General features: G+C 36.0%; 1 protein-coding gene across 5 annotated transcripts; it reads right to left on the bottom strand.

Moving 5' to 3' along the window:
* Positions 1-18,537: 18,537 nt before the first annotated feature.
* On the bottom strand, positions 18,538-64,018 carry olfm1a (olfactomedin 1a). 5 transcript variants are annotated; one of them, XM_087251656.1, is made up of 6 exons: positions 63,719-64,018; positions 49,257-49,406; positions 43,843-43,998; positions 38,653-38,872; positions 26,493-26,599; positions 18,538-23,225 (listed from the first exon to the last, which is right to left on the bottom strand). In XM_087251656.1, exons 1-6 carry the CDS (start codon positions 63,782-63,784, stop codon positions 22,551-22,553), a joined length of 1,374 nt encoding a protein of 457 aa, XP_087107782.1. In that variant the 5' UTR covers positions 63,785-64,018; the 3' UTR covers positions 18,538-22,550.
* Positions 64,019-64,879: the final 861 nt, after the last annotated feature.

Raw genomic sequence — 64,879 nt, 5'->3', positions numbered from 1 at the left:
CACTGTCTGTCAAGCATGCCAAGGCAGCCAGGAAACAGGTATAAAAATGGCATGAATAATCTGCATCTATAAAAGTAGAGACTGAAGAACAAGGTTAACAGGCTCTATAATATTTAAAGTCTATAAATATGTATCATTTTTATAACTGGATTTAAGTCAGATTCTCTTTCAAATGTAATTAAAATTAGACTTCTTTATTATCTACAAATTTCTTCAGAAATAGGTACTCAGATAGTTTGAACATCTCAATTCATTCATTCATTCATTTTCTTGTTGGCTTAGTCCCTTTATATATCCGGGGTCGCCACAGCGGAATGAACCGCCAACATATCCTGCAAGTTTTTAAGCAGCGGATGCTCTTTCAGCTGCAACCCATCTCTGGGATACACACACATTCACACACACACACTCATACACTACGAACAATTTAGCCTACTAAATTCACCTGTACCCCATGTCTTTGGACTGTGGGGGAAACCAGAGCACCCGGAGGAAACCCACGCAAAGGCAGGGAGAACATGCAAACTCCACACAGAAACGCCAACTGAGCCGAGGTTCGAACCAGCAACCCAGCGACCTTCTTGCTGTGAGGCGACAGCACTACCTACTGCGCCACTGCCTCGCCCCCATCTCAATTCATTGTTTCTATAATTAATTAAAAATGTATTAGCCATGTGACCACTTCACTAGTCATTTTGACGGATTGTAATTGTGATTGGCTGAATCTTTACCAATTGACAAAGGTGAAGGAAAAAAAGCCTCGAGAGAAATAAGGCTCAGTTAGCCCTGTCCATTTCTCCTTTCTCCAAACTTCTCGTGCAGAGCTGCAGTCTAGGCGCTGGAGAGTTTATAATTTCATTAATTCATAATAAACCTCATTGTCATGATTAAAAGTAGCTGCTGAGTGACTAATGCTGATGGTTTGCATTACTTTACGATTAAACCTTTTATTAGTTCTTTTAAGATAACAAGATGGTAAACCATCATCTCTAGCTTACTGTATAGCTATACCTGTCATTCATTCATTTTCTTGTCGGCTTAGTCCCTTTATTATTCTGAAGTCGCCACAGCGGAATGAACCACCAACTTATCCAGCAAGCTTTTACGCAGTGGATGCCCTTCCATCCGCAACCAGTCTCTGGGTTGCATCCACACATACACACACTACAACATTTTAGTCCACCCAATTCACCTGTACCGCATGTCTTTGGACTGTGGGGGAAACCGGAGTACCCGGAGGAAACCCACGCCAACGCAGGGAGAACATGCAAACTCCACACAGAAACGCCAACTGAGCCGAGGATCGAACCAGCGACCTTCTTGCTGTGAGGCGAACATGCTACCCACTGCGCCACTGCGTCGCCCCGCTATACCTGTCATGTAAAATGATATTCAAACTCACATTGGTAACATTTAACACTAAATAAAGCACACAAGTAGCACCTGAGATTATTACTGTCATGGTAGTTTATGCTGTTGATCAGCTCTGAAGTCTTAGAAATCAAAACCACTTCATGTTGTCATCTTGGGTGGTTAGGACAAAAACACATTTTAATATGGAAAGTATACCTTTATCGGCCACTAAATTAGGGCAAATTTCTAATTAACCAAACACATGGCAGTAACTCAATGCATTTAGTCATGTAGACATGGTCAAGACGATCTGCAGCAGTTCAAACCGGGCATCATAATGGGGAAGAAAGGTGATTTAAGCGACTTTGAACATAGCTGTGGTTACCAGATGAGCTGGTCTGAGTATTTCAGAAACTGCTGATCTACTGGGATTTTTACACACAACCATCTCTAGGGTTTACATCCGAAAAAGAGAAAATATTTTGTGAGCGGCAGTTCTGTGGGCGCAAATGCCTTGTTGATGGCAGATGTCAGAGGAGAATGTCCAGACTGGTTCAAGCTGATAGAAAGCAACAGAACAGTAACTCAAATATCCACTCGGTACAACCAAGGTATGCAGAAGAGCATCTCTGAACACACGTCAAACACTGAGGCGGATGTGCTACAGCAGCAGAAGACCGCACAGGGTGCCACTCCTGTCAGCTAAGAACAGGAAACTGAGGCAACAATTCGCACAGGCTCACCAAAACTGGAAGAATGGAAAAATGTTGCCTGGTCTGATGAGTCTCAATTTCTGCTACAACATTCAGATGGTAGGGTCAGACTTTGGCATCAACAACATGAAAGCATGATCCATTCTGCCTTGTATCAATGGTTCAGGCTGGTGGTGGTGTAAAAGTGTGGGGGATATTTTCTTGGCACACTTTGTGCCCATTAGTACCAACTGAGCATTGTGTCAATGCCAAAGCGTACCTCAGTATTGTTGCTGACCATGTCCATCTCTTTATGACCACAGTGTACCCATCTTATGATGGCTACTTCCAGCAGGATAACCCGCCATGTCATAAAGTGCGAATCATCTCAGACTGGTTTTTTGAACATGACAGTGAGTTCACTGTTCTCAAATGGCCTCCACAGCCACCAGTTCTCAATCCAATAGAGCACCTTTAGGATGTGATGGAACAGGAGATTCGCATCATGGATGTGCAGCTGACAAATCTGCAGCAACTGTCAATATAGATCAAAATCTCTGAGGAATGTTTCCAGTACCTTGTTGAATCTATGCCACAAAGGATTAAGGCAGTTCTGAAGGCTAAAGGGGGTCCAACTCGGGCCTAATAAGGTGTACCTAGTAAAGTGAGTGTACAATTATTCAAAATATAGTGCAACATAACAAATGAAAAACTAAATCTACAATTCAAGAGTTCACACTTAGCTGATGATTTATAAAAGCTTGTTTGGCATGCTGTCCCGGGAGAGAGCCCCGAGCTCAAGGGCTCCTCGAGCCCGGGGCTTCCTTCCGTTGGCAGAGCAAGAGGGGAGCCTGAGCTCGGTGGATCTCAGAACTCCCCTGCTGTGGTAGCAAAGGGAACACAAGGGATTGGACAAAGCTTAATTGTTATGTATGTTGAATGTCTTTGGATGGTGGGAGGAAACCGGAGAACCCGGGGAAAACCCATGCGGACACGGGGAGAACATACAAACTCCTCACAGAAACACCCACCGGTCCTGTGGAACCAGGGCTGGCAGTGTTCTTGCTGTGGGGCTCACAGTGCTAACCACTGGGCTGCCGTGCCGCCCAATCAGAGGTAAAGGAGGAGAATAGGGGAGGAGGGGGGTTTCTTCCAAACGAAGATAAAGTGAACTGAATACTGTGGCTATTTATAGTAGTTTAGTGCTCATATGATTGGAAGATAGGGATTAGCAAATGCGTGACCGGCCGTGATGAATCATAAGCACGTGATCCTCTCGAAATTAGTTTATGAATAAACTTCACCAAGTACAAATAATAGTGACAAGTCTGAAACATCACGCCAAAAAATTGACATAATACCAAAATTTCGCTATTATCTCGAACTGCTTATCGCAATATATTCACAATGCAATACTTATTAACCCACGTTTCTGTTTTTTACATGCAAATTATGTCTTGTAAATGACCCTCAGTCGGATGTCAGTCTGGGCTCGGATGCGATGTCCTAAAACATAATCACATTCTCCAGGAGAGCTCAACCGTAATGCTTAAGGATAACGGAGGAATTATCCCTTCAGACACTTCAGTTTTCTCTTTCTCTGTCAGCGTGCCTTTGTCTCCTCCTTGTCTCTCGTCACTCTTTTTTCCGTCACCTTTTCTCCTTTCTCTCAGCTAGACAACATGCTCGAAGTATCTGTCACAGACAGGGTTGCGCCAATGACAAAATGCTTCATCTCCAAATTGCATTTTCCAAAAGAGGAAAACACAAAGTCAGCTGTAGGTCAGATAGATTAGCGGTGGGATCATGAGAGCTCGAGGAAGGTAATTGAACACGGCTCACTTTCTGGTGAGACGGAAAAACAACAGTTTGATGAAATTGGATTTCAAAAACAAATGGAACAGAAAATAAGATTTTAAGTAGCAAAACAAGCAAAACAAGTGTGTATTTCTGGCATGGCGTCAGAAATATAAGAGAAAGAGGTTCTCCTCGCTCAAATCTCATGCACGTCTAGAAATAGCAGTCGGAATTGACAGCACATGTATTTCAATCTCCTGAACTATCTTTATCCTGAGGAGAGAGCGTTGTATTGATTGGTGAGCGAAGAAAATAGAACAAAAGCTCCCTCAGGTGAAAAGCATGGCTAAGAGCTCAGTGGTGCAACACTATCGCTTTCAACAATAACCTCAAAACCCACCACCTTAATCAGTACTTTATTTCTTGTTTTCACTACAGATAACAACATGATTAAATGTATTGCTTTAAGAATAAATCTAAGTAAATTAGTTTTGTTAATGCTTAGAAAATGTGAGCTTTCTGTTGCACAGATATATACCAAACACCAAATATATATTATATTGGTCAAAATCGTCGATTTCATGGCTAAAACATTGTTATATTTAATATCAATGGAATGAATCATTCATACATTTTCTTTCAGCTCAGTCACTTTATTTATCAGAGGTTACCACTGAGGAATGAACCATCAACCTAATCAGCATATGTTATTTGCAGCAGATGCCCTTCCAGCCTCAACCCAGCACTGGGAAACACCCATACACTCTCATTCACACTCATACACTACGACCACTTCAGCTTTTTCTATTCACCTATAGCACATGTCTTTGGACCGTGGAGGAAACCCAGGCGACCACGGGGAGAACATGCAAACTCCACACAGAAAAGCTAACTGGCCTAGCTGGGACTCGAAACAGGAACCTTCTTGCTGTGAGGCGACAGTGCTAACCACTAAGCCACCGTGCTGCCCAGTTGAATCTATATTAAGTAAAGATCATATTCCATGAAGACATTTAGTAAATTTTCTTTGACAAATATTCCAAACTCAGTTGTTTTTAGTAATATGCATTGCTGAATACTTAATTTGGACAACTTTAAAGGTGGTTTTTTCACTATTTAAATTCTTTTTGCACCATCAAATTCCAGATTTTCATATCTCTGTCAAAGACTGTCCAGTCCTAACATATTATACATCAATGAAACCCTTATTTATCCGGCCTATTTATAGAAAAGTATAGGGTCCAGTGTCACAAATGTTAAATGTAGTGATCAACTGTAAAATTAGGAACTTGTGGAAATTCAATTTAGTTGCCCAGCAGGATAACTGTTCTTGGCCTGGAATTCTAGGCAAGGTTTACGAATTGAGCTGAACTGTTATTGGGGGCGCCGCTAGGTGGACGGAAGTTAGGACAATCCCAGAATTACTATTACAGGGTCCAATCATACTGCAACCCCCCCCCCCCCCCCCTCTCCTGCTCCCCCAGGAGACATCCTGAATGAAAATCTGCTTCAGAATGCTCGACCTCATCTTTCAGCAGGACAATGACCCAAATCACACCACCAAAATATCAATAGAGCGGCTTCACAACAACTTGTTGAATGTCCTTGAGTGGCCCAGCCAGAGCCCAGACCTAAATCCTATTAAACATCTCTGAAGAGATCTGAAAATGGCTGTACATCGTTGCTTCCCATCCAACCTGATAGAGCTTGAGAGGTGCTGCAAAGAAAAAAGGTCAGGTGTGCCAAGCTTGTGGCGTCATTTACAAAAAGACTTGAGGCTGTAATTTCTGCCAAATCTGCATCAACAAAGTATTGAACAAAGGCTGTGAATACTGATGTACATGTGAGTTTTCAGAATTTTTATTATTAATAATTTTGCATCAATTGAATACTGTAATACTGTAATACTGTCCTGTATATTATTGTTGTGTTTCCAAGGCTATGACTGACAAATTTGTATTATATTCCAAAGAGTTCCATTTACAAGCCCCGCCTACTATCACATGAGCCAATCATCAATAGCTATAGACTGATGTTTCTCCAGGGAGAAGCTCGGGCCAGACGTGTGCTTTTTACAACAGTTTTTTTGTGGTCAAAAACTGCATGAATCTCAGCGAATACTTGCTTATAAGAAATATATTCACATAAAACTTGAAATCTGTACTTATAAATGAACCAACTGCACTTGAAAACAAAAATATTTTGGTTTTGTAATCTGTATGAAATGAACGCGAAGTACAGTTGTCCTGTCAAACACACATCACATGACAGCAGCAACAACTCAAAAGCACACAAGCTTTTAAACAAATAGTTGCTGTCATTTCTGGAGGAGATTCACCATCAAGACCAAGTTGTGGATTACTTCAGAATAGCAGCGCAATCTGACGAAGCATCATCCAGAGGCAGTGGCAAAGCGCAAAATGCGAGGGCCCCCTTGCAGGGATCACTGACAGGGTTAAAGGGGTTGGGGGGGTGGGGAGTGATCAAAAACTAGGGGGGAGTCGGTGGAGCGACGACGCGAGGAAGCGAAATTGAGTCGGTGGAGCGATCAGAAAGTGAGGAGGGGGTTTACCGTATGTTCACACCGAAAGCGGCGAGGGCGTCAAAGTAGCCGGAAGTCATTCATTTTCAATGAGAGCCGGCGGCGATAAGCGGCAAGGAGCTACGCGGCGCGTCTTTGCCGGTGATGCCGTCGAGGACAGTCGAAATCAAGTCAACTTTATGGTAATGAGCTATGATGTGGTTCGTCGGTAAGCGATCAGAATGAAGTGGGCCACTGCTTGAGAGGAGTTCAGAGAACACTGACCTGTAAACTTTGGTTTCGACCACAGTTGTTCCCAGGGATTTGATTAATGCGGTCGCCAGATTTTCAATTATTTACAATGTTTTCTTACAGGAACATGCATTTAAAAAGGGGCCCCATGATCACGCGAGGGTCCCCGCGGTGCATGCTCTGCGGGCCCGTCCGCTACACCACTGTCCAGAGGATAATAAGTAGCACGGCCATAAATGAGGTTGGTGTCGTGATCTTGTTCCTTTCAAGTGCACATGTGCATTAGGTCGGGCAACCTGAAAAAATGTTGATTTTGTTTGATTCGAATGTTTAGAAGCAAAACTTATTAGACAGCTGTTGTTTAATTTTATTGCTAATTCAAAATACGAAATGTAATCGTAAGCTATGCAAGCAGTTTTGGAGAATTTGATGTTTTCCCATTCAGACAGAATGCCCATGCATACAGCCCGAGAGGCGTCTCAAAGATGGTCGCGGAGTGAAATTACTTGCCTTAAAGGCATACCTGTCAACATTGGGATGTGAAAATAAGGGATATGCCCACCATAATAAGGGACCCCCCCACCCCCTTAAAAAACATACCCAAATTACTAAATATGTTAATTTGGAGCTGTTTCATTTTAAATAAACAGTTAAATAGTCAGTAATATGTTTTAAAATTATTATTAACAAAAGAAAAATAAATATATACATTAGCAGCAAATACATTAGCAAACAGTTCAGCTTATTAAAATTAATAGCTAATCTAATGACATAGAATCAAGCTATCAAATCTCATTAGCCGTTTCTCCACTGTATAACTTATACATTCTGATTAAAGAGCAACGAATGAATCTTTCATATATAAAGATTTTTTTTTATACATTAAATAACAGGTGTCACTTCTTACATTTTATGCTCATTTAAGACGAAATTAGTTATGTTTGGAAAAAAAACCCCCACCAAGATCGACATCCTTATATGTTATTATTATTAATTGTGAGTGTATGTCTGTTTAAACACGCACCCTAAAGCCAGACTTTTTTTCTCTCCGCTTCAAATCGCGTGTACAGAATCCGTTTGGGAAACAGCGTCTGTTTATCACTATGGAGCGCGTCAGCTGACAGTCATGCACCATTATATGACTGTTTTGAGGATTGTATAGAATGGGCGACGGCACCTGTAATCAAAAGGAAATGGAATCGCGCCGTTTTTAGTATTTATTTATAAGTGTTTTCATTCCTAAACAAAGCGAAAGCACTGAAGACTCACGTTTTAGAGCATGGGGCGACCCCTGGTGGTTCAGCAGTATGGGTTGCGTATAGGGAGGCTCGGCTGTTTAGAGAAAGACTGAAAATACGGGAGAAATACGGGAAAATACCTTTACAGGATGATAGCGGCATAGAACAGTAAAATACGGGAGAATCCCGGGAAAAACGGGAGGGTTGACAGGTATGCTTAAAGGAAATTTGACCATATCCACACTGACTGGCCTTGATAGGCACGGAATGGAATGGTTAAACAAAACAGGACCATTTGGCCCAATAAAGCAGCTATTGATTGCTCTCATGGATTGGCTATTTACATTCAACACATAATAAAGTGGCCTATGAGTGTAGTCGGTAATGTTTATTAGATGCTTTCTGGCCATTATTCAAAGATGAATTCAGGATCAAGATATATCTGGTCTCTAATCGATAAAAAATGAGTACTGTGGTGAAAGTAATGTAAATAGATGAGTACTTACGAGAATAATCCCATCATTACATAATGCCACTCTGATATATGCCGTGTGTCAGGTTAGTGTCTCTGGGCTTGTGTATCACACGGATACTTATGCAATACTCTGAAACACAGAGCTCTATTCCTATTAAAGGTTTATAAGACGGGAACAAATATCTAGATGTTTTGAACATCATAAAACCGAATAGTAAGCAATGCAGTGTTTAATCTCATTTAAATGCACTCCATTTTGTTCTGAAACCTAGAAAAGCAGAGCAGAAAAAGACTTTATAGCTCTTCCGTGACCGTTTTTCCAAGTTCATGCTTTTATTTCATCATCGATCCTAGACAAGTGTTATTTCAAAAGGCGTCATTACACCGTCCTAAGTATATTGTCTCCCATTAAAGTGCTTCCGCGTGATTAATTCCTCATTCTCTTTCTCTCTTTGACATTGTTCCGTATGCTTTCTTGTGTTCGAACATCTTTGAAGTCTCTGAATCTCTTCCCCCTGTGATGTAAGTTCTTAAATAATTTCTTCCGTCCTGATCCTGAAATAGTATCCATCAAAGAAACCAGTCATGTTAGATTCAGCAGCTAACTTCTAAACGAGTGGGATTCTTATGAAAGCCGGCGAGATGAGAACAACCTACCCTGTGAACATCTATTATATGCAAATCAGCAATATTCATCTCCGCTAATCACCCTGGAGCACAGGTGCTGCGCAGAAACCTCCGATTCTTTTCTTAGCAACACATAAAGCATTCTATAGAGATGCAAGCAATTTCCCTTCGCTATTTTAATACTCTTTTAGAAATTCTAACAATCTGGGAATCAACACACATGGATGAATCAAAAGAATGAGCTCAATTGGTTTAGTGAAGTCAGGGTTTGATTGGCACGTTGCAGATGAGATGGTGGAGCTTTCCGATTGATGAGACGGCGGGACATCAAAGCGGACCCCCATTACTCAGAGAGAGTCCTCAGGCTGAGCTTTTTAAAAGGATGATGGGACAGGAGCGGCAGCGTATGGTGAAGATCTGAAACACAGAGACCTCACTCTGTGCTTGGGGTTTTAAATCCAGTGTAGATTCATATTCCATTTCCAGTTGAGGTGTACACTTTTGGATGACAAGCTACTGGTAGGAATTGTCGACACACTTGGGACTATCAGTGGACAGCTTGTATGAATAATTTTAGGATTTATTATTCTCAGATGAAAGGTGTTACTTGGACAGAACTGTTTTAATTTTCACACCAGATGAATGTTTAAATATATCCAGAACTATTGGCGGAGGTAACTACCTGTTTTTGTTTTGTTTTGTGTGTTTGTACTACAAGATCAGGGAATGATTTTAGTTATAGAAACACCTTTTGGGGGAACTATATCAGTTCCTACATTAGAGTAGGGTCTAACCCAGTACAAAAAGAACTACCATTAATCAGGTGTATGCCAACTGCACAAATGCATGCCATACACTACCTTACTAAAGGTCTTGTCGCCTATCCAAGCTTTAGGAACAACTAATAATAACTTGACTTCTAGTTGCTCATTTGCTATCAGAAGTGGCTTATATGAAAGGTAAAGGCCTCTAGATTATGCTCATTTTACCAAAATAAAATATGATCATGCCTTGATATTGCATTATTTAATTAGGACAGTAAGGTTCATTGAGATTTATCTTCAATGCCTCCTACATCTTACCCCAAAGATGCTCAATAATATTCATGTCTGGTGACTGGGCTGGCCAATCCTGGAGTACCTTGACCTTTTTTGCTTTCAGGAACTTTGATGTGGAGGCTGAAGTATAAGAAGGAGCGCTATATCCTGCTGAAGAATTTGCCATGTCTTGTGGTTTGTAATGTAATGGGCAGCACAAATGTCTTGATACCTCAGGCTGTTGATGTTGCCATCCACTCTGCAGATCTCTTGGACACCTCCATACTGAATGTAACCCCAAACCATGATTTTTCCTTCCCCAAACTTGACTGATATCTGTGAAAATCTTGGGCTCATGTGGATTCCAATAGGCAATATTTGTTATGATTGGAATTGGGGTTGGTGTCAGGCCAGATTGTAATGCTCCCTTATGGCTAGTCCACTCCTGGCTGCCAGTTTCACATAACTGCCTACTCTTATTTAAAGCCTGTCCAGTTTTCAAAATAAGAGTCCCACATACATATTAAGTATAACACAAGCTTAGATAAAAACAAAATAAGGGAAACGTGGCCAATCAAACGCTGTCTGGAGTATGCACATGACATCAGAGTCTGTGCTTTGTTTTCCATTGGGATTTTATACTCACAGAATTTACATAAGAACAATTTGCATATATTCATGCATTCATTTTCTTATCATCTTAGTCTCTTTATTAATCTGGGGTTGCCACAGCGGAATAAACCGCCAACTTATCCAGTATATGTTTTACACAGCAGATGCCCTTCCAGCCGCAATTCATCATTGAGAAACATCCATACACACTCATTCACACACACACACACACACACACACACACACACACACACACACACACACACACACACACACACTACGGGCAATTTACCAATTCACTTGTTGGGCAAACTGGAGCACCCTGAGGAAGCCCACGTAAACAAGTGGAGAACATGCAAACTCCTCAGAGAAATGCCAACTGACCCAGCCGAGGCTCGAACTAGCAACCTTCTTGCTGTGAGGTGAGAGCATCCTACCCACTGCGCCGCCACGTTGCCACCAACTTGCATATAATTAATTATAATATAATGAGTTTTCCATTTATTTACGGTTGTGAATTGGATTATGGAATGTTGATCTCTGCTCTGTCGACTTTTGATGTGGAAAATTCAACTCTAGAGTTTATCATAGTGACTTTTATTGACATTTTAGTAGTTTGAAATAGCAAATTGTAAAAAATATAGAGGAATAAGTCTGTAAAATAACAGAAAATGTACTGGCAGTTTATCACAAGGTTTTTGTACCATAAAATACAACACCAACTCAGACAATATTTCACTTTAAACTACAGCAAATGTTAATAAAAGTCACATTTTATTGAACTTTTCAAGGTTAAAAGATGTTGGAAGAAAGATCATGATTTGATAATGCAATTCAAAGGCCTAAATATATTTAAAAAAAAAACATGAATAAAAAAAACTGCTAATTTACAGATTTTTTTTGGTCAGATTTTCATTTTAAAGCACATTAAAAAACAAAAAACAACTAACATTTACATTTTACAAACTCATTTTGTATCAGTTTTGCACTGTAATATCCAAATTTTGTTATTATTCTCCTATTTCTTGCCTCCTCCGTAAAAATGCAGGATTGGCAGAAGTTAATGTTACCAAACAGGTTTCTGTATCTTCCATAGTGCCTCAGACAGTACATCTTCACGATAGCTCAGCTCCCCCTGAAGACAGGAGCGGAGAGGGAATCAAATAGAGGGTAAAAATAGCAGCAAGCAGATGCTCTGTTTTCTGGAAAGCCATTATCAGTCAGGAGAGAGGTGTTGCTCTGGGCTGCTGTGGAGGTATGCACAGCAACACTTTAGCAGCCTTACACATCTCAGGTGAGGTGAGAAACAGACAGCGCTGCAAGAGGGAGAGAAAACTCGACTGCTTGAATGAAATATCTGCTAAATAATGCATCGACTTGGTCATGTTTGCAGTTTATCAGCGCTTCTAAAGATAACCTTTAGCTCTCTGCTTCCGTAAGGTGTTACAGCTCCTGTAAAAAATGTCAAATTTTGTCACTTCTTCTTGATACCCACTGCAGACACAGTGAAGAAAGCATGTTTTGAAAATACTTTTGCCCATGGCATAAAGTTGAAAACGAGTTAGCATTAGCATCGGCTCCATATTGAATGTCTAGTATTTGGTTGAAATATGACTTGTAGTTTGCAAAATCAAGATTGTAAAATTGTAAACTGCAGCATAAATCATCACAAAACATCAGTGATAACCTCTCAGGAAGAAAAAAAATTATGTTGCTAAGTGGGCTAATGGTGTAGCTTAAAGGGGTGATCCACAGTGTATTTTTAAGGCTTGGCTGTGTTTATAAGATGCTAAGCATTGTGTGATCATGCTTCACTTGTCGAAAATCACGCTATTTTTAGATATCTTACCTTGATTATATACAGCTAATCAGCTACTTCTTCTTCTTATGAGTTTTTGTTGGCGGTTGGCATACAACTTTTAGGTTTATCTCCGCCACCTGCTGGTTAGGAGTGTGGGCTATCATCACACTTTCCATGTATCTTTAGAAAAGTAAAAAAAAAAAATTTCCTACACCTTTTATATCTATATTTTTTTATTTAACTTAGATATTTTTTTAAAAAGTATTAAAAATACTATACAGTTTTTTTTTTATCTTTATACAGTACTATACAGTTTTTTTTTAATCATTTTAACCAAATTAAAATTTGTATTGATTCTTTTCAAATTTAAAATAAACACTTTCCTTTCCCTATTGTACTTTGGACACATCATAATAACATGCTCCACGGTTTATTCTTGCCCACAAAAATCACATTTTCCTGTCTGATGTTGATTCATTTTGTACAATGTACTGTTGAGTCCTGCATGTCCTAATCTAATTCTTGATATTATGCTCTCTACCCTCCTACTTCTTAGCTACTCAGCTAACATGAAAACCCCTGTTATATTTCCTAGTTCCTCTGTAAGGCCCACCCTCAAGATTGGCTCCACATCACCACGTCATGCCCCTAGAAGCACGAGCTTTTGCGCTGTGTAAACAGTCCAGTAAGAGCAGCTGTTAGCAGCGTTAGCTGCCTGAATCAGACAGAAAAATGAAAGCACCAAGCACACTGCCTGCTTTCTAAATAAAAATCTGACAAGTGTCTTTCACATGTATTTGGAATAAGCATGTGTAAGTAATATAAAACGTTCACATATTTTCTGTGAGTTTTTTTTATTTGAGATGTAGAACGCAGGGAAAACAGCCACCTAGAGAGACAGTCAAAGAGAGACACTGCAGCGCTGCTAAAGATTGCGGCTGTTTACAGCGGTTTGACTGATAAATATGTATTTGTAGCTAAATTGTTAGCGGTGCCAAACAGCATTTCCCATTGTTTACATCCTTGTCTACTTCCTTAACATACCATTAACACTGCAAAATGTGCCTGTAATAGATCTATTTTAACAAGTAAAAATACTTACAGCTTGTGGCTCACAATCCACAGCTTCGTCAGTTGGACAGTTTTCAGCGCTGAACTGGGAGAGATTCTGGAAGCTGTCCTGTCAAATGCTAGCTATATATTTTATTATAATTCTCTGGAACATAATTAAAATTGTAAGCACTTCTCTCTTTGTGTTGTGTCCTTTGGACGCTCAAATACAGAAACGGAAGAAGCTCTGAGGAAATAGCAGCTTTGGACGCCATTTTAGCTTTCTCTGCTATAACACAACAGCACCTCTAGTATGTGAGTAGCATGTGAAGTACAGACACACACAGTAGTTTGTGAACATGGTTTAGTTCACTTACAGGTTATGTAGCTTTTTTACTCTAGCATCTGCATTTAGGGCTTCGGAATTCATAAGGTGATTTTAGTTACTTACTTTCTGCAATATTTTAGAATAAGCCATGTTTATAGTACAATACAGATATTTATACATCATTAAAATAGTGCATACAATTCATTAATTCATTTTCTTTTCGGCTTAGTCCCTTTATTAATCTGGGGTCACCACAGTGGAATGAACCACCAACTTATCCAGCATATGTTTTGCACAACGAATTCCCTTCCAGCTGCAACCCATCAGTGGGAACACCCATACACCATACCTACCAACACTCCCGTTTTTTCCAGGAGTCTCCAGTATTTCAGACCCATCTCCCTCCAGGTCTCTGGTTCGAGCCTCAGCTGGGTCAGTTGGCATTTCTGTGTGGTGTTTGCATGTTCTCCCCGTGTTGGTGTGGGTTTCCTCCGGGTGCTCCGGTTTACCCCACAGTCAAAGGACATGCGCTATAGGTGAATTGGGTAAGCTGAATTGTCCGTAGTGTATGTGTGTGAATAAGATGTAAGAGTGTTTCCCAGTGATAGGTTGCAGCTGGAAGGGAATTTGCTGCGTAAAACGTATGCTGGATAAGTTGGTGGTTCATTCCGATGTGGTGACCCCTGATTGATAAAGGGACTAAGCTGAAAATACAAAATAATATTTGTGCAAGCAGCTCATCCAGCGACTATGAGCTATATGAAAATAATGAGTGTTGTTACGTGCAATAACTGCAGTGCATTTGTATATGAAATAGTCATACAACAGAGAAACCCTACTACTTCAAAGCCATTAAGAGCCAAACAACATGGGAAAACTCTTTACAATGTGGTTCACTCGGTGTGATTTACTTAAAAGCCATTCTATAGGAGGAAAACCAGGAGAGAGCAGAGCTGATAGAGGAAGAAAGCAGATGCTGAAACGATAAGTGCACATTTAGGCCGTCCATAGGGAAAAAAGCAAACCCCAGTGGCCTCTCGTCTCAGATCCTGATGAACGGCAGCACATTTCAGCAGATGACCTAAAAACTGGGCTCGCAGACAGACAAGCAGGCAGGGAAAGAGCAGAAGCTCTTTAAGGACCATGCTTGGAAATGAGAACATTTTAGACTAGTTTAAATACTCTAATATTAAAAATGCATACTGATATTAGCAGAAAATGCAGTCTTGTATTAGAACTGTGACATTTATGCTGGTCATATTAGAAGACGGACAAAATGTTTAAATTGAAGAGATAAGATTAAAGATATGGATCAGCCAATAGTGAAAAGTCTGTCATTATTTGCTCAACCTTTACTTCTTTTAAACATTAATGAGTTTCTTTCTTTTTGCTGAACACAAAAGAAGATTTTTTCAAGAATGCTGGAAACCCTTGACTGCCATATGCATTTATAGAAGTCAATGGTTTCATCTTCCTTTAAAGTATATTCTTTTGTGTTCAGCAGAAAGAAAGATAGATCTTACATAGTTTGTGCAATTTTACTGTTTTTATATAAAATAATAATAATAATCATAAATAGGAATTTAAAAAAAGAACATTTTTTAATAACATTAGTTACCTTATATTAACTTATAACTGCTATTTTTTAAAGTTAAATCATGCTGTCCATTTATTTTTGTTACTTGAGAATAAATAAAATTAATTTAACTAAAAATATGTTTATCCATTTTTTTAGTTTAACTTGTAGATAAATAAATAAATAAAAATGAATTAATAATATACATATAACTAACTAATTAAATAAATAAATAAATTAACATTTCAGTGCACATAAATCAAAAATAAATCAACAAATAATAATAATAATAATAAAAATAATTTATAAAAGTCGAATTGACAGTTCATTCTGATAAAGCAGGGAATAAACCAAAGGAAAATTAATAAATAAAAATAATGATAATTAATAAAAATCAAGCGACAGGAGAACAAAATTTCTCAAATATAAACTAAAACTAAAAAAGTTTAGTTTAGTATAAAAGAAAATTATAAAAGTTACGAAGATGATTTATGCAATTTTACGGTTGTTAAATGAAAAACTTATAATAAAAAAATTAAATAAAAAAAAATTATAATTAACCAACATTTTTAAAGTTAAACTTTACTGTCAATTTATTTTGTTACTTGAAAATAAATACAATTAATTGAATTAAAACTTTTTATTTACTGAGGTATTATTTATGTAATTTCATTAGTTTAACTTGATGTAGCTTGCTAAAATAACATGAATAAATAAATAAATGAATACACATAAATAAATAAATAAATAAATAAATAAATAAATAAAGAAAGAATAAATAATTATATAAAAATAATATAAATAAATAAACACATATAAATATATAAATATAAATGTTAATAATGAAAAATATATATGTATAAAAACATAAATAATTATATAAATAAATATTTAAATAAAAACAAATAAATAAATAAATATATGCATAAATAAATTAATATACATACATACACACAAACACACACACATATATATACAAAGTGGATGAGAGTTGACATTTTTAGGTGCACCGTCCCTTTAAATGTCCTTCGCAGGCAAGACTTCAGAAGACATTTTAAGAAGAAATCATTTCATTAGTAGAAAAGCTCTTAATTATAAACAATGGAGACGACTCTTTTCATCATCACAATGAGAGCGCAACGCAGAGAAGCTCAATTATCCGGCGACTCCGTGGCACTGACGACTTGAAGCCAATTAGATTAGCTGGATCTGATGGCCACCTTGAGATGAAAGGGGAAGAGAAATGCCATTAAATTTAAGCGCCTTCTTCCCTGAATAGCAGTTTGCCGGTGTCACAGTGGCCTGAATTAAATGTGCATTTGCTGAGCACAGGCAGAGCAGACAATTCAATTTGACACTGCCTTTAGAGAAGAGCTGAAGGCTAATGAGTTGCTCTGTCCCGCTGTTTCCGGATCAGCTCTTTCCCTGCAGCCAAACACATTAGGTCATCACTTTCTGCCATGGAGGAAGAGAATAGGCCGGTAATGATATCCACCTTTAGACTGCTCTTATTTTTTTTTTACTTTAGACTATTCAGTCCCATTGACTTATTTTTCGGCTCCAAGAAGCTTCCAAAGTTGGAGCCAGGTCATTATTTGCTGGAATCTGCTCCAGCACAGACTTAACATGAGATTTATTTATTCATAAACAGTTGAAAAGTTAAAGGAAAAGTTAAAAGTAAAGGACTCCTTGCAGAATTAATTAATTTAATTTTAAAGGGTTAGTCCACTCAAAAATAAAAATGTTGTTATCATTCATTTCTGAATTAAGATATTTAGATTCCTCCATAGACAGCAATGGTTTTGAAATGTTCAGAGTACAGAAATGGAACCAAACATGGTTAATTAATAAGTTATTTTACGTTAATTTAAAGATTTTTTCCTATAAAATTAGTTTTTTTTTACAGTGTTAACTTATAACTGCTTATTTTTAAAATTAAATCATACTGTCAATTAATTTTTGTTACTTGAGAATAAATAAAATTAATTGAATTGCAACTATGTTTATCCATTTTATTAGTTTAACTTGTAGATAAATAAATAAATAAATAAATAAAATGACTTAATATACATATAACTAACTAACTAAATAAATAAATCAACATTTCTGTACACATAAATCAAAAATAAATCAACAAATAATAATAATAAAAATTATTTATAAAAGTCGAATTGACAGTTCATTCTGATAAAGCAGAGAATAAACCAAAGGAAAATTAATAAATAATAATAATAATAAAAAATAAAAATCAAGCGACAGGAGAAAAAAAATTCTCAAATATAAACTAAAACTAAAAAGTTTAGCAAAAAGAAAATGATAAAAGTCACGAAGATGATTTGTGCAATTTTACAGTTGTTAAAAAAATGAAAATAAAAAATAATAATTAAATTACAAAAACGTATAACCAACTTAAAGTTAAGTTAAATTTTACTGTCAATTCATTTTGTTACTTGAAAATAAATACAATTAATTGAATTAAAACTTTGTGTCCTTCAGAAGTAATTGCAGAAGATACTGTGAGTGTTGATCACCTGTAATAGTTGGAAATTATACGGTTCTGTTTGGAAAGGGATCTCTAAATTATAAAGGGACAAACTAAATAATTCATGTTTTTTTGAAGATCAACAGGAAGTTAAACGGGTTTAAAAATAAAGACTTATTTATTCTCTCTCACCCTTTAGTAGTTTCTTTCTTCTGGTGAACAAAAAAGGAGATATCTTGAAGAATGCTGATGGCTACCAGCATTTTTCAAAATATCCTGTGTTTAACAAAAGTAAAAAGCTCAAATAGGTTTACTAAAGGGTGAGTAAATGATAACATTTTTTAGGTGAACTGTCTCTTTAAATGCCCAGGACAAACAGGGGAATCATGAACAACCATTGCTAAACCAAACAACAACAAAAACAAGCTTTGAATCATCTGGTAAAATACAGTATTAAGGAACAAGTGTGTGTTAAAACTTAGAAGAGTTACTCTTTTGGACTATCCTTAAATGTGGTCTGTATTAAAAAAAAAAAAAAAAACATTCATTTTTATATGATCCCTCTAATTATGTAAAATAATTAACATTTTGCAAAGTGTACGTAAGCTTTTTCCCTCAACTGTAGATCTATACTTCGATACTGTAGGGTGATCAACAAATTTGGCACATGATTTCATCTCCCTCGAGCAAGAGGTGTAAAATAAAGACTGGCTTTATTGATATGAATCACATTGCAAGTACAACACAGATGCAAGCGTAACAGTTTTAGATGACGCCATCGATTTCTTCTAACTAAGACAGCTGACACACGGATCTGTCTTTGAAATACAGTCAAAGAATAATACATTATTTTCACATTGTCTTTAGATACTTTTTTTTTTTTTGCTGACAACTTTATATTTAAATAGATACACTTCTCTCCTTACAATCCATCCTACAATTAAATAGTCACTTTATAAACACAAATGTAAAAGAAACAGATCGCAAAAGAGATACAGCAAAAAATAAAGCATGGCAGGAAGAATAGCAAAACCAATCGCTAATCTAATCTCTTGTTCACATATACAATTTGTCATTTAACTGCGCAAAACAAAATAAAATCATACAATCCTTGTGCTAAAAATGGTCATGCAAATCTTTGATCTACATACAGTCACAACAAAACACAAAGGGCCTTCAACAGTCAGTGCCTTCGCTTGTTTAGCTGATGGTTTGATTGCTCTCAATACAAAGGACGAACCAAAAGATATCTTCCTTGCTCATTATTATGTAACTGAATCGTTTTCGGAAAGCTGTACAAGTATTGATAAGAACACTGCAAAAACGATTCGATTGATTAGGGAATTCGTCAGCAGTAAAAATATTTAAACATACTGGAAAAGTTGCAAGTAAAGTAAATATTACTATTGCTAGTGTACACATTTAAACATTGTATTAAAAAGAAATGCTGTGTTCGCAAAACGTTCGTAAAACATTGTCACTTGTACACATGTACACAATTCTATGAAAAAGACAAAATGATGCATGCCAGGCCAGTAGGGGGCGACGTCACTTTGCAAAGAAATACTAAGAGCCTGCAGTAAAAATTTACGTACGTTTAGATGACAAGGATGTATGAAAAATACATGTTGTCATCGCAAAATGTTTGCAAAACAATGCCCATTTAAGCAGATCAATGAAATACACTGAAAATGATGCACGCCAGTAGGTGGCGATGTCACTTTGTAAAGAAATGCTATGAGCCTGCAGTAAAAATATCTAAACATACTGGAAAAGTTGCAAATGAAGTTAGGATTACTATTTCTAGAGTACGTTTAGATGATGAAGATGTACAAAAAACAGATGTTGTCATCGCGAAATGTTCGCAAAACAATGTCTATTTTAGCAGATCAATGAAAAACTCTAAAAATGATGCATGCCGGTAGGTGGCGATGGCACTTTTAAATAAATGCTATGAGCCTGCAGTAAAAATATCTAAATATACTGGAAAAGTTGCAAATAACGTAAGTAGGACTATTTCTAGAGTATGTTTAGATGACAACGATGCATGAAAAATGGATGTTGTGTTCGTAAAATGTTCGCAAAACAATGTCCATTTACGCAGATCAATGAAAAAGACAAAAAATATGCATGCCAGGCGGGTAGGGGGCGATGTCACTTTGTATGAAAAATAGATGTCTTATTTGGAAAATGTTAGCAAAACCATGTCCATTCACGCAGATAAATGAAAAAGAATAAATAAATGATGCATGCCAGACCAGTAGGTGGCCTTTAGTATAGAAATGCTATTAGCCTTCAGTAAAAATATCTACACATACTGAAAATTTGCAAATAAAATAAGGATAACTATTTTAGAGTTCGTTTAGATGACAGCAATGTATGAAAAACCGATGTCGTGTTTGCAAAATGTTCGCAAAACCATGTTCATTTATGCAGATGAATTAAAAATGATGCAGGCCAGGTTAGTAGGTGGCGATGTCACTTAATAAAGAAATACTATGAACCTTCAGTAAAAATATCTACACATACTGGAAAAGTTGCAAATAATGTAAAGGATTACTATTTCTAGAATACGTTTAGATGACAGCGATGTATGAAAAATAGATGTTGTGTTCACAAAATGTTCGCAAAACAGTGTCAATTTAAACAGATCTATGAAAAATACTAAATGATGCATGCCAGGCCTGTAGAGGGCGATGTCAATTTGTAAAGAAATACTATTAGCCTGCAGTAAAAATATCTAATCATACTGGAAAAAAAATGAAGTAATGATTATTATTTCTATGGCACGTTAAGATGACAACAATGTATGAAAAACAGACGTTGTGATCGCAAAATGATCGCAAAACCGCAAAAGTCTATTTATGGAAATCTAAGAAAAAAACAAAATTATGTTTGCCAGGCCAATAGGTGGCGATGTTGTGTTTGTAAAATGTTAACAAAACCAAATCCATTTAATAAGATCAATAAAAAAGACTCAAAATCATACATGCCAGGCCAGTAGGGGGCGATGTCACTGTAAAGAAATACTATGAGCCTGCAGTAAAAATATGTCAACATACTGGAAAAGTTACAAATAAAGTAAGGATTACTATTTCTAGAGTACTTTAAGATGACGAGGATGTTCGAAAAACTGATATCTCGTTCACAAAATGTTATGCAATGCAAAACAATGCCTATTTATGCAAATCTCTAAAAAAGGCAAAATGACGCATGACAGGCCAGTAGGGGGCGATGCCATTTTGTAAAGAAAGGTATTAGCCAAATCTGTTGTTTCGATTGTCAAATACTTTTGCATGCCTAGACTGAATGAATTTCCATTTTTGTATTTCACACAGAGAAAATATTGCTATTGTTTACATAAAACTCGAAAACGGGTTTTCAAAAAACTTGCGTTTTCATGTCCTCAAAACGATATGTTGTGTAATTTGATGACCAAAATGCACTGACTGACCAATAATCATTTTTATTTGTAAATTTTATAATCGGATACCGGTTTTGTAAAATTGGAATCACTGATAAGTTGAACATTTGAGAACGCACGTCACGTTTAGTCAAAAATAAACAATAGTTATGATAACTTTGCTGGTTAATTTCACACATGAAAAAATACTATAGAAATTTATAGAAATTCCGCTGTATGAAATATATGCCGAAAATAGATGGTGGTTCTTTCCGCTGTTGCGACCTGAAGCTGAAGGAAAATGAATGAATGAATGAATACTGTTTATATTAAAGTGTTTACAACCCTTTATTAATTAATGCTACAGCATGCAAAGTATTAACTGTGGTGAACGAAAAAAAATTGCAATAAATACTGTAGTATACTTTATTTTAACTATGGTAGAATTCATATAGTTGTAGAAAACTATGTACAGCATTGGGTAATTTGTACTTTACTAAAGTAATTTACTATAGTATGGTTCAAAAACACTAGTATTTACTATAAATTACTATAGTATTTTTTAGTTTCTTACTTCCAAATAAACAGCTTTCCCATTGTTACCAGTTTGTCCAGTAGCTCGCCATGTATGTTGGCAGACTTGAGACGCAGAGAGGAGTTAACCATGACGATGGGGTTGACCATGATGACAACACTATCGGTTGGGTTTAGGAAAGGAGGAGTGTTTGTCAGTCAGTCAGTCAGTCTGTCAGTCAACAGCGGCCTCTGGTGGATTTATTTAAGAACATCAGGTGCTAATGGCATTCACAAGAGAAATTTGAGATCTGAAAAAGCATAAACAGCGGCCTCTTGTGGATTCACCAAAATAAAAACTGCAAAAAAACGTACCTCCTGAGATACATTTGGCGCTCTCCAGTATGTATATAGCGGTAAGTTTTCAGAATGAGCCTGGGTTGTTGTTTTTAGAAGAGATCTGTCAGAAATATATAAAAAAGTGCTTAAAATAAGATACAAGATCTTCTCAAATAAACCGATACTGTTTTACAACATTTCTACTATGCAATGTGACTAAAACACTAATAACCGAAACGTTTTTGCAGTGAGGAATTCAAACAGAATCATCTAAGGAAAGCTTAAAAAAAGACAAGAAAAAAGACCTTGTTGGCAGCTATTCGTAACGTTGCCTCGAACTATTACTTTTGATACATTTGTACGTCTTCTTTTATTGAACAATCAATCAGGCATTACTCTATTTTCCGGTAATAAACTCCATCGATGCTACCTCGGACGGATAGAGAAAGTCACTTTAGAGTTCCTCCGAGCGAATGACGTGGAACAAGGTGACGTTATACAGCACCTGATGTCCGTTATTCCACGCGTAAAGAGCTCTGTCCCGTGGGTTGTAATCCAGCATGGAGATATGCGAGTACTTGTTCTGTAACGGGATGTCGATGTATTCGTAAGTGGAGGAGTTGGTGTGGAATGCGTAGTAGACTTTTGTCCCTCCTGAGTAGCCGTTGGTGACATAAAGCGTCCCGCAGATCATAAAAGCCTCACCCGCGCTCCTCTTTGGGTGGTTGGTGGTGTAGCTTTTGACGATTTGCAGGGTGGCCGGGTTGAGTTTGCTGATCACAATGTTCCCTGCGTTTTGATTGGTGGCGTAAATGGCCCAAAGCCCACCTTCGTCCACCATGAGGTCGATGTCGGAGTGGCCGCCCCAGGAATAGTGGTATCGGTTGTTGAATCCAGCGTAATCCAGCTGGCCAGATTTGCTGATGGTGGCGGTCTTGAAGTCGAATTTGATGATAGTGTTGCTTTGGAACTTGTTGAAGTAGATGGAGCCGTTGTAGACCACCTGTCCCGTGCCCGACCAGGGGTGAGGAAGCCGGTGTGAGGTGAAGTTGTCGGAATACATGAAGTCGGCCATGGACTTGTATTCGCGGACGAAGCGATTGTTGTGGTAGCCGTCCATGTACCACACCTGGTGGAGAAGAAATGAACGAGCGTGAGGGTTGGATCAAACATTTTACAACACAAATGGAAAGGGAATGATTGTTACAAGAGATGATTTTCATCATAGGTGCCTATTAAAATATACAGTGCATCCGGAAAGTATTGACAGCGCTTCACTTTTTCCATATTTTTTATGTTACAGCCTTATTCCAAAAATGGATTAAATTCATTTATTTCTCAAAATTCTACACACAATACCCCATAATGACAATGTAAAAAATAGTTTTTGAAACTGTTGCAAATTTATTAAAACTAAAAGACCTGAAGAATCACATGTATATAAGTATTCACTACCTTTGGCATGAAGCTCTAAATTGAGCTCAGGTACAATCTGTTTCCACTGATCCATTTGAGATGTTTCAGCACCTTAACTTGAGTTCACCTGTGGAAAATTCAGTAGATGGGACATGATTTGAAAAGGCATACACCTGTCTATATAAGGTCCCAGGGTTGACAGTGCATGTCAAAGCACAAACCAAGCATGAAGACAAACGAATTGTCTGTAGAATTCCAAGACAGGATTGACTTGAGGTACAAGGCTGGAGAAGGTTACAGAAAAATGTCTGCTGCTCTGAAAGTTTCAATAAGCACAGTGGCCTCAGTCATCCATAAGTGGAAGATGTTTGGAACCACCAGGACTCTTCCTAGAGTTGGCCGGCCATCTAAGCTGAGTGATCGGGGGAGAAGGGCCTTAGTCAGGGAGGTGATCAATAACCCGATGGTCACTCTGTCTGAGCTCCAGCGTTCTTCTGTGGAGAGAGGAGAACCTTACAGAAGGACAATCATCTGTGCAGCAATCCACCAATCAGGCCTGTATAGTAGAGTGGCCAGACAGAAGCCTCTCCCCACTTGGAATTTGCCAAAAGGCACCTGAAGGACTCTCAGACCATAAGAAACAAAATTCTCTGATCTGATGAGACTAAAATTGAACTCTTTGGAGTGAATGCCAGGCATTACATTTGGAGAAAACCAGGCATTGCTCATCACCAGGCTAATATCATCCCTACAGTGAAGCATGGTGGTGGCAGCATCATGCTGTGAGGATGTTTTTCAGCAGCAGGAACTGAAAAAAGACTAGTCAGGATGGAGGGGAAGATGAATGCAGCGTTGTACAGAGACATCCTGAATGAAAACCGGCTTTAGACTGCTTTTGACTTCAGACTGGGGCGACGGCTCATCTTCCAGCAGGACAATGACCCAAAACACACTGCCAAAATATCATTGGAGAGGCTTCACAACAACTCGGTGAATGTCCTTGAGTGGCCCAGCCAGAGCCCAGACCTAAATCGTATTGAACATCTGAAAATGGCTGTACACTGTTAATTCCCATCCAACCTGATAGAGCTTGAGAGGTACTGCAAAGAGTAATGGGCAAAAATTCCCAAAGACAGGTGTGCCAAGCTTGTGGCATCATTTTCAAAAAGACGTAAGGCTGTAATTGCTGCCAAAGATACATCAACAAAGTGTTAAACAAAGGTTGTGAATACTGATGTACATGTGATTTTTCAGGATTTTTATTTTTAATAAATTTTCAACAATTTCAAAAACTCTTTTTTCACACTGTCAATTTTGTGTGGAATTTTGAGAAATAAATTAATTTAATCCATTTTGGAAAAAGGCTGTAACATAAAAAATGTGGAAAAAGTGAAGCGCTATGAATACTTTCCAGATACACTGTAGACACATAAAATATCACGCAATTGCCAAAAACGCAATCACATTTATAAACCAATATTTCATGATATTTATTACATAATGCTGAAGAGTATAATTAAAAACACAACTTTTAATTATTCAACTTTTAATAACTTTTAATTATATATTTATTTTTTAATAACAAGTAAAGTGTTCACTCATACAGTTTCATTAGAATTATTAGCCCCCTGTATATATTTTCCCCCAATTTCTGTTTAACGGAGAGAAGAGTTTTTCAACACAGTTCTAAACATTCCTTTTGTCTTTGCCATGATGACAGTAAATAATATTTAATAGTAATATTACTAATATAAGATACTAGTAATCAGCTTAAAGTGATATTTACAAGTCATTGTATATTGATAGTTTGTTCTGTGGACAATCAAAACAAATATTGCTTAAGAGGGCTAATAATATTGACCTTACAAAGTTTTTTTTTTACAAAATAAAAAGCTGCTTTTATTCTAGCCAGAATAAAACAAATAAGACTTTCTCCAGAAGAGAAAATATTATAGGAAATACTGTGAAAAATTCTTTGCTCTGTTAAATATAATTTGGGAAAATTTTAAAAAAGAAAAAAAAAATCCACAGGAGAGCGAATAATTCTGACTTAGAGTTGTGAGGAATACATGTGCCACATGCATTTTTCTTCCTCTCAAACACTTTGATTTATCATTGATCCCTTCAGAATCAAGCTCAGCATGCAGTCTACATCTCTGGCACTGATGTATAACATTCCTTCTTTTACATCTGCCTATATTATATCATCTCCCTGTTGTGAATCTGCTTTCAAGCATTCAACCCTTTAAAACAAGCCTGCTTCAGAACTGTCTGACCCTTTTAAGTGTATATTCACTGACGAAATATATGGAGGGCTTCACGCAAGGGCAACTCTCTGACCCCTCATCAATCATTTAAGGCTCAGACAGAACTGCAGGCCAGATGCCTTTCAGTTTCTGAGCTTTTCTGCTGGATCGATCCATCTCAACGGGCCTAAAAAAAACTCCACGACTTCACCTTCAGCCATCCTCTTTGAAGTCGTTGCATTAATATATGATGGGATCATGGATTAGTTGTCAAGCAAACTTACTTGCTGCTGACATCTAACCAAGATGGATGTGTTAGATTTGTTGGAGAAATTGGAGAAAGACAGAAAGCTTGTACAAGGCAGGGAACTCAAATTGACTTACAAGATCTTTGTTTTTTTTTAGCACAGAATGCTAAAGCAAGTGTGAAAACGGAGTAGCGATACAATGGGAAATACTAAAACATCATTCAGATCTTACCAGGAGAAAGGCTTTTCTGCCAGACTAATGAAATCTTGCAAGATTTACACCTATCATTTGCATTTTAATGCGCAAAAGTAATTTAATAAACCGCACTCTTGGCTTGTTTACAAGAAAACACACTGCTGGGACAAAACAGCCCCAAATCGAAGGCTTAAAAGCAGAGAAAAACTCAAAACAACACTGGTTTTGATTTAAGTGAGGGATGTGAAGTGATTCAAACTCCTTTAAGCTGAAGGATTTGATAAACTCACCCTCGTATCGCCATCAGGGGCGAGCGGATCCGTCATCCACGATCCATATCTCGATCCGGATGTCTTTATGGTGATGGCGTCACTTATTCCTGTCAGCTTCCCACAGGCTAGTAATAGAAGACGAAAGAAAAATGTTACAAAAAAATGTACTCAGTATAATGTTCAATACCTTTTATAACTATTGTATTCGTAATACATGAAATATTTCGGAGAATGTTCATGCTGCTCTTTTTCATATTATTAAAGAGATTGCAGAGCGACCACAACTTTTAACAGTCCTGTGAAGTGCTTTGAAAGTTGCATTTTTATTAGATGTTTGACGTAATCTCAACTGAAACAAGAAGAGAGGGTGGGACATTGTGTAGCTCCTCCTCTTTAAAAAAACAGCCAATAGCGTTTTATTTTCTCACATGTTTTATTTTCCTCAAATGAAAAGCAAACGAAAAGAGTCTTAAAGAGGCGGGGCATGTCAGATACTACAGAGCATTTGATTGGTCATGATGAGAAACTGAAGTATGAGGTGACGTAAGTAAAACCATTGATCTTTTTAGGCGGAGGTGACAAACTACACGATTTAAATGTTTAAATCAGCTTTATATCTTCTTAAATGTTTCTTATTCTTCTAAACGTGAATGTAGTCACTGTTTTGGAGCACACTAGCTTAGTGATATCTTAAAAACTAAGAGGCTTAAACCAAAAAACACCCAGCTACATGATACAAAGTCCAAACAGCCTGTAACAAGCTGTCTGTATAAACACACACACACACACACACATAGACACAGAGCACCAGGCAAGCGACACACAGCATCACACTCTCTCTCATTCACACACACACATAGACAGCACCAAGCTGTCTCTCTCATACATACACACACACACACACACACACAAACACACGCGCACACACACACACACACACACAAACACACACACACACACACACACACACACATAGACACAGAGCACCAGGCAAGCGACACACAGCATCACACTCTCTCTCATTCACACACACACATAGACAGCACCAAGCTGTCTCTCTCATACATACACACACACACACACACACACACACACACACACATAGACAGCAACAAACAAGCTGCACACAGCATCACGCTCTCTCTCATTCACACATATACACACACATAGACACACAGACAGCACCAAGCTCTCTCTCATACACATACACACACACACACACACACACACACACACATAGACAGCAACAAACAAGCTGCACACAGCATCACGCTCTCTCTCATTCACACATATACACACACATAGACAGCACCAAGCTCTCTCTCATACACACACACACACACACACACACACACACACAGACAGCAACAAACAAACAACACACAGCATCACGCTCTCTCTCATTCACACATATACACACGCATAGACAGCACCAAGCTCTCTCTCTCATACACACACATACACATACACACACACACACACACACACACACATAGACAGCAACAAACAAGCTGCACACAGCATCAAGCTCTCTCATTTAAACACATACATACGCGTACTCGATACTGTTAGACCGCCCGCTCCCATTCAAATTTTGCGAGTTACCGACCGCTCCCGCGCTATATTCGGAAATTTATGTAATGCAGACCTCTAGTCCAAAGACAAGCGGTAAAGCTAAATTTAATAAACTAAATTGTGTAAAAGATATGCTGGATAAGTTGGCGGTTCATTCCGCTGTGGCGACCCCAGATTAATAAAGGGACTAAGCTGAAGGAAAACGAATGAATGAATGAAAAAATTGTGCGAACTACCCCTTTATTGCTGTTTAGAGCTCAGTGTTTGGGGCTGGTAAATGAGTTGTGTTGGATGGGAAAGCGCTGCAGTTTCTGTCATACACTGTGCCGTGTGTTAGGCACTCAGGCAGGAGTTTGCAGGCATCAGTGAACCTCTCATGCTCTCTGTTTTGACAGTGTCAGACAGACGCACTGGAGCATAACTTGTGTAGACGTCTGCAGTGTTGCAAGAGTCCTCATACATGAGGATGTCTGTTCTTCTCTCATTTATGCTTCTTTCTGGACCTCTTTTTCCTGTCACTTTATGTCTTTCACAGAATTGATGCTGTATCCTCCTTTTCTAGCACTTTCTCTTTCTCTCGCTCTGGCTGTGCTGTTTTTGCAGTTCACCGGGGAATAGCAACTGCTTTTATACCAATGTACATTTATAGCTGCTCCTCCGATTCCCATGGTATTTATTCCAATGCTCTGTTCTTGGCACTGAAATGTGATCATCATCATGTTGTTTTATGCAAAACCTCACCGGAGGAGCTCTGGTGAAAGACTGGTTTGTATATCTGGTGACTTCATTGACCTTGGTTAAAGGGTTAAACAAAATACCGGATTATGATTGGCCAATCATTGAATTCTGTGCTCAAAGCTTTATACTGTAAGCCAAATGGTATATCTGATAAATAAAAATGCTGGGTTATTGTAACCCAATGTTGGGTCAAACCAGAAATCCATATTGCACATATGACTTATTTTATAGGTGTGAAATCCAAACATGAGCTTGTATGGCGTATATGTAATTTGCATATATTTCCTTATATGCAAATGACATATATGACACAAGCTCATAAAAGTATATCCTATATACACAACATCTATTTTAAAAATGGCCACTTTATTAGGCACACCTTACTAGTAATGAGTTGGACCCCCTTTAGCCTTCAGATCAGTCTTAATCCTTCGTGGCACAGATTCAACAAGGCACTGGAAATCTTCCTCAGAAATTTTGGTCCATATTGTATATTTGGCTATTGACAAAATTATACCAGTGCAGCATACGACTGAGCATTAATTTTTCCTTCATCACACTTAATAAAAGCAGTAAATCCAACAAAACTCAACATAGTCAATTGTCAAGCAGTTTCCTACTCCCCCTCTCCCCCATCTCTGTTCATCTATTTTCAGCTCTACTATCAAAATAATACGATTTAGCCAGCCCATGAACAGACTGACCTCTATATGACTATTCATAATCTGCTAATATTGATCTGTACGATTCCATAATCCCTCCGAGATTGAATGCGTTGCCATTTATTCGCCCGGTTCTCTGATCCAGACGTACTGCTGCAAACAAAACCTAGACTCAAAGACACTCCATGACACATAATGTTCAGTAAGTGCCAGCCTGATTTATTGTCTCAGCACAGGTGGTCAGTCTTTACACCAGACCCCACCGCCAAATGTTAGTTCAACAGTCTGTAGCCGGCGAGGGATTGCAGTTTCATTAGCATATTTAGGAGATGATGAATTTCGTGTGGGCTGAAGGATAGCATCTACAGTTGAAGTCACAATTACACGGCCTCTTTGTAAAAATATTTCCCAAGCGATCATTAACAGAGCAAGGCTTTTTTTCTTATTTGTTTGATTTTGGCTAGAATAAATGCAGTTTTACATTTTTTAAAACCATTTTAAGGTCAATATTATGCAACTCAGGCTCATTATTGATACGTAGCCCTATATACACTTCTGGAGATCGTGAAATACGTCCCAGGAGGTACATTTTTTTTGTTTTTGTTTTCGCGAATCTACTAGAGGCTGCTGTGTAAGCTTTTTCAGATCTCAAAGTTCTTTAGCAAGTGGCATTCGTACCTGCCTGTCTCGCGTAAATCCATCAGAGACTGCTGTCGACTGACTGACCGACCGACTGATATCTCCACCCAAACTCTTCTCTAAACCCAACTGATAGTGTTTTCAAAAGCACTGATAGACCAACGCTCACCCCCTTCCCTATAAACCTAACAGACAGTGTTTTCAAAAGTAATCCAGAAAAAGAAAATCACCTGATATTAACGAGGTTTTCAGAGCTTATTACGATCTCTATTCACTTGTTCATTTTAATTTTTGCCTTTTGTTTTACCTGCTTTCTGGAAGCATTGCTTTCTTTACCAGACTCAAACCTTGTCGTCACGGTCAACTTCTCTCTGCGTCTCAAGTCCACCAACATAGATGGTGAGCTACTGGGCAAGCTCCTCATTTCAGAAGGAGATTTGCCATTAAGACCAAGTTGTGCATTACTTCAGAAGACCAGCGCGATCAGACAAAGCATCATCCAGAGGATGATAATATGTAGCACGGCCATAATTGAGGTCAGTGCCGTGATCTCGTTCCTTTTGAGTGCCCATGCGTATTAGCTCAGGCAACCTGAAAAAATGTTGATTTTGTTTTGAACATTTAGAAGCTTATGGGACAATATTGGTCTAATTGTATTGGTGATTCCAAATACTGTAAGTAATGTAATCCTAAGCTTGGCAAACAGTTTTGGAGAATTCGAGGTTTTCCCATTTAGACAGAATAATTGAGCATACTGCCCGAGAGGCGTTTTAAAAATGACCACAAAGTAAAATGACTTGCCTTAACCTCCTAGGGCTTAGTGACCACATACATGGACAGCACATTTTAGCTCTTGAGTGGCTATTTAAAATACTTTGAATGTTTTACATTTAGTTAGAGAAATACAGTGTCATCCTACAACTGTTTTGCAGCATATGGAATATCCCAAACACTATTTTTAACTGTCCATAGTAGGGAAAAATTGTTTTTACTCTCTGATAGTCAAAAATTATTCAAAAAAATTCTGTTAAATATGCAATACTAAACCGTCAGAAAAAGTATTTTATGTAAATTCGAACCAAGAGTTCACATATATGAGCATAATTTTGTTATCTAATAGTACATCATATCAAAAGATGATACTTAGGTTTTATTCTAATTAGGTTCCAATAAGCTCAAATAGCAAAGAGACAAAAAATGCATGTAAAAAACACCTTGGGACTTAAGTGGTTAAAGACACTTTGCTAATAATTAAAAATAGATTAATTTTAGGGGAAAAAATGGGTGGTTGTATTTCTAATGTTAACAGCTGTTATTTATATCAATTATTTAAAAAAAAATAAATGATAAGCTATTATTTTACATTATATATAATTATTATTATTATATACAGTAAGACACTGTATTTAGGTCAATGCATTTTGGCAAGTATTTAATAGTGAGAAAAATCTTGTTGCCTATCCAAGTTTTAGAAACAACAAATAACATCTTGACTTTTAGTTGATTTAGAATTATTTAATTAGGACAGTAAAGTCTGACTTTGCTTAGACAAGTCTTGTCACTTAACAGAAATGATGTACAATATAGATTAGAATGTAAAGTCATTGTGCAGTGAAAAAAGAATTAATATTGTGTATAATTCCCATGAGATTAGAGGACTGCATCCATACATCTCTTCAGTGACTCCAATACCTTATTGTTGAAGTCATCTGGAATGGCAAAGGAAGTGTTCTTGCAGGAGTTCATCAAGATTCTTTGGAATTCATCCTCAATGCCTCCTCCATCTTACCCCCGACATGCTCAATAATGTTCATGTCTGGTGACTGGGCTGGCCAATCCTGGAACACCTTGACCTTCTTTGCTTTCAGGAACTTTGATGTGGAGGCTGAAGTATGAGAAGGAGCGCTATCCTGCTGAAGAATTTGCCCTCTCCTGTGGTTTATAATGTAATGGGCAGCACAAATGTCTCGATACCTCAAGCTGTTGATGTTGCCATCCACTCTGTAGATCTCTTGCATGCCCCCATACTGAATGTAACCCCAAACCATGATTTTTCCTTCACCAAACTTGACTGATTTCTGTGAGAATATTGGGTTCCAATAGGTCTTCTGCAGTATTTGTGATGATTGGGATGCAGTTCAACATCAGAAAAATCGACCTTCTGCCACTTTTCCAAATGATCAACTAGAAGTTAAGAAGCTTAAACAACTGGGAGTGATGACAAGACTTTTGTCAGGTGATGTAAAGCATTATCTATATTTACACTGGTGAACAAATAATCATAGTTTTTTTGTTTGTTTGTTTTTGTTTTGTCCCCCCTCCCCTTCGTCCACTGATTTAACCCCCTTGCATAACGCAGCATTAGACATTCATGCAGCCAGGAGATTACCGTACTGGGAGCTGTAATCTTTCAATACAATCCCATGATCATATTTGGATGGCTTTCGTTATCACTGCGTGTAGCTCTAGGCTCAAGTGAAAAACTTAAGATTGCTGCTCTTTTTATTGTTAAGCACCAAAAAAGAAAAAAAAATCCAGCCCGCTGTCCTCCTTTAATCAATCAAAGTAAGACTGTGTTGCATTATGCATGAGTACTAAATCTGTTATTCGTCTGAATCTAAAATAAAACGCTACAAAAAAGAAGAAGAAGAGCATTGTTACACAGAGCTGCTGACCTATATTCCACTGTATGAACGCTTATTATGATTTCTGGCGTATTTCGCTTTTTTAAACTAAGGATTTGCCTATAAATCGGAGACTGCGTGTGCGTCCTGTCATGCTGATTTTTTTTATTTACCTGTTATGTCGCTATGAATTCATGCCGTGGCTCAGGTGGACCCGCAGGTATTTGTTATGGAGAGAAAAGCACAGCAGCTTCTCATTAGTCACGTCTGTGTCCAACATCCATATGAGATCCGTTCCTCGCTTCACAATAAGGCTACGTCTGAATCTGTGTCGAGATTAGCTATGCTGAGACGCAGCATTTCAAACAGGGGAAATGACAGGAGTGCTGTATATCTAGTGTTGTTAAAACTCGCCATGCTAATGCCTCCGAGCGGCACAGTAATAAAAGATGCTGATTGTGTTTTACTGTCAGGACTGACGTTTCTAATTGCATTTTCAAGTAAATACTGAAGTAAACACTTTTTGTGCGCTCGCACGTGTGTTTGTGTGTGTGCTTAATTATAGAAAATCGAAAGTGTGACTGGATTAATTCATTTGTTCATTTTCCTTTGGCTTAGTCTCTTTATTCATCAGTGGGCGCCACAGTGGAATAAACTGTCAATTTATCCAGCATATGTTTGACACAGCAGATGCCTTTTCAGCTGCAACCCAGTACTGGAAAACACCCATACACTCTCACATGCACACACATACACTACCCAATTTAGTTTATTCAATTCACCTATAGCGCATGGTTTTGGACTGTGGGGCAATCCGGAACACCTGGAGGAAACCCACATGAACACGGGGAGAACATGCAAACTCAACACAGAAATGCCAACTGACCCAGCCAGGACTTGTACCAGCATCCTTCTTGCTGTGAGGCAGTGTGAGCTGAGCCACTGTGCTGCCTAACATAATAGTTCTTAAAGGGATAGTTTAGCCAAAACTGACAAAAATTTTGTCATCATTTACTTGCCCTTTACTTGTATCAAACCTATTTGACTTTCTGTCTACTGTCGAACAATAGAGAATATATTTTGAAGAATGTTGGAAACCTGTATCTATTGACTTCTGTAGTGTTTGTTTTTCAGTCAATGGATTTTGAGCATTATTCAAAATGTCTTCTTTAGTGTTCGACTGAAGAAAGCAAACCTGTGTCCGCATGGGTTTATTCTGCTGTGGCGACCCCTAGATAAGGGGTCTAAATAAGGGACTAAGCTGAAGGAAAATTAAATGAATACAGAAAGCAACTCATAAAGGTTTAGAGGGAGGGTAAACAGAAAGTAAATAAATTTTTTTTTGTGCAAACTATCCTTTTGATTAGGATCTCTGGTTCCAAGAATGACTTTTGGAAAAAACTAAAAAAAAATAAAATAAAATAAAATTTAAAGATCTTTTGGAAATTCTTCGGTTTCTCTGCATTTTTGTCATTTTTATTTTGTTCTGCAAACAACTGATGACAAAAAAAAAGACATTGCTGACAAAAATTTAATTAAAGTGACATTTTTAGAGCATAAAATGACAACTGTAGTTCACACAGACTTTTCCAGGAAAATTAATGATAACTTTTATGAAAGAGATCATGTGTTAACAGCCCATTTTTAAAAATGCTAGTAACGGTATTCTGGTAATTTTACACATATCTACAGATATTACAGTGTGAAAGAGGCTATTAAATGTCAATAGATTGGTTAATAATTCAATATAAACACCCTTATTTTCATTCACAACATTTGACGTCAATGTGCAATGTCCAACCATGTTACCACTATGACGTCTATCACAACTTGAATTGGTTGCCGTATCTGATGACTAAATGTCAGTAATTGATGCCAATATGACGTTGGTTTAAGATGTTGGCTCGACTTTGGATTTTGTGTCACTTTCCTACACAATCTAAAATCAACCAAATATTAACATCTAATGATGTTACAACTTGACATTGTGTAAAGTTACCACTATGACGTCTATCAGACACTGGATTTTGGTTGCCATACCTGACAAATAAATGTCAGTATTTGAAATCAATATGATGTTAGATTTTGGGTCACTTTCCAACACAACCTTAAATCAACCAAACATCAATGTTTAATGATGTTATACAGCTTGACATTGTGTGGACGTTACCACTATGAAGTCTACGAATACATGTCAGTATTTGACATCAATATGACATTGGTTTAAGACAGGGGTGTCTAAACTCAGTCCTGGAGGGCCGGTGTCCTGCATATTTTAGTTCCAACCCTAATCAAACCTGAACCAGCTAATCAAGTTCTTTCTACGTATACCAGAAACTTACAGGCAGGTGTGTTGAAGAATGTTGGAGCTAAACTCTGCAGGACACCGGCCCTCCAGGACCGAGTTTGGACACCCGTGGTTTAAGATGTTGACTCGACCCTGGATTTTGGGTCACTTTCCAACACAACCTAAAATCTATCAAATGTCAACGTCCAATGATGTTACAGCTTGACGTTGTGTGGACATTACCACTATAATGTCTATCAGACATTGGGTTTTGGTTGCCCAACAAGATTAATAAATGTCAGTATTTAATGTCAATATGACGTTTAAGATGTTGGCTTAACGTTGGATTTTGGTCACTTTCCAACACAACCTAAAATCAACAAAATTTCAACGTCATTTGACGTCGTTCTAGGACATTAAAGAGCCCATATTATACATGAAATAGGGTCATATCTTGCTTGTAAGGGTCTCCAACAACAGTCTAATATGCATGCAAAGTCAAAAAACACTTTCATGGTCTTATAATCTGCATTTATTTTTACCTAATTATCCCAGCGACTCCTGTATGAATCGTCCAGTGATTCATTTGTTCCCAAACCCCTCCTTAGCGCGAAGCTAATCTGCGCTGATTGGACCGATGACAGTCTGTCACGATTGGTCGACTGCCTTTAGTCAGAGAATGAAATGCCCAATAGCTAATCAGCAATATGAAAGTAATCACAGTTCATACGCGCTCCATAGTGTAGGCGTGGATTTTAGCTGCCACACACACACACAAACACACACCTCTGGACGACAACGCTCCCGCTTCCGCCCGCACCCGCCAGGTTTTAGCCTGAACCCGACCGCTCCCGGCTTATATTTAGAATTTCTTGTCCCGGTGCCCGAACCGCCCCGTTTTCTGCCCGCCGCGCCCGATCCCGCTAAAGAGCGGGGGAGAACATAACCGAAAATCACCCAGCAAAACAGTCCAGAGACAGCCAGACAGAGCTCGCTCTCTCGCTCTCTCTCTCTCTCTCTCTCTCTCATACGCGCGCACTAACACATACACACAAGCGCCAAGCAGACACACAGGCAGGCAAAGCTCTGTCTCATTCGCATAGCAATATCCACGATATTGCTAGACAGCCCGCTCCCGTCCCAAATTAAACCTGTTACCGACCGCTCCCGCGATTGATTCGGAAATTTAGTGTGACAGTGTGACTTCAATCGACCGGCATGTTTGTGTGCGTGTGTTTGTGGGTGTGTGTGTGTGTCTGGGTTTCTGCGTCAGAGGGCGGGGCCTCAGGTTTGAAATCTCCCGGGTTTGCGCGTGCACGTGAATAACTTGGTTTCGTTCGTACGTCATGGCGAAACACCTAATGAATCGGTATCAAGGCGACTTGTTTGAAGCACTATGAGTCGACTCTTTTATAGATGAATCAACCGTTTTAAACACTGTACTCTTACAGATTTAAGCCTTAGCTGGATACTTCACTTCACTTAGAGCTGTGTTACACACTACATGGAGGGGAATTTTCAAAAACCCATAATATGGGCTCTTTAAAATAACATTGTCCTTAGACGTTGACTAGACATTGAATTTTGGTCATCAAGGAAAATTTTTTAAATCCCTGGTAGGCTTTTGGGCAGGTTTTTGGTAGCCCAAATTAAATTTAAGTGGCCCAAATACCATTATTTACTAAATAAAAAGAAATACATACATTTGCTAAATTTTAAAAAAATATATATGATGGCATTTATTGTAGGCTACACACAAATAATGTGAAAACCAGCTCTCGCTTTAATTGTTTTATTATTATTTTTAACAACTTGTGTTGTTATTTTTGTGGATCCTCAATGCAAGCAAATGACATACAACATGCGTAATCTATTAAAGAATGCAAAAGCACTGAAATACTCTATATTTTTCCGTCCACTGAGATGGCCACCAGGTGGATAAACTTTTGGTAGCCCGGTGTAACGCATTCCATAATAACATGTTACTGTATTCTAATCACATTTTTGGGGAACGCAGTAATGTAACGAATTACATTTTAAATTTGTTTAATTTGATTTCAGTTGCTAAAGTCAAAGTAATTGCGTTACTTACGTTACAAATATAGTTTTAAGAAGAAAATTTCCGCTGCAATGTCAGTTAACAAGCAGGTGCTTTTAAATTGCAGGAGAACGCGAGCTGAAATTGGTTGCTGTCAAGGGAGTTTGCTTCTTCAAGAGGAAATACATTACTTAGATTTCATTGAGCGTAAAAACTAAAATGAAATGCAATCTATGTCCAGTCTTTAAAGAATTTTCGACTGCTTTTAACTCGACCATTGAATATTAAATTACTGAATGAGCTGTAGTATATTTTGTATTATTTTATCGGTATAATTTATATGTTTTTAAACATGGGCGGACTGGCCATCTGGCAATTCTAGCACATGCCAGAAGGGCTGGACCTTTTTAAAAATTTGGGCCGGTATGCTTTTTTTAAATAATTTAAAAAAAAATGTATATGTATTGTTTTTACATGCAGGCAGCTTTTATCCCTTGCAAGATGTGAATATTGGGATGATGATAATAGTAATAATAATAAATGTTAAGCATTGGCCCAATCGATAATGGCTGGCTGGTTTCAAGATGGGCCGACCCAATTAGAGGTTACACGGATGTAATCAAAATCTGGCAGGAATGTCAAACAAACAACAAGCTGATTGTCAGAGATGGACTGAAAAAAAGGAAAAGCGTGCCAAAAAGCTCAGAGAAAGCAAAACATTGCTCTAAAATCAGACGCTGCCAAATGCATAAAATTAACTGAAATAGTCTCGAAAGGGGGCAGCACAGTGGGTAGCACTGTCGCCTCACAGCAAGAAGGTTGATGGTTCAAGCCTTGGCTGGGTCAGTTGGTGTTTCAGTGTGGAGTGTGCATGTTCGCGTGGGTTTCCTCCTGGTTTCCCCCCAAGTCCAAACACATGTGCTATAGGTGAATTGGGTTGGCCTAATTGTCCGTAGTGCATGTATGAGAATGTGTGTGTATAGGGGTTTCCCAGTGATGGGTTGCAGCTTGGAGGGCATCCGCTACGTAAAACATATGCTGGGATAGTTGGCGGTTCATTCCGCTGTGGCGATCCCAAATTAATAAAGGGACTAAGTTGAAAAGAAAATGAATTAATGAAATGACTGTATGTATATTTGTTATAAATGGGTTGGTTTTGTTCCAGTCACATACATTAACAGTTTAAATATCTATTACATATGGTACTGCTTATATTATTTTGACCATCTGTACACCAATATAAGTAGTTAATGTGCGTGTCCGTGGGTGGGGCTGAGTCAGTGTGGTAATGTGGGCTGGTGTGGGTACAGTGCCAGTGCTGATTTTTAGTCCACGCCCGCCCCTGTTTTTAAAGTAACTTCAAAGTAAAGTACTTAGTAATCTGATTACTTTTTACATGAAGTACTTGGTAATGTAATCAGATTACAAGTTTCAAGTAGTAGTCAGTAATTAGTAATCTAATACTTTTTAAAAGCAACTTATCCAACACTGCCCGAGATGTCAGGCTAGCAGTTTTGCAATCCCTTGAACTGCAACATCATGTCAACAACCCATACTGTATGTTTTAGAAATGAAGCGTAAAGGTTGCTTGTGTTTGTGCTGAAACTCATCCTACCTAATTTTTGCATGCACGCACGAAGCCTCTCCTCAAGATTAGACACCCTGTTGTGGAGCTCCTCGTAGTCAAAGGCCCCGATCTCCTCCTGCAGCTCACTTAGCACTGACGTCAGATTCTTGACCTCCTCTTTAAACTGCATTACCAATTTTGCATCGGCCTTGTATTCCTCCAACACTGGTATCATTGGCCTAAGTTCCTCCATTTTCGCTTTTATGGCCTGAAAGGTTAAAATAGGCTTGGTTCAGTAGGCATGCGTGCAAACGATCGCGTCCAAACACCCTGTCTTGCCCTCACTCGTCTACTCTATCACGATACATATATATATATATTATACAAGTGGGATAGATGTAGAGGCGTAAAACAAGTTCTCAGTACACCAGCAAAATGTGAAAAAACTCTCTTTATTTTTTGTTTCAATGCTTAAAATGCAAGTCTTACATGCTTCACATACAACAATAGTTTCGCTCGTTTCCAAATATCCAAATGTGCATTAACAAATTGGAGTTAGTAAAGACATGTCATAACATTAGAGGATCTACTCAACGGTAGTCTGCAAATAGTGGCATGCACAAAAAAGACTTGGCAAGGTGCGTTTAAAATAAACTGAATGATGCGATCAGTTGACCAGTTGGAGATTACACTGGGATTGAACTTGTTCTTCAGTCTCTGCAGCTTTGATTTAATGCATAAAGTTAGCCCTGCAAGCAAGAAAATGAAATTGGGTTGAATAGCTAACTCGCTAGCCTTTCTAAAACACACATCTTCACAGATACAGCTGAAATTATACAACACACTTGATGATTTAAATGTACAGTAATTGTAACTTGATAGGATGAATATACACACAGATGAGTGAATGAAGTTGTTTGATGGTTTCTATTTAGGTTTATACACCAGGTTTAGTTATTGTTATTAAATGTATTACTCATGTTCTTTACAAGTTGGCATTTATTTAATTAAAAATACAGTGGAACTAAGAAATGCTAGCACAAATTGAATGCAGAATTTCTCCTGTTTCAAGCAATCCTTCCAAAATCATTGTAAGTTTGTGTTTAACCCTTTTAGGCTCAAATTAAATTTTAGAAACAGGCAAAATCTATGCTTTTAACTGTTGCAAATCAGCAACGCCTGCCTTGAGAGAGTTCAGGAGAGTTTATTTTTATAAAGTAAGTAAACAGTGGTCAGTAGAAATAAGCACATACCTTACAGGTCTCTATGTGTATCTGTGTATCTGTGTATATATACAGTATCTTCAGTACCAAAGTCATGACTAGAACTAACCAAACGAAGTAACTTTAGATCATGGTGCAAAAATTAGCAGACACAAATAAATATGTTAGGGAAAAGAATTATATAAAACTTTAATAAAGAGAACAAACTACCAGTCAAAAGTTTGGGGTCAGTTTTTTATTTATTTATTATTAATTTAATTCAATAATTTAAATAAAATCATCTAGTTGATCAATTCAGCTGGATTCATTAAATGTTAAAAAAGTTAAATTGTAAAATCCTTATTTATTTAATATATATTTATTACGTATTGTATGTAGCTTCAAATGATATTATTACTCCAGTCATTATTGGTTTTATTACTATTATCATTAATAATAATAATGTGAATAATAATAACAATAATAATTAATATTAGAGTGATTTCTGAAGGATCGTATGACTCTGAAGACCCTAGTAATGAAGCTGAAAATTCATCATTAAAATCACTGGAATAAATGATTAAATTAAATTATAAACTACTTTTGAACAGCTTTTTTTTTATAATGCAATAACGTTTCACTATTTGTACTGTATTTGTGATTAAATAAATGAATCCCACTGACCCAAAACTTTTGACCGGTAGTGAATGTACAGTATATATATATATATATATATATATATATATATATATATATATATATATATATATATATATATATATATATATATATATATATATATATATATATATAATTTTTTTTTCCCATTTCAGGGGTCAGGTTAGGATAATCAGACAAGTCATTGTATAATGATGGTAGGCTATCAAAAAATCATAGCTTAAAGGGGCTAAAAATTTTGACCTTAATATGCTTTTAAATTAATTAATTTTAATAAATTTAATTTAAATTAAAAACTACTTTTATTCTAGCCAAAATAAAACAAATAAGACTTTCTCCAGAAGAAAGAATACTATCAGATAAACAGTGAAAATTACCTCGTTGAACATTTTTTTTTTCAAAATTTGAATACATTTTTTATTTAATACATTTAAATTCAAATGAGTTGCAAAAAAAACAGAAACAACTGTGTTTTGCATCTCCTAAGAATGTAAAATAAAGCTATATAAAGTAATTATTTAACGAGTGCTTTGAGTCTTCTGAATAATGTTATTAATCAATTAATAAAAAATATTGAAACTTCTTTTGAGTTTAAATGGTTTAAATGCAATAAAATATTGCCAATTTTCACTGTGAAGTTAAAAAAATATATATAATTTCTCTCTCTCTCTCTCTCTCTCTCTCTCTCTCTCTCTCTCTCTCTCTCTCGCTCTCTCTATATATATATATATATATATATATATATATATATATATATATATATAAGATGCTTGCTCAGCTGTTTAACTGTATATATACATACATACAGTTGAAGTAAGAATTGTTAACCCCCCTTACAATTTTTTTCTTTTTTTAAATATTTCCCAAATGATGTTTAACAGAGCAAGGGAATTTTTACAGTATGTCTGATAATATTTTTTATTTTTTAAAGAAAGTTTAATTTTAAATAATAGTTTTTTGTTTAATTTTGGCTAGAATAAAAGCAGTTATTATTTAAAAAAAAAAAACATTTTATGGTCAAAATTATTTGCCCCTGTATGCTATATTTTTTTCTCAATCGTCTACAGATAAAACCATCATTATACATTATATTATTAATTACCTTAACCTGCCTAGTTACCCTAATTAACCTAGTTAAGCCTTTAAATGTCACTTTAAGCTGTATAGAAGTGTTTTTAAAAAATATATAGTAAAATATTATTTACTGTCATCATGGCAAAGATAAAATAAATCTAAAGTATAGAAATGATAAAATAGATTATTATGTTTAGAAATGTGTTGAAAATTTTTTTTTCGTTAAACACAAAATGGGACGGAAAAACAGGGGGGGGGGTAGTAATTCTGACTTCAACTGCAATATATTATATCATTATTAATATTAAAATATTTATTTATATAATAAACATTTTTCTAAACCTCCTTTAAATTTAAAATTATTATGTTTCTATTCCAACTTTTGTTTGGTGGCCACACTTTTATTTGGATGAACATAACTGGTTACTAAAAGTTGATCAATTACACTAAAATATTGTTATTTTCACAGTGAAATTATTAAAAAAATGTATATAAATGCATTTCTTTAAAGTAAAATTTTTCATTATTTTACAGTTTTTACTGAACAAGACTATAATTGTCTTTTAAATACTCTTACTGCCCTCGATTTATCCAAAGGTCGCTAATATCATATCTAAATAGCACTGGCATCATTAAGTGTATAAACACTCTTGTATTAAAAAAAAGAAAAATGCCTTTTTGGCCTCCATTTTTCAAACTCATCATAAATATTCTCCAGCTTGGACAGAAATGCCATGTTTGTATATTCCCGGCATATACCTGAACTTCTGAAAATGAAAAGCACTCTGATTTAAAGATCATGTGATGTTGTATATGTTGACCTTTTCCAGCGATTGCATCCAAATATCTGATGCCTTCATGTAATAAATGTTTAAAGGTCAAGTCATAAATTGTTTTGAGTAGTTTAAATGAACAAGAGGATGCAGCCTGTGCTGACCTGCCTGCGCTTTCTTGACCACAATATTCAGTTTCATTAGATCTAAATGTTCAACATGCTTATTTTGTTTAAAAGACTTTGAAGGGCACAGTGATGTGGAAGGAGCTAACAGATTGTGCTAGATTGATCTATAAAATCTGTGGCACTCCCGGAGCTCGATACATGCTACAAATTGCAATGTGCAGAAATCGCCGTGCCTCTGTTTAGAAAAAAATAGCACCAGTCTCATTAGCATGCAGATGCAATTGATGTCACGCAGCTAACAATGCCTAAGATGGAGAAGCAGCTACGGCGCCAAAATGAATCACATTTTGTAATTCACTTCTTGTAGGGAAAATGCCTGTGGCGTCCACTTAGGATGAGAAAATCACTCATAACGTGTATTCTGAGCGCACAGATGTGCAGAAAATGAAATTGCCGACTAGTTAAAGGGTTTAGTTCACCCCAAAATGAAACTCGTCCGCATGTTCATCCACACCCATAATTTTTATCATTTGTTCATCTCCATTCAACACTGATGAAGATATTTTTAAAGGAACACTCCACTTTTATTTTTGGAGATCTCCCCTAGAGTCAACAGTTGAGTTTTACCATTTTTGATTTCATTAGCTTAGCTTAGCATAGTTCACTGAATCGGATTAGACCATTAGCATCATCACCAAAGAGCTAAGAGATAGTTTTTTTATTTACATTTAATCAAAATAACCCAATGCATTGGGTTAAAATATATGAGCATATGAGTTAAAATAAGCCATAGTTGGGAAGGTGCTACAATAACTTAAGTTGTTACTTAATTAGTTGGGTTATATGTTGGGGTATTTTTAACCCAACTACCTTAGTCAAACTTTAGTCAAACTTAAATGTTTAACTCTAGGGAATTCACTTTTTTTTTTTTTTTAATGAAGTGTTGTTATGATTAAATCATTAATTTATGTCTCTCCACTGAAAGTATTAAGATTTCTAATGATCTAATGAGGAACACATATGTTTTATGGGTTTTGAATGAAATGATGGTGACCGTTTACACTATTGTCTGAGTTTCTTTCTTCTGTTGAACACAAAGGAAGATATCCTCAAGAATGTTGGAAACGGGTAGCCACTGACATCCATATGAGGAATTAAAATCTACTATTGGATGTCAATGGCTACCAGTTTCCAGCATTCTTTAAAATATCTTCCTTTGTGTTCAGCAGAATAAAGAAACTCAAATATGTTTAGGCAGAAAAAGAATTTACTTTTGGGCGAACTGTGCCTTTAAATAAGAAAAAAAAACTGTTTATGTGGTCACAAATGAAATATATGGCAATGACAATGTGATAATCAAAATGAAAAATAAGTAGTACGCACCTTATATTGCTTGGCGATATTCTGCTTGTGGCTTTCTTCCACCTGTTTGAACTTGGTTTCCAGTCCTCTGAGCTGCACCTCCATTCTTTGCACATACTGCAGGTCTTTCTGGGTCCTCTGGTCAAGATTCTGGATGGACTGAGTCATATTCTGGACCTTAGAGACAGAGAGAAAGAGAACATGAGAGGAGTCACAAGTAGGGCCAGACAGAATCTGCAGACATTTTTTGCTATTTCTGCTGAGAATTTTGTAAAAAATCTGTAGAAACTGGAATTAATTGGGGAGTATTGTAACTAAAAAATTATATATTTTTTAGATTTTATTTAATTTTTACAATGCAAATCCAATTGAATACGCTTATTTGGTTAACGAAGCAAGTCTCTTGTTTAATATATCTACTAAAAGGCAGAAAATATTACCTTACAAACTGTATTGTAAGTGTATAATATAAACATATTAGTCAATAATATAATAATAAAATTAATTTAAAAACTGAGTAAATATAAATTCACACACATGTACAGAAGAAATAAAGAGATTCAATGATGGGTTAAAAATCTGAGGAAATCTGTGGATTTCTGAGAGCACTGATTTTGTGGGCCTACTCTAAGCCATGTGACGGGTGAAAACCTTACCTAACACGTAGAGGTGCACCGACTGTCCAGCCAATTTCTCCTAATTTATTCTAGATTTGCATATAAATTGCACTGCAATGATTTTATATTACAAATAATGTAAACAGAACATTAACAGAAGACATGACAGAGCACAGATGTCCCAACAAACAGTCTGGCAGCACCCACAGAAACTTACCAAATTTCCAAACCAAACTAAACAAATACTGACTTTAGTTGACTTCATACTTCTGTGATTCTGTGATTTTTTCAACTGACTTTAAATTAAAACAAGGTATGAAGTTTTCATCATATCTCATGTTTAGGCGATCACTTATATTCAAATTATGTCAAATTCAACTATACAGATAGAGTAAATATCTCAGTTCACCCAAAATAAAAATTCAGTTCATTTACTCACTCTCCAATTGATTTAAACCTGAATTTCTTTCTTCCTTTGAACACAAAAGTTGTAGGAATGAAATGAAATCAAATCAAATTAATTCAATATGTAGCATGCACTGCACTTTAAACAATCCATACTGTGTAAATCCATACTGCTACAACTATGTGGACAGCTATTCATTGTACATATCGCTGTCAATCTTACATTGTCCTGTTTCTTTTTTTTTTTTTTTGGGGAGTGTGCTGTTGTATTTTGCACTGTTGTTGTATTTGCATTGTCTGTATTTGGCACAGTCAGTATTTTGCACTGTCATTGTATTTGCATTGTCTGTATGTGTATTTTGCACTGTCATTGTATTTGCATTGTCTGTATGTGTATTTTGCACAGTCATTGTATTTGCATTGTCTGTATGTGTATTTTGCACTGTCATTGTATTTGCATTGTCTGTATTTTGCACTGTCATTGTATTTGCATTGTCTGTATGTGTATTTTGCACTGTCATTGTATTTGCGCTGTCTGTATTTTGCACTGTCATTGTATTTGCATTGTCTGTATTTTGCACAGTCATTGTATTTGCATTGTCTGTATTTTGCACTGTCATTGTATTTGCATTGTCTGTATGTGTATTTTGCACTGTCATTGTATTTGCATTGTCTGTATTTTGCACTGTCATTGTATTTGCATTGTCTGTATGTGTATTTTGCACTGTCATTGTATTTGCGCTGTCTGTATTTTGCACTGTCATTGTATTTGCTCTGTCTGTATTTTGCACTGTCATTGTATTTTGCACTGTCATTGTATTTGCGCTGTCTGTATTTTGCACTGTCATTGTATTTGCGCTGTCTTTATTTTGCACTGTCATTGTATTTGAGCTGTCTGTATTTTGCACTGTCATTGTATTTGCATTGTCTGTATTTTGCACTGTCATTGTATTTGCGCTGTCTGTATTTTGCACTGTCATTGTATTTGCATTGTCTGTATTTTGCACTGTCATTGTATTTGCATTGTCTGTATTTTGCACAGTCATTCTATTTGCATTGTCTGTATTTTGCACTGTCATTGTATTTGCGCTGTCTGTATTTTGCACTGTCATTGTATTTGCGCTGTCTTTATTTTGCACTGTCATTGTATTTGAGCTGTCTGTATTTTGCACTGTCATTGTATTTGCATTGTCTGTATTTTGCACTGTCATTGTATTTGCGCTGTCTGTATTTTGCACTGTCATTGTATTTGCATTGTCTGTATTTTGCACTGTCATTGTATTTGCATTGTCTGTATTTTGCACAGTCATTCTATTTGCATTGTCTGTGTTTTGCACTGTCATTGTATTAGCATTGTCTGTATTTTGCACAGTCATTGTATTTGCATTGTCTGTATTTTGCACTGTCATTGTATTTGCATTGTCTGTATTTTGCACAGTCATTGTATTTGCGCTGTCTGTATTTTGCACTGTCATTGTATTTGCGTTGTCTGTATTTTGCACTGTCATTGTATTTGCATTGTCTGTATTTTGCACAGTCATTGTATTTGCATTGTCTGTATTTTGCACTGTCATTGTATTTGCATTGTCTGTATTTTGCACTGTCATTGTATTTGCGTTGTCTGTATTTTGCACAGTCATTGTATTTGCATTGTCTGTATTTTGCACTGTCATTGTATTTGCATTGTCTGTATTTTGCACAGTCATTGTATTTGCGCTGTCTGTATTTTGCACTGTCATTGTATTTGCGTTGTCTGTATTTTGCACTGTCATTGTATTTGCATTGTCTGTATTTTGCACTGTTGTTGTATTTGCACTCTGTATTTTGAACTGTCTGGAGCCCGCACCTAAGCTTTTCACTCATCATAGCACACGTGCTGCTGATGATGTGACAATAAAAGTGATTTGATTTGATTTGTAAAGCAGCAGCCATAACTTCCATAAAATGATTTTTTTTCCAACTTTGGATGTGCGGAAATGGAAAAAAACAAAAATGTGGTGTATTTATAGTTAAAGTTAGAATTATTAGCCCCCCTTTGAAATGGTTTTTCTTTTTAAATATTTCCCAAATGATGTTTAACAGAGCAAGGAAACTTTCACAGTATATCTGATAATATTTTTTCTTCTGGAGAAAGTTATTTGTTTTATTTCGGCTAGAATAAAAGCACTTTTAAATTTTTTAAAAACCATTTAAGGGACAAACTTATTAGCCCCTTAAAGCTATATTTTTTCAATATTCTACAGAGCAAACCATCATTATCAATAACTTTCCTAATTACCCTAACCTGCCTAGTTAACCTAATTAACCTAGTTAAGCCTTTAAATGTCACTTTAAGCTGTATAGAAGTGTCTTAAAAAATATCTAGTCAAATATTATTTACTGTCATCATGGCAAAGATAAAATAAATCAGTTATTAGAAATGAGTTATTAAAACTGTTTAGAAATGTGCTGAAAAATCTTCTCTTCTTTAAACAAAAATTCAGGGGGGCTAATAATTCTGACTTCAACTGTATATGTACATATAATATAGGAAAACGGCCAATTTTATATATGTCACATATATTAAAAACCCAAATCAAAACATTTATTAAAACATTTACCGTGTGGGCGATTGGTTGCTTTCTCCCTAGCATTCTTCAGAAAATTTAGTTTTGTGTTCAATAGAAAAAAGAAACTTATACAAGTTTCAGACCATCTGAGTGTGAGTAAATGTGAGGAAATTTTCATTTTAGGTGAATTTTCGTTTTCCCTTGAGCAGTGAACATCACTGAACATAATTTCTGAGATGATACCGATCGGTCCTACTTTCACATTTTGAAACTGGCTCACAAACAGAACCTTATAGGACCAAGTTAGAGTTTAAAACATTTTGTTTAATAAGTAAAAGATCCAAAATGTACGCACACAAACACATGATGTCAATACGTTGTCACAGAATAAGAATATACAGATAACATATTTCACAAAAATGTTAGATAGAGTGTGCTGTCTGTGTGAGCAGAGCATGAGCAGTGCGTGTTTTTTTCGGCGTCCATGTTAACAGATTAGAGCTTTCATATCGCAAGCAGAAGCAGAGGCGTGAGTGTCGCCGAAGCAGCAGTGCCCAATAACAATAACTCATTGACCAATAACACATTGAATGACAGTAAAAAGTAGCAATTTTACCCAATAAATGAATCAATAGTTTTCACTGATTTTAATATATTTAATCAAATGAACTTAAACGATTAAAAACGGCAACAAATATTTATTTAGGCCTGATCTACAAAACGAAATTTAAAAAATAAATATCATATTTATTATAAATGTATTTTATCATTTATAAAATTTATAAATATAATATAAATATCATTATAACTATATTGTATAAATATTATTATTATAACAACAGGCCAACATCATCCTGACAATCAAAAACTAAATGACATGATATCACAGATGATTGTCTTCTGACCGAGTGCACCTGAAAAGACATGAATGACACTCCTCAGAGTGTGAGAAGCATGGGCTACAGCTCTTTAGGATCTGGATAATTTGTAAAATAAAGACTCTTAGGTTAAGGTAACAGCATAGGAGGAAGTTGCTGTGGGCCTTGGTGCAGATGAAAAAAGTGTAGGCCTGTTTATAGATAGATAGGTAACTACATAGAATAGGCCGAGAAACATTGATCTGTGCAGCAGCTGCCGATGAGCTGCACGCTGCAGTCGCAGCTAGTGTGAAAGGCAAACCCCTGCGTGCTGCTTCTGCTCTCTATATGTGCTGCGCACGCGCTGCTAACGCTCTGCTTGTGCTTGCAGTGTGAAACAGGCGGTACAATTTCAAGCTGACAGATTAACCTTACTATATCTTTTCATTCAGATAGTACTTTCTTTATAGATTATGTCTGTATCATGTATATTTCAAAAGAAGTAATTCTTTTGTTCTTCGTTTGAGGGCAAGAAGTTCGAAAAGTCTGTGTTTCAAACCTCCTCTCCATGAGCGATTAGCCCTCCAGTATATTCATGCTGCTTCATCATGAAGTTATTGTTTTGGATGTTGTTCTCCTGTTTTCCTATCTGACTTCCACTGATATGAGATATGAATCAATCAAAGAAGCTGGAGTTTTGTAACACACTTACTGATTGCATAATCACCACAGGTGTTTAAGAGCCAAAGCGAACTCCCCTCAGAAAGCTTGCTTTGAGATGAGTTGTTTTGATCTGCCGAAATGAACTCAATATGACCTTTGTTTTGGCTGGATTTTATTTTAAATTTCCTCACTTCAGTTCGTTGTACAACGACAATTGGAATCAGACAATTTTTGCTTTGAAAAACCGAGATCGGTGCATCACTACTGAAAAGATTTATTAAAGCCATTCGTCGTGCGGTTTAATCTGTCAGTGGGGCTTTGTGTGGATTATTTTCAAAGGTTACTTTTTCCAGAAGCTGTCTCAGTTGCTTGGTCCTGGCGTCCCGTGAGCACATGGTCTGCTGAGGAGCCACAACCGTGCACACACACCTGCCCTCGCTGTCCTGCGCTGAGCTGTACACCTGCCACGACTCCTCAGGGTTCGCAGGCAGCACCTGGGATAAACAAAGAGAAAGAAGGTCAGTGACTGATCGCCGTGTGTTTTATAGGAAGCAGCTTTGTAGCAAATTTATCCTTTCTGCCACTGCAGTCTTTGAGAAGGTTAATTGCCTGAACAGTACACAAGGGCAGAGTGAGTGTTTTTGGCCAGTTGATGCTTTTCTCTGTGCAAGAACTTTAAAACAGGGGTGAGTTTGCCAAAACTTTTGTTAGCCAACTAAGTTGGCAAATTCTGCCGTTCAGATGAACATTCACAAACACCGTCACCAACTTTTATGATTGGAACCGCAGCTCTCAATCTGTGGCTATAAAGCATAGCTTATTCCTGATGTGACATATGGACAGACCGTAAAGGTAACCAAATTAGCTATGGAGCCAGATCGCTGTCAAAAATAATACGTTTACAAAATATTTGTAAATTGAAAACATGATTCATAAATACAAAAATCATTCATTCATTCATTCCTTTTCTTGTCTGCTTAGTCCCTTTATTAATCCGGCGTCGCCACAGCGGAATGAACCGCCAACTTATCCAGAACGTTTTTTTACGCAGCAGATGCCCTTCAAGCCGCAAATCATCTCTGGGAAACATCCACACACACACACACACACACACACAACAGACAATTTAGCCTACCCAATTCACCTGTACTGCATATCTTTGGACTGTGGGGGAACCGAAGCACCCAGGGAAACCCACGCGAATGCAGGGAGAACATGCAAACTCCACACAGAAACGCCAACTGAGCCGAGGTTTGAACCAGCGAACTTCTTGGTGTGAGGCGACAGCACTACCTACTGCGCCACTGCGTCGCCAATACACAAATCCAATTCACAAATTCAAGGCACGATTTATGAATATGCAAATCAAATTCGTAAATTCAAAACACAATTATTTAATACACAAATTTAATTCGGAAATTAAAAAACACAATTCATGAATATGCGAATCCAATTCATAAATTCAAAACACGATTCAGAAATACACGAATCCAATTCGCAAATTCAAGATACGATTCATGAATATGCAAATCCAATTCGTAAATTCAAAACACTATTAATAAATACATAAGTCTAATTCGTAAATTTAAAACAAGATTCATAAATATACAAATCCAATTCATAAATTCAAAACATGATTCATGAATATGCCAATCCAATTCTTAAATTCAAAATCCACATATTCTATTAGTAAATTCAAACACGATTCATAATTTTGCAAATTCAATTCGTAAAAAAATGTAAAGACGATTCATGAATACGCAAATCCAATTTATAAATTCAAAACATGATTAATGAATATGCAAATCCAATTTGTAAATTTAAAACACAATTCAAAAATACACAAATCCTATTTGTAAATTGAAACAGGATTCATAATTATGCAAATTCAATTCGCAAATTTAAACCATGATTCAAAAATACTTAAATCCAATTCGTAAATTCAAAACAGGATTCATGAATATGCAAAACCAATACCTAAATTCAAAACACAATTTATAAATACTCAATTTCAATTTGTAAACTCAAAACAGGATTCATAAATATACAAATCCGATTCATAAATTCAAAAACGATTCATAATGCACAAATCCAATTCATTTGCCAAAAATATTTATGATTTTTACTTGTGAATTCAACAATTGTTGGTTTACAAATTTACAATTGGATTTTGCAAATGTACTATCTTTACATTACAGATCTCTACATAGCAGTACTATCTCTACATTTTAATCCATACTGGCACACATTACCTTCTGTGTCTGTCTTTAGAGGTTTAAAGAGCTGTTTTGAAGAGTGTGCATGTTGTATGTCAATTGTAAAATTATAAAAATGTTACATTATAATCAGATAGAGGGTATATTTAACAAATAAATAATAAATGACTAAACAATTACCTGATAAGTAAATGTACAAATAAATTGTAAACTATTTCTTTGTAAAAGTTGAAAACCTTGAAAAAGCCATTAAAACTAATACTAATAATATTACTAATAATTTATTATTATTTATTTATTAATAACAAATTGTTTTATTATTATTTAACAGTCATGTTATAATTATTTTTATTATTATTATCATCATCATCAATAATAATAATAATAATAATAATAATAATAATAATAATAATAATAATAATAATAATAATAATAACTATCATTATTATTATTATCCTTATCATCATCATTAATATTATTATTCATATCATAATAATTTTCTGATTATAATATAATATATTTTGCAATTTTAATTGCTAAAAAACCGGTATGCATGAAATGTTATGGCAGGCCAGAAAAAAATATTTTCATACCCTGAAAGTTTTTTCAGTGAGAAAATAACAAACACATACAGCAGCGTGCTACAATGTATACAATAATTTTCAAGCAAACACACACACACAACACACACACAAAACACATAAATCTTCAGATATATATGGTAAGAAATGAAATGAAAGGAAATCACATTAAAAATAATTATAAGTCTATAAGATGAATAAGCCCCAAACATACTTATTTGTTGATCTGTGTATAATCATCATGACTTTTGTTAAAAGCCATTATAGAAGTAAATACCAGTAAACATTCATATATTAAATACAAAAATAGGCTATATGGTAAGTGAATATAGCAGTAAATATTCTGTAGGCAATGCATTTTGGTGCATTTAAACAAAACTGATTTATTAAACAGATATATTTATTAAAATAATGTTTTACTCACCAAACATATTTAGAAATTGAAAGATAATACTATTAAATTCAAGCGAAATATTGCAAAAATACATTACAACCTACAAAAATTCAACGTAATTTTTCATTTATTATTCTTCTCTTGATTTTTCCTCTTTTTTAAATTTGTATTTAATATTTTCTATAACATACAGTTTAAGTCAGAATTATTAGCCCCCTGAAATATTAAACCGATTGTTTATTTTATTCCCCAATTTATGTTTAACAGAGAGCAGATTTTTTCAACAAATTTCTAAACATAATAGTTTCAATAACTCATTTCTAATAACTGATTTATTTTATCTTTGTCATGATGAAAGTAAACAATATTTACTGGCTAGATATTTTTCAAGACACTTCTATACAGCTTAAAGTGACATTTAAAGGCTTAACCAGGTTAACTAGGCAGGTTAAGGTAATTAGGCAAGTTATTGACTAACGGTGGTTTGTTCTGTAGACAATCAAGAAAAAATGTAGCTTAAAGGGGCTAATAATTTTGTCCTTAAAATGGTGTTTAAAAAATTTAAAAACTAATTTTATTCTAGCCTAAATAAAACCAACAAGACTTTTTTTCCAGAAGAAAAATATTATCAGACATACTGTGAAAATCCCCTAGCTCTGTTAAACATCATTTGCGAAATATTTAAAAAAGAAGAAAAAAATTTGAAGGGGGCTAATAATTCTGACTTCAACTGTATAAATTTGGCTGTACTAGTTTTTGTGTCGTTATCGTAAGTTATTTTGTTAGATTAGGCCCAGATTTGGCTTGATTAATCTAATGTATATGCACAATTATAATATTGTAAAGCTTCCTATTAAAAATATGAATTTAAAAGAGAGATTTGTGAGGGGTGTACTTATATATGCTGAGCACTGCATCAGTAAATTCTAATTAGGCCAGCAGATCAAGAACATGAAAAAATTGTATTATAAAACCCTGCAACAGTGTGTGTATTGTTTATTACATTCACCCACTCCCATTTTGTTTCAAGAGCAGAGCAGTGTATCAGTGGTCAATATATCTTGACAGAACACACTTTTCTAAGGATTTTCACAGTAGCTGCTTTGACGCGAAATTATCTTTTTTCTCAAAGGGGATTTTTTGACCCAGTGGTTTTACATAAAAGAGCCATCTGGAAGAGAGAGCGTTTCCGTATGTCTTGCCCTAATCCTGAGTAATCTAATGAATAATCCATATTCATATCCACTGTGGACAGAAAGCACTTTTTTATTAAATTCAAAGGAATGTCTTTGTAAATCTGCCACCACCGCAATGCTGAATTCAGATTATGAAACAGCACTATATATTGAATATATTGTATATAAAAACTATAAAAGAAGAAATCACATCTTTATCTTACTCCCAAACATCTGATTAAACTAGTATCGATTTTAACTCAGGATTTCTAAGGTAGCAGGTGACTAATAATAAAATGAGCCAATACTATAAACACACTCAAAGTCAATAATGTCCCCGCCGAGACCCATTTTCACCTGATTGCGCCGTTTGAACCAGAGGAAACAAAGGTTTTTTTGTAAATTGGACGAGCTGGATAACATTGGATATCAATTTAAATTAATAACGCTGTCACGGTCGCGTCAACTCTAGCCAGATGGCTCCTATCACATCTGTCCCATAAACTAACACCTTCTGATGAACTCAAGATATCTTTAAACGAAGAAAAAGAAAACAAAATCACCAAACTAAGCGATATATAATATAGGTGAAGAGTTTATATGCAAAAACCTCTAAATGCCGTCTGAAATTTTACTCTAAAATGAGCATTTTTATCAGGCTCCTGTGTGTATTTTCAGTAACGTTACTTTTATGGCAAAGAATAAGTCCTTTCTTTAAAGTAAACTATCTCATTATAGGGTCTTTAAAGAGAAATAACTCATTATAAACAAAGGCTGAGAAAAAAAACATTTACAATGCAAAAAACGTATGTATGTATGAAAATGGTACTTGAAATTGGTGTTATTGGCATGTTATGGAATTTAACTATGGCAAATACAGAATATGAACCTATATAGGTACATTTATGCATGTATATATGTACATGTATATGTACATATACATTTAAAGTCAGAATTTTTAGCCCCCCTTTGATTTTTTTCTTTCTTAAATATTTCCCAAATGATGTTTAACAGAGCAGAGAAATTTTCACAGTATGTCTGATAATATTATTTCCTCTGGAGAAAGTCTTATTTGTTTTATTTTGGCTTGAATAAAAGCAGTTTTGAATTTTTTATAGTCAAAATTATTTGCCCCTTTAAGCTATATTTTTTTCGATAGTCTACAGAACAACCATCGTTATACAATTGTATTTTTATAATATATATATATATATATATATATATATATATATATATATATATATAAACATAATATTTTTTATAACAAAATTGTACATTCCTGTCTAGAATATGAGATGTTATTTTCTGCCACCTTTTGTCCTTCTAGTGCATCAATGCAGTTACATTAAATAGAAATATTATATATATATATATATATATATACAAAATCCAACAAAGCACCAAATATTTAACTTAACTGGTTTAGTTATTAATAAATAACCCAAACAAAGATTAAAAATAACCCAACAAACCATCAAATATGTCAACTTAACCATTGTGTTAAATAAATAATGCAACATTTTTGTAGATTGTACGATACTACCAGGCTATAAGTCGAAAAATTCTGATATTTGCGCAGTTTGTTATATTCAAAACTGACTTTTTCCAAGTCTGAGTGGATATTTTATATTACATGTCAATTAACACGCCATGTAAATAATAAACTTGTTTGTATTTTAACTAAGATGAACAAAGAGAATGAGAAAGAAAGCACAGTCAGGTCAACTCTATACTACAGTAGATGGTTCCTATCACCTCTGTCCTAGAAACACTTTGAAACGAAAAAAATAAAATAAAATCGGCAAAGTAATTAAATGTATAATAAATATTACAAAATTGTACATTCTTGTACAGAAGAGGAGATGTTACTATCTGCCACCTTTTGAGCTTCTGCAATGCATTAATGCAATGACATAAAACTCAAATATAAAATATATTTTAATAAACAGTATGACATATCTATCAATGCAAGATACAAAAAAATCTATCTTAAAGATGTCAAACACAATAGTTACAATATAGTGTAGTTATAAAATAGTTGGACTAAAGTATCAGATTAAGTAGGACTAACTCTGATATATAATGAATACCGATACCTAAATATGAGGTGTAGGGTAATACAATGTTACAATCTATAAGACTAACTACATCCATATGATATTTAGCAACATGGTAGCTAACCTATTTAGTAACTAACTGGTTTAGTTATTAATAAATAACCCAAAACAAAGGTTAAAAATAACCCAACAAAGCACCAAGTATGTTTAACTCAACCATTGTGTTAAATAAATAATGCAACGTTTTTTAGATTGAACGATATACCAGGCTACAAGTCGAAAAATTCAGAAATTTGCATAGTTTAATATATTTAAAACTGACCTTTTCCGAGTGGATATTTAAAATAAAGGTTAAAAATAAACAAGCAAAGCAATAAATATTTAACTTAACTAGTTCAGTAATTAAAAATAGCACAATAAAGATTAAAAATAACCCAACAAGGCAGCAAATGTGTTTAACTTAACCATTGGGTGAAATAAATAACGTTTTTTAGAGTGTATACTACCAGGCTATAAGTTAAAAAATTCACATATTTGCATTGTTTAATATATTCAAAACAGACTTTTTTTCAAGTCTAAGTGGATATTATATGTTACATTTCCATGAACACACCGTGTCAATAATAAACATGTTTGTATTTTAACTAGAAGATGAACAAAGAGAATGAGGAAAACTCACGCCAGTGCTCCTGTCCGGCACACCCGGGGGTGCCACGCTTAATTTGGTGCTATTCAGACCTACTAGAGAGGGCAAGGTTTGCGACATCCAGTTGGTGATCATCGCCATCGTGCTGAGCACTACTCCAATTTTCAGCAAAGGCACCGACATCTCTGCTCTCCTCTTTCCCAGTATCCTTCATTATACACATTCCAGTGGAGAGCTGTGCGGGTAACCTGCGCGACTGACTGGGGTTACGCGCTCCTGCGAAGCTCCCGGTGTAAATAAATTCATCTCAGGCATTTCTACGCGCACTATCCTATACAGCGAACTTTATAATTGCGCTTTGTGAGGATAAGAGGACGCAGCTCTGTCTTCTCTCTCCACTCGAATAATGACGGCAGTTCAGCGGAGCATCTCGTCTCATTGGTTCCGCGCCCCGCCCACCCGCTCGCTATACTGCTGAAATATTCATAAATATCACTAAAGCCTCCTCCTGGCGCTTGACGCACGGACATACTAAATCACTTAGCACGTACAAAGTTTTCTCGTGGTCTCACGATACCCACGCTGTCAGCAATATTTAAGACAGCTTTGACTGCTTTTCAAGCCTTAAAAGATTATTAATTTTGGAGGGATACCTTAATAATTAATAACCTACAAAATTATTATTTAAAATAATATACATTATTATATAATGATAAAAAATAATGCGTTATTATTATAAGGCTATTGGAAAAATCTGACGTTGCGTCATTTATTTTTTACCTGCAATATACAGTTGAAGTCAGACTTATTAGCCCACATTTCTAAACATAATAGTTCACATAACTCATATCTAATAACTGATTTATTTTATCCTTGCTTGATGACAATACATACTATTTTAGAAGATATTTTTTCAAGATACTAGTATATTTAGTAAGTTAGGGTAATTAGGCATAATGATGGTTTGTTCATTCATCAATCGAAATATAATATTAAGGGGGCTAATAAAATGGACCTTAAAATGGTTTTAAGAAATTAAAACTGCTTTTATTCTAGCCAAAATAATACAAATAAGACTTTCTCAAGAAGAAAAAATATTATAGGAAATACTGTGAAAAATTCATTGCTCTCTTAACAATCATTTATATTGGACAATGAAAAAAAATTCACAGAAGGGCTAATAATTTTGATCTCAACTGTATATTGCGATATAAATACCATTTTACCAGATGACTTTAATAGTTTTGTTTGTAAATAATTAATTTAAATTTAGTGTCAGGGTTTCTGCAGGTTTTACTAACTTAAATTAAAAACATTTTTAGGACCATTATGAATTAAATTTTAGACTTATACAGGGTTAAATGCTAAAGATATTATTTTCAGAATATCCCAGTCTAAATAGAATTTGACTTGCCTTATTAAAAATTATTACAATTCCATACATTTAATAATACAATAATAATAATAATTTGTTTGAATATTTTTTATATATCCATTCACAAACCCTATATAATCCTTACCAAGAACAGAACAAAGCATAGCAGTCAATTACTTTAGTCTACAATCATACACTGCAAAACCCACTAAGTTAATGTAACCTAAACCATTTAAGGAAACCGATTGCAACAAACCATTTAAGTTCAAAAACTAACTCTAATGAGTATTGTGAATAAAAAATAAAGGTCAGGCCAGTATGCTCAGCAGTAAATAAATAGAGAACTATTAAGCAAATGTTTCTGTAAGGAAAGTAAATAAATGCTATTTTTAAACAAAAAGTTTAAAGTTTGTTGGTGATTGGGTGTTAATGGCAAGATTGGGTAGCTACTGTATATGTGAACAAATTAAAATTAGAACCTGTTAAAAAAGATTTAAAACCTACAACACAACATTTCAGCAGATTTAAGACTTGTAAGGCCTAAAATTTAGCTTTAAGACGTTTAAAAAAAATTGAGACCCCGTGGATACCCTGCAGTTTGATTTGCATCGCAATTTGCATAAATTAAACATTTCAATCATTGATAAATACAACAGATCAAAAACACAAGTCAAATAAACAGTGCTTTACAGTTTTCTTGGGAGACTTAATAGTGAACTATAGAAATCTAATAATCAAATGAAAAACAGCACTGTGTAGTCTTCATCATATTAATAATTCAATCAATTAAACCTATCGTTAAAGTTACAGACTATAAAAATGCTTGTCTCTAAATGCTTTAAACTCTGCTGAAATCCTCACACAATCACAAACCTTTAAAAAAACACATGCCAATGATAAATTTGTACTCTATTATCGTTATACTTTTCAATTGTTCATGCCTAATTGTGAAAATATCAACATAATATTGATCCTGTGATGTGACTATTGTGCACATTGCAATATCGAAGTGATATATAAATTGAGCAGCGACTAGTTTTTATGCACAAAAGTGTGATTTCTACATTTCTCTTTAAAATTAACCTTAATGCATGATTTGAAAAGGGATACACCTGTCTATATAAGGTCCCAGGGTTGACAGTGCATGTCAAAGAACAAACCAAACATAAGGATAAAGGAATTTTCTGTAGACCTCTGATACAGGATTGTTTCAAAGCACAAGGCTGGGGAAGGTTACAGAAAAATTTCTGCTGCTCTGAAAGTTCCAATGAGCACAGTGGCCTCAGTCATCCATTAGTGGAAGATGTTTAGAACCACCAGGACTCTTCCTAGAGCTGTCCGGCCATTTAAACTAAGTAATCAGGGGAGAAGGGCTTTAGTCAGGGAGGTGATCAATAACCCGATGGTCACTCTGTCTGAGCTCCAGCGTTCTTCTGTGGAGAGAGGAGAACCTTACTGAAGGACAACCATCTGTGCAGCAATCCACCAATCAGGCCTGTATAGTAGAGTGGCAAGACGGAAGACACTCCCCACCTGGAATTTGCCAAAAGGCATCTGAAGGACTCTCAGACCATAAGAAACAAACTTCTCTGGTCTGATGAGACTAAAATTGAACTCTTTGAAGTGAATGCCAGGCATTACTTTTGGAGAAAAGCAGGCACCGCTCATCACCAGGCTAATACCATCCCTACACTGAAGCATGGTGGTGGCAGCATCATGCTGTGGGGACGTTTTTCAGCAGCAGGAACTGGAAGACTAGTCAGGATAGAGACAAAGATGAATGCATCAATGTACAGAGACATCCTGAATGAAAACCAGCTTCAGAGTGCTCTTGACTTCAGACTGAGGCGACGGTTCATCTTCCAGCAGGACAATGACCCAAAGCACACCGCCAAAATATCAATGGAGCGGCTTATTGAACATCTTTGAAGAGATCTGAAAATGGCCGTACACCGTCGCTTCCCATCCAACCTGATAGAGCTTGAGAGGTACTGTAAAGAGGAACGGGCAAACATTCCCAGGTGGGCAGGTGTGCCAAGCTTGTGGCGTCATATTCAAAAAGACTTGAGGCTGTAATTGCTGCAAAAAGGTGCATCAACCAAGTGTTGAGCAAAGGCTGTGAATACTTCTGTACATGTGATTTTTCAGGTTTTTTATTTTTAATAAATTTGCAACAATTTCAAAAACTCTTTTTTTCACATTGTCATTATAAGGTAGAGGAAATAAATGAATTTAATCCATTTTGGAATAAGGCTGTAACATAAAAAAATGTGGAAAAAGTGACGTGCTATGAATATTTACCGGATGCACTGTAAATTGGCCGTAGTGTATAAGTGTGTGTGTGGATGTGTATGGGAAAGGCATAAAAACATATGCCAGAATAGTTGGTGGTTCATTCCGCTGTGGCGACCCCTGATAGATAAAGGATAAGCTGATGGAAAGTTAATGAATGAATGCTGCCTGATGTTTACTACATTCTTAAAAGAAATAGTTCCAAAATATGTTTTTTGCAGTGATGCCATACAAAAAATGTTTTTGGTTGGGTTTCACATAGGACCATTCAGTGATTATATAATTTATTTATTTTAATAAGTGAGACGAACACTAAAAACAAACAACCTTATCCTACTTTTTAGAATCTTATCTGAAAAGGTCAAGTTACAATTGAAATCAGAATTATTAGCCCCCTTTAAAATGTTTTTCTTTTTTAAATATTTTCCAAATGATGTTTAACAGAGCAAGGGAATTTCCACAGTATGTCTGATAATATTTATTCTTCTAAAGAAAGTCTGATTTGTTTTATTTCAACTAAAATAAAAGCAGTTTAAAATTTTTTAAACACCATTTTAAGGTGTTATTAGCTAGATTTTTTTTGATCGTCTACAGAACAAACCATTGTTATACAATAACTTGCTTAATTACCCTAACCTGCCTAGTTAACCTAATTAACCTAGTTAAGCCTTTAAATGTCACTTTAAGCTGTATAGAAGTGTCTTGAAAAACATCTGGTAAAATATTATTTTCCGTCATCATGGCAAAGAAAAAAGAAATTAGTTATTACAGATGAGTTATTAAAACTATTATGTTTAGAAATGTGTTGAACAAATCTTCGCTGCGTTAAACAGAATTTGGGGAATAAAATAAACAGGGGGGTTAATAATTCTGACTTCAATTGTGTGTGTGTGTGTATATATATATATATATATATATATATATATATATATATATATATATATATATATATATATATATATATATATATATATATATATATATATAGTATACACTGCTCATCGGCTAAATACAGCATGCAGTAGACAGAAACACACATTATTTAATGTGCTAGAATAAAATAACCACGATTTGCAATGCTCTGTGATTACCTCATTAAACTCTAAACCATCAGCAGATGTTAGATTAAAAAGATAACTCACTCATACACACCTTTTATTCACAAGCCAGTTCTGAACAGGGGATTTGACCTGGATAGACTAGAGACACTCTTCAGCTCTCAAATTGACTTGACATTATTTAACCAACAGAGGGCAGTGCAGGTTTCATTCTCATTTAAACATTTTTTTCTTAGACTAAAGTTCCAATCACCCCCCCCCCCCCCCCCACCCCAACCGTACACAACTTTATCTTCCAATTAGACATCTTTAGTTCACATACTGTAGACACATTCTTAATGAAGTGCCGACAAATTAGCACTCACACCCGGTCTCTTCTTTCACACAGACTGAGTCTGAGCGCATCCTCATATCCTCCTAATTACCTGTCCTCTTTCATGCACTTTTTCAGGTTACACACTCTTGAAAATAAAGGTACTAGAGCTTTCACTGGGGTGGTACCTTTTCAAAAGATACACATTTGCACTTAAAGAGTCCATAATGGTAGCTTATATTTGTACCTACACATTTTAAGAGGTAGATACTTTTTAGGTACTAATATGTACACTTGAGGTATTAATATGGACCATTTATGTACAAATGTGTATAAAAAGGTACCACTCCAGTGACAGCTCGCGTACCTTTATTTCTGAGAGTGTACTGTGGGTCACTGATTTTGCACAAGAAACTTCCTTTCTGTGCTGGTATGTATATATTATATGTATATACATTTTTAGGAGCTAATATGTACTTTTTAACGCATTAATATTGATGCATTAATAAGTAGCTTTTGTATTTTGGCTGCAGCCTTGTGTCAGCTGATAACTGGTTTTATTAAAATATTCAGTCATCAACCTCTGAACCCATTTACATCAAATTATTCTAGCAAAACTGATTATTAATATGGGTTAAATAAGGTAGAACAGGATATTTAATGTAGCGATGGCAGGTTAAGTAGTTTATTTATTTTAATTAAATAAAAAAAATGCACATATTCAATGCACTACATTGCACTGATTCATTCATGTTGAATTGTTCAATATTTGCAATTATGTTAACATCTATCAGCACACTTCTGATTATTAACAGCAACCTGTACATATATTCATCTATTGTTAATCTCTGTTCATCACTAATACAACCTGTATATAAGGTTCATAGTACATCCATATGTAAATATCCCCATAGTTTTTCTATCTGTATCCTGCACTCGCTGCTATTGCACTCCTGGTTGTACCCAAACTGCATTTGTACATATGTAATGACAGTAAAGTTGAATCTAATCTAATCTAATATTTAAGCATTTATTAATAATGGATAAAAAGATAAAAAGTTGTATTCTGTAATATGGAGTGCTACTAACTCTATAGTTATGATATTGTAATTATAGGGATGGAAAAATGTATCACATCAACCACAATTTTTATTAAGTCATTCAAGAAATACACCCCCCCCCCCAGTAATTTATAATTTGGTACAAAATACAGTCATCCCAGGCACTAGTTTCAGATTTTAAAAGAAATCCAGCATCATTTTTGTAAATGTTTAAATTATTTTACTATTATTAAGTGAAAACTGAAATAATAATAATAATAATAATAATAATAATAATAATAATAATAATAATAATAATAATAATAATAATAATGATAATAATAATAATAATAATATGAAATAACATATTTGGTTTTGGAGTTTGCATAGTTATTTTTCCTCCGGGTGCTCTGACTTCCCCCACAGTCCAAAGACATACGCTATAGGCAAATTAAATAAACTAAATTGGCCATGGTGTATGAGTGTGTGTGAATGAGAGCATTTGGTTGCAGCTGGAAGGTCATCCGCTGTGTAAAACAGCTAGAATAGTTGGCGGTTCATTCCGCTTTGGCGATTCCTATAATAAATCAGAGACTACGCCGAAGGAAAATGAATTAAATAATGAATGAATGACATTTGGTTTCTTGTGCAAAAATATCTCACAATGAACACAAAAAGAGCCTAAATGATTATACACTCTTGGAAATAAAGGTACAGGGGCTGTCACAGGGTCAGTACCTTTTAAGATACATATTTGCACCCAAATAGTCCACAGTAGTACCTAAAAGGAGTATATTAGTACCAAAATGTACCTAAAAAGTATCTTTGTGTGTGTACAATTATGGACTTTTCAGTTACAAATGTGTACCTTTTGCAAAGGTACTGCCCCAGTGACAACTCCTGTATGTTTACTTTTGAGATAGGGATAAACAATCATTGCATTATATTATGATTTTCATCGATTTATAATTACACACAAGGCACTTATAGTTTCAGAAATCTAACTCAGTTAAATATATCATCCAATAAATCACAGTTCTTGCAGGATTTAAAAGATGTTTAGCGCAAAACAGCTGGTGGAGGACCTAAAAAGGAGCCTGAATGAACGTGCTAATTCAATTTTCTGTAAGTCTAATCACCTCGCCCCTTTCAATAGTTATTACAATTTGATGGACTCACCAGCAGAGATTTCCCCACAATAATGTCAGGGGCTTAAGGGAAAAGTCATTTCTGAATAGAGAGAGCATCGTCGTGGAGTGTGGAGAAAGCAATTCACTTGCTATTCTCGTCTTCAAAGTGAGATTGTAGAGTGTTAGAGACAATCACAGCGTGTGGATAATGAGAATACACTGCACAAGCAAACCCCACAGTGCTTTATCGTCAAGAATAATATCACAGAAATGATAAAAACCCATCTCTCTCACACTGCTAAAATGCATTTATCTTCAACTACCAATTCACAATAAAAGTTACTATAAAATACCCCTTCTAGCCATGTGCCATTATAAACCTCAAGCTAGAAGAATACCCCGTTGTGATAATTTTTTTTCTCCTAAAATCATATTAGTTAATATCCCGACAGATTAATAATCACGAAATAAGCTTATTATGATCTTATCTGCTTAATTATCCCGCTGAAAATGGCGTTTGAAAACCTACTTGGGTGAGTTCGGTACCCATCAGCACCAGGAGGGTGAGACTCAGGAGCTTGTTTGCAGGCTGCATCTTCCGCCGCCGATGCCACCTGATCCGGGGATACAAAAAATCACATGCAAGGCTGTTTCTCCCGTGCAGCTGTCCGGCTCGATGCTTCCTCTTGAACGGATCTTAACCCAACGCGTTTTAATTCAGCGGCAGAATGAGGTGAAGATGAGATTGGGATGGTTTTGGCTTTGCATTGTTTTTTCTTAGCTCATCTCAGCTTCCTCGCCTCCTCTCTGGACCCGATCGCGAATGAACAGGGATGAACGGGGAAAGCGCCGTAAATATTACTTCATCACTAGGACAAACTTGGCTGGTTAATACGAGAGGGAGTAGGTGTGGGCAGGAAATTTGACAAGCGGGGCCAAGCGGCGGTGCTGAACCGGATGTGACACGGGATGACGGGGGAAATTCGAAAGAAAAGCGCACCGAGGGAGCGGAGAAGCTGCGGGAGTCCGAGGAGGAGATAAACCCGTGATCTGCTCTCGAGGACTTGAGCTCTCAGTGCATCATCGGGACAATGACGAGGATAATACAGCATACTCGAGGATAATATACAATATACATATACTGGGCATAAGGAGATGCGAGGGTGCCTTGCAGACTGTGTCCTCAATCGGGTATCATAATTCATTCATTCATTTTCTTGTCGGCTTATAGTCCCTTTATTAATCTGGGGTCGCCACAGCAGAATGAACCGCCAACTTATCCAGCAAGATTTTACGCAGCGGATGCCCTTCCAGCCGCAACCCATCTCTGGGAAACATCCACACATACACACACACTACGGACAATTTAGCTTACCCAATTCACCTGTACCACATGTCTTTGGACTGTGGGGGAAACGGAGGAAACCCACGCGAACGTAGGGAAAACATGCAAACTCCACACAGAAACGCCAACTGAGCCGAGGATCGAACCAGCGACCTTGCTGTGAGGCAAACATGCTACCCACTGCGCCACTGCGTCGCCGGATATCATAATCTGGACTCAAAGTTGAAACATGATTAAAGGCAATTTATCGATCAGAAACATGATAATACAAATACTTATATAGATATAAATGCAGATTACATATAATAATGATAATAATAACAACAACAATAATAATTATTATAA

This window comes from Danio rerio, chromosome 5 (assembly GCF_052040795.2).
Source record: "Danio rerio strain M-AB ecotype USA chromosome 5, GRCz13ab, whole genome shotgun sequence".
Taxonomy (NCBI): Eukaryota; Metazoa; Chordata; class Actinopteri; order Cypriniformes; family Danionidae; genus Danio; species Danio rerio.
The sequence above is the reverse complement of the archived record's forward strand: the minus strand, read 5'-3'. Positions and strand labels throughout refer to the sequence as shown.

Bases quoted from the DNA above. Each gene is read 5' to 3' on its own strand.
- olfm1a (XM_087251656.1), bottom strand. From the start codon at position 63,784: ATGCAGCCTGCAAACAAGCTCCTGAGTCTCACCCTCCTGGTGCTGATG. The intron at 49,407-63,718 runs GTAGGTTTTCAA...TGTTTATCCCAG, and splicing joins TGGGTACCGAACTCACCCAA to GTGCTGCCTGCGAACCCTGA. The intron at 38,873-43,842 runs GTGCGTACTACT...TTAACCTTTCAG, and splicing joins ATATCGCCAAGCAATATAAG to GCCATAAAAGCGAAAATGGA.